Below are 71752 nucleotides of genomic sequence, written 5' to 3' on the forward strand. Positions count from 1 at the left end.
GGGTTTTTGGGGGGTTTGTATCATTTGATTTCCACAACATGCCTATCACTTTGAAGAAGCAAAATGTTTCTTGTGAAAAAGAAAACAAGAAATAAGACAAGAAAACAGAACTTGAGCGTGCATAACTATTCACCCCTCAAAGTCAATACTTTGTAGAGCTACCTTTTACAGCAATTACAGCTGCAAGTCTCTTGGGGTATGTCTCTAAGCTTGGCACATCTAGACACTGGGATTTTTGCCCATTCTGCAAGGCAAAACTGCTCCAGCTCCTTCAAGTTGGATGGGTTCCCCTGGTGTACAGCAATCTTTAAGTTATAGCACAGATTCTCAATTGGATTGAGGTCTGGGCATTGACTAGGCCATTCCAAGACATTTAAATGTTTCCCCTTAAACCACTCGAGTGTTTGCATACTGCTTTAGCAGTATGCTTAAGTTCATTGCCATCCTGGAAGGTGAATCTCCTTCCCAGTCTCAAATGTCTGGAAAACGGAAAACGGTTTCCCTGAAGAATATCCCCGTATTTAGCACCATCCATCATTCCTTAAATTCTGACCTGTTTCCCAGTCCCTGCCGATGAAAAACATCCCCACAGCATGATGCTGCCACCACCATGCTTCACTGTGGGGATGGTGTTCTCGGGGGTGATAAGAGGTATTGGGTTTGCGCCAGACATATAGTTTTCCTTGATGGCTTAAAAGCTCAATTGTAGTCTCCAATGACCAGAGTACCTTCTTCCATATGTTTGGGGAGTCTCCCGCATGTCTTTTGGCAAACATCAAACGTATTTGCTTATTTTTTCTTTAAGCAATGGCTTTTTTTCTAGCCACTCCTCTGTAAAGCCCAGCTTTGTGGAGTGTACGACTTGGTCCTATGGACAGATACTCCAATCCCTGCTGTGGAGTTTTGCAGCTCCTTCAGTGTTATCTTTGGTCTCTTTGTTGCCTCTGATTAATGCCCTCCTTGCCTGGTCTGTGAGTTTTGGTGGGTGGTTCTCTCTTGGCAGGTTTGTTGTGGTGCCATATTCTTTCCATTTTTTAATAATGGATTTAATGGTGCTCTGTGGGATGTTTTGTATATATTTTGTAACCCAACCCTGATCTGTACATCTCCACAACGTTGTCCCTGACCTGTTTTGAGAGCTCCTTGGTCTTTGCGCTGCTACTTGCTTGGTGGTCCTGCTTGCTTAGTGGTGTTGCAGACTCTGGGGCCTTTCAGAACAGGTGTATATACAGTATATCACAAAAGTGAGTACACCCCTCACATTTTTGTAAACATTTGAGTATATCTTTTCATGTGACAACACTGAAGAAATGAAACTTTGCTACAATGTAAAGCAGTGAGTGTACAGCTTGTATAACAGTGTAAATTTGCTGTCCCCCAAAATAACTCAATACACAGCCATTAATGTCTAAACCGCTGGCAACAAAAGTGAGTACACCCCTAAGTGAAAATGTCCAAATTGGGCCCAAAGTGTCAATATTTTGTGTGGCCACCATCATTTTCCAGCACTGCCTTAACCCTCTTGGGCATGGAGTTCACCAGAGCTTCACAGGTTGCCACTGGAGTCCTCTTCCACTCCTCCATGATGACATCACAGAGCTGGTGGATGTTAGAGACCTTGTACTCCTCCACCTTCCATTTGAGGATGCCCCACAGATGCTCAATAGGGTTTAGGTCTGGAGACATGCTTGGCCAGTCCCTCACCTTTACCCTCAGCAAGGCAGTGGTCGTCTTGGAGGTGTGTTTGGCGTCGTTATCATGTTGGAATACTGTCCTGCGGCCCAGTCTCCGAATGGAGGGGATCATGCTCTGCTTCAGTATGTCACAGTACATGTTGGCATTCATGGTTCCCTCAATGAACTGTAGCTCCCCAGTGCCGGCAGCACTCATGCAGCCCCAGACCATGACACTCCCACCACCATGCATGACTGTAGGCAAGGCACACTTGTCTTTGTACTCCTCACCTGGTTGACGCCACACACGCTTGACACCATCTGAATCAAATACGTTTATCTTGGTCTCATCAGACCACAGGACATGGTTCCCGTAATCCATGTCCTTAGTCTGCTAGTCTTCATCAAACTGTTTGCGGGCTTTCTTGTGCATCATCTTTAGAAGAGGCTTCCTTCTGGGACGACAGCCATGCAGACCAATTTGATGCAGTGTACGGCGTATGGTCTGAGCACTGACAGGCTGACCCCCCCACCCCTTCAACCTCTGAAGCAATGCTGGCAGCACACATACGTCTATTTCCCAAAGACAACCTCTCGATATGACACTGAGCACGTGCACTCAACTTCTTTGGTCGACCATGGCGAGGCCTGTTCTGAGTGGAACCTGTCCAGTTAAACCGCTGTATGGCCTTGGCCACTGTGCTGCAGCTCAGTTTCAGGGTCTTGGCAATCTTCTTATAGCCCAGGCCATCTTTATGTAGAGCAACAATTCTTTTTTTCAGATCCTCAGAGAGTTCTTTGCCATGAGGTGCCATGTTGAACTTCCAGTGACCAATCAGTATGGAGGAGTGTGAGAGCGATGACACCAAATTTAACACACCTGCTCCCCATTCACAGCTGAGACCTTGTAACACTAACGAGTCACATGACACCGGGGAGGGAAAATGGCTAATTGGGCCCAATTTGGACATTTTCACTTAGGGGCATACTCACTTTTGTTGCCAGAGGTTTAGACAAAGGGGTGTACTCACTTTTATGATATACTGTATATACTGAAATCATGTGACAGATCATCTGACACATATATTGCACACAGGTGGACTTTAACTAATTATGTGACTTCTGAAGGTAGTTGGTTGCACCAGATCTTATTTAGGGGCTTCATAGCAAAGGGGGTGAACACATATGCAAAGAGGGTGAATACATATGCAAAGAGGGTGAACACATATGCAAAGAGGGTGAACACATATGCAAAGAGGGTGAATACATATGCAAAGAGGGTGAACACATGCAAAGGGGGTGAATACATATGCAAAGGGGGTGAATACATATGCAAAGGGGGTGAACACATATGCAAAGAGGGTGAACACATATGCAAAGAGGGTGAATACATATGCAAAGAGGGTGAACACATATGCAAAGAGGGTGAACACATATGCAAAGGGGGTGAATACATATGCAAAGGGGGTGAATACATATGCAAAGGGGGTGAATACATATGCAAAGAGGGTGAACACATGCAAAGAGGGTGAACACATATGCAAAGAGGGTGAACACATATGCAAAGAGGGTGAACACATATGCAAAGGGGGTGAATACATACGCAAAGGGGGTGAATACATATGCAAAGGGGGTGAATACATATGCAAAGAGGGTGAACACATATGCAAAGGGGGTGAATACATATGCAAAGGGGGTGAATACATATGCACCCACCACTTTTCAGTTGTTTATTTTTTTACATTTTTTGAAACAAGTTATTTTTTTCATTTCACTTCACCAATTTAGACTATTGTGTGTTTGTCCACTACATGAAATCCAAATAAAAATCCATTTAAATTACAGGTTGTAATGCAACAAAATAGGAAAAATGCCAAGGGGGTGAATATTTTTGCAAGGAACTGTGTCTGGTCATGGTCAAAGCCTTCAACCCACTCAGCTGGGCTGGCCTCCACACACACCTCCTGGTCCAAGATCCCTTAATGAACGGTCGACCGTCCGAACGCAGTGTCGTTCACCATCACAACAGGGTCGAACATGTCTGTGGTGGTCTTAGCGAACATATTCGTGATGTACCCGGAACCCCAGCTACACCGCAGAAGAGGAGGTGACCGTTGGTTTGTTGTTTGTCCGTACTGGGTCTGCTGAGGTTGTGGTCAGAGCTGAGAACCTGGTGTCCTCTGAGAACAAGACTGTGAACGTATGTGTCACTGTTAGGATATAGACAAACGCACTAGCCAGAATATACTTCTACACTCCCTGACCATCCCACTCAACAGCAACCTTGTCCAGGTGCTGAGCCTGGTTGATAAGCACATCAGGTGCTGCCAATTAAGGTGATGGTCAGTCAGAGTTCCAGCTTGGAGAGCTGCTGGTTTGTTTGTTTTTGAGTCTAGTTTGGACATATCTTTTTGTATTTTTCCTTTTTGTACATATTTGTTTCGTCACCATCTGAACCAACAATAATCTGCTTGGACTGGCCGACCAAGAGGTCAAGAGAGAAAGAGCTGGCAATGGACCAAGGAAAGGTTGCTGTCTCCCTGGGCACGTGTACATGTTCAACACCTTGGCACATGCGCTGATTTCTCACATAGATGCATCTTAAATCAGGTTACAGACCAGTTAACTAGTCCTATGACCCCTAGACTTAGTGACTTCAACAATATTAGCAGGCTAGTTATTGGTTTCGCAACACCAGCTGGTCAGAGACACCAGTGGTCACCCACGGTCACTATGGATATAACTCCGGTCACTGGGCCGAGCCTAGCTCTCAGTACCAAGGTCAATGGTAAGGAATATGTCATTCTCATGTGCTTTAGCCTAGTCTGATTCAACCGAATATGTCTAGGTGTTTGTGAATGTTGAAAGCTTTTAAATTGTAGCATGTGCCTGAACAGAAGGATGATGCCAACTGCCAAGATGGGCAGAGTAACAATACAAAGTTGATTATGTGGCTTTCACCCTCCACTGATCCCTGTGTTCTTGATTGCAGTCCAACAAAACCTGTATTTCAACATAGTCATTTTATTAGGTTGTAGAGAGACCTCTCTCAAGCACAGTCTAATAACATGTACCTCGCTCCTCCTCACTCCTGAACAAAGCAAATGTTCAACCCCCCTCTCTCTCTCTGTCTCTCTCCCCCTCTCTCTCTGTCTCTCTCCCCCTCTCTCTCTCCTCTCTCTACCCCTCTCTCTCTCCCCTCCTCTCCCTGTCTCCCCCTTCTCTCTCTCCCCCTCTTTCACTCTGCCTCTGTCCCTCTCCCCCCTCTCTCTCTCTCCCACCTCTCTGTTCTTTCTCTCTCCCCCTCTGTCTCTCTCCCCCTCTCTCTCTCCCACCTCTCTGTTCTTTCTCTCTCCCCCTCTCTCTCTCTCCCCCCCTCTCTCTCTCCCCCTCTGTCTCTCTCACCCTCTAGTTCTGTCTCTCTCCTCCTCTTTCTCTCTCTCTCACACACACACACTCTCTCTCCCCCTCCTATCTAGGAGGGTGTCAGTGTATTGTTACCAGGTCAAGGGAACTCAGTGAACTGCCCCCAGAACCATCAGGTACACCTGGACTCTCGACCTGGTCAACTCCTCCAGTAAGGTGGATGCAGACGGTAAGACATGGATCGCTCACCAAGCTGACTACAGCTCAGGATAGGTCCATAGACCAATCCTCGTGTTTGTAGATCCAGCTATGTGTATAATAAGAAATCAATTCCAAATGAATGGGAGAGATACAAGATCTTCGGCTCCTAGTGTTATACAGTAGTATGTTAGGATGCTCTTGATGGTGCAGCTGTAGAACTTTTTGAGGATCTGAGGACCCATGACAAATCTTTTCTGTCTTTTGAGGGGGGAAATGTGTTGTCGTGCCCTCTTCACAACTGTCTTGGTGTGTTTGGACCATGATAGTTTGTTGGTGATGTGGACACCAAGGAACTTGAAACTCTCGACCTGCTCCACTTCAGCCCGGTTGATGTGAATGGGGGCATGTTTGGCCCTCCTTTTCCTGTAGTCCACAATCATCTCCTTTGTCTTTCTCACATTAAGGGAGAGGTTGTTTTCCTGGCACCACACTGCCAGGTCTCTGACCTCCTCCCTACAGGCTGTCTCATCGTTGTTGGTGATCAGGCCTACCACTGTTGCGTCGTCAGAAAACTTAACGATGGTGTTGGAGTCGTTCTTGGCCACACAGTCGTGGGTGAACAGGGAGTACAGGGGGGGACTAAGCATGCACCTCTGAGGGGCCCCCGTGTTGAGGATCAGAGTGGCAGATGTGTTGCTGCCTACCCTTACCACCTGGGGGCGGCCCATCAGGAAGTCCAGGATCTATTTGCAGTGGGAGGTGTTTATTCCAAGGGTCCTTGGCTTAGTAATGCGCTTTGTGGGCACTATGATGTTGAACACTGAGCTGTAGTCAATAAACAGCATTCTCACGTAGGTGTTCCTTTTGTCCAGGTGGGAAAGGGCAGTTTTGAGTGCAATTGAGACAGCTTCATCTGTGGATCTATTGAGGCGGTATGTGAATTGGAGTGGGTCTGGGGATCCTGGGATAATGGTGTTGATTTGAGCCATGACCAGCCATTCAAAGCACTTCATGGCTACTGACGTGAGTGCTACGGTGCGGTAATCATTTAGGCAGGTTACCTTCGCTTTCTTGGGCACAATATAATAAGAAACCTTAGGTGCTATTTGAAGGCCGGTATTTGAACCACTACATAATGTCTGGTCAGAACAAGGATGAGGCGGAAAGGAAAGGAGAGAATGAAAACGTAGGCTATGGCGCTGCTATAATATGAATGACATGGCTGTATAAGATTGCACAGGTAAGTATATAACAGCAAGGCCTATACACTACAGCAGGCATAAGGCCAAGTCACATGGCAATAGACTAAACAGCCTTTTGGACTTCAACTCATGAAACACAGGCAAATGTGCTCAAATAAACATTACAGTAATGTTGAAATGTATACAGAATCTAATTACAATGAGCATGAGTGATATACAGTGGGGCAAAACAAGTATTTAGTCAGCCACCAATTGTGCAAGTTCTCCACCTTAAAAAGATGAGAGGCCTGTAATTTTCAGCATAGGTACACTTCAACTATGACATACGAAATGAAAAAAATAATCCAGAAAATCACATTGTAGGATTTTTAATGAATTTTTTTGCAAATGATGGTGGAAAATAAGTATTTGGTCAATAACAAAAGTTTCTCAATACTTTGTTATATACCCTTTGTTGGCAATGACAGAGGTCAAACATTTTCTGTAAGTCTTCACAAGGTTTTCACACACTGTTGCTGGTATTTTGTCCCATTCCTCCATGCAGATCTCCCCTAGAGCAGTGATGTTTTGGGGCTGTTGCTGGGCAACACGGACTTTCAACTCCCTCCAAAGATTTTCTATGGGGTTGAGATCTGGAGACTGGCTAGGCCACTCCAGGACCTTGAAATGCTCCTTACGAAGCCACTCCTTCGTTGCCCGGGCAGTGTGTTTGGGATCATTGTCATGCTGAAAGACCCAGCCACGTTTCATCTTCAATGCCCTTGCTGATGGAAGGAGGTGTTCACTCAAAATCTCACGATACATGGCCCCATTCATTCTTTCCTTTACACGGATCAGTCGTCCTGGTCCCTTTACAGAAAAACAGCCCCAAAGCATGATGTTTCCACCCCCATGCTTCACAGTAGGTATGGTGTTCTTTGGATGCAACTCAGCATTCTTTGTCCTCCAAACACAACAAGTTGAGTTTTTACCAAAACTTAGGAAAAATGCCAAGGGGGTGGAAATGTTGGTTTCATCTGACCATATGACATTCTCCCAATCTTCTTCTGGATCATCCAAATGCTCTCTAGCAAACTTCAGACGGGCCTGGACATGTACTGGCTTAAGCAGGGGGACACGTCTGGCACTGCAGGATTTCAGTCCCTGGCGGCGTAGTGTGTTACTGATGGTAGGCTTTGTTACTTTGGTCCCAGCTCTCTGCAGGTCATTCACTAGGTCCCCGCTGTGTGGTTCTGGGATTTTTGCTCACTGTTCTTGTGATCATTTTGACCCCACGGGGTGAGATCTTGCGTGGAGCCCCAGATCGAGGGAGATTATCAGTGGTCTTGTATGTCTTCCATTTCCTAATAATTGCTCCCACAGTTGATTTCTTCAAACCAAGCTGCTTACCTATTGCAGATTCAGTCTTCCCAGCCTGGTGCAGGTCTACAATTTTATTTCTGGTGTCCTTTGACAGCTCTTTGGTCTTGGCCATAGTGGAGTTTGGAGTGTGACTGTTTGAGGTTGTGGACTGGTCTCTTTTATACTGATAACAAGTTCAAACAGGTGCCATTAATACAGGTAACGAGTGGAGGACAGAGGAGCCTCTTAAAGAAGAAATTACAGGTCTGTGAGAGCCAGAAATCTTGCTTGTTTGTTAGGTGACCAAATGCTTATTTTCCACCATAATTTGCAAATAAATTCATTAAAAATCCTACAATGTGATTTTCTGGATTTTTTTTTTCTCTCATTTTGTCTGTCATAGTTGAAGTGTACCTATGATGAAAATTACAGGCCTCTCTCATATTTTTAAGTGGGAGAACTTTCACAATTGGTGGCTGACTAAATACTTTTTTGCCCCACTGTATCAATGATGTCGCTCTTGCTGCTGGTGATTCTCTGATCCACCTCTACGCAGATGATACCATTCTGTATACATCTGGCCCTTCTTTGGACACTGTGCTAACAAACCTCCAAACGAGCTTCAATGCCATACAACACTCATTCCGTGGCCTCCAACTGCTTTTAAATGCAAGTAAAACTAAGTGCATGCTCCTCAACCGATTGCTGCCCGCACCCTCCCGTCCGAATAGCATCACTACTCTGGACATTTCTGACTTAGAATATGTGGACAACTATAAATACCTAGGTGTCTGGTTAGACTGTAAACTCTCCTTCCAGACTCACATTAAGCATCTCCAATCCAAAATTAAATATTGAATCAGCTTCCTATTTCGCAACAAAGCCCCCTTCACTAATGCTGCCAAACATACCCTCGTAAAGCTGACTATCCTCCTGATCCTTGACTTCGGCGATATCACCAACAAAAAGGTAAATAATAGGCCTATAGCAAATGCAGCATATTGCATTCATTTTTCACATGTAAATAGCACTGTTCAGTAGTGCTCAAAGAAGGCCATTCCATGAGCACAGCATTTATTTTCACCTTGAATCAATGAGCCCAATCAGTCCTCCATGACAACAAAATAATAAACAAGGAGGGATGGCTAATTAGTCCTTAGTTTTGGGGTTATGCTCAGGTAAAACAATTTGGCTAATCTATACTGCCATATTTCCAAGTCCTATTCTTGAAGATCAAGAGGTATAACATATATAACATACATTGGAATGACTGGAATTCTGATAGTGTCACGCCCTGGCCATAGAGAGGCTTTTATTCTCTATTTTGGTTAGTCCAGGGTGTGAATAGGGTGGGCATTCTATGTTAATTTTCTATGTTCTGTATTTCTTTGTTGTTTGGTGGTGTGGTTCTCAATCAGAGGCAGCTGTCTATTGTTGTCTCTGATTGAGAACTATACTTAGGTAGCTTTTTCCCACTGGGTTTTTGTGGGTAGTTGCTTTCTGTTTTTGTGTCTGCACCAGACAGAACTGTTTTGGTTGTTCTCGCTGTTGTTTTGCTATTCAGTGTTTTGCTATTCAGTGTTTTGCTATTCAGTGTTTTGCTATTCAGTGTTTTGCTATTCAGTGTTTTGCTATTCAGTGTTTTGCTATTCAGTGTTTTGCTATTCAGTGTTTTGCTATTCAGTGTTCAACTAATAAAGGATAAACATGTACCACGCTGCACCTTGGTCCTCACCTTTCACCAACAGCCTTTACAGATAGACGTAAGGATATAATTGAATCCTATTATTATATGTAGTAGAAAGCGATGGGTTAGCATAAGCCTACATAACCAACCCATAACGTAAAATGTAACATCCATATATGGCCAGCTATGTAAACTTTAACATTGATTTATCCTGCAGTAGATGTCGTTCAATTTGTAACATGCATTTTTCTCTTCTTCTAATGCCGCTTAAGGGGAAAGTAATCTAAAAGTAACAATGTAATCAGATTTTATTTGGGTAATCCAAAACATTACATTACTGATTACAATTTTGGACAGGTAACTGTAACGGATTACATTCATAAAGTAACCTACCCAAGCCTACTATTCAAGAGGGACATTTTTTTAAGTTGTATGTTCAAATACTCCGCGTGGAGTGAATCAGGCTTAATTATGAGTATTCTGTAGGTTACTGTATATTTACACAAAAATGTCAACAAATGTTCCCTGGTTATAAAAGATGTTCAAACGGCTCAAATAAATGGTGTGCTGTGCAGGTTAAGGTGAGGGGGGAACCCTGGAAGAATGAAAACAGGGCTCGCTAATGTTTACACGACAGTTACATTGTTGAAATCTAGAGACAGACGTCCTTGACATCAAAAGTACGCGTTAAACTTTTGCTTGTTCTATGTTTACTGTTGAAAATACAGTAGACCATTCAGTCCAATGACATTACAACAACTGGTCGACTATCCAATGGCACACTCGAACGTCCTGGATCCAGGAATTAAGTGGCGGTACGCAATTGGAGGAAAGCCGATGATGACAGCCAATTAGAATGTGGCAAGTCAGTGTATTAGCCTGATTTCCGAAGTCTTTAGCTAGAATCCACAAGCCAAAGATCAGTTTGTAACCCCACTTCAGGATTCGAAACATATCTACAGAGATTTCTATTAATACACGATTTGGTGACTTTCATCAGCTAACGTTACTAGTTAAAAAGGAGAAGTCTCACTCGTTGCACGGGTAGCATTCCATTGGAAAAGCGGACAATGAGAAAGATAGCGCTGCTACTGATTGTGGGACTTGGCGTTGTCCACTTTGCCACTGTCATCCGATGTGAAGCTGATGGTAAGTAGCTAGCTGGCTACTTTGGGATGAATTAAGTTAGCCAGGAATGTTTACTAAGCTAGTTAGGTAGTTGGCGTCTCCTCTAATTATAACAGCTCTTATTAACTAGCTAGCTAGTTGGCTGGCTAGCTAGCTGCTAACTTGACTGCTGGTTAGTTAATTTTTTGTATGTTGTGCGAACATTGCGTGTATTATGTTATGTTGTGGCGTGGCTTTGTTATGTTACAATGCAATCCCAACTTTGTTGTCCAGTCAGACTGTCGTTGCTACACGTTATGTTTATTTCACTGTTTTGTTATCCATGGTGTTGCAGATGTAGCGGAAGAAGTCGTCGAGGAGGAGGAGGAGGGTGGTGATGATAATGATGAAGAGGATAAAGATGACGTAACAGAGGTGAAGGATGAGAACGGAGTGTTGGTCTTGAACGACGACAACTTCGACATGTTCATGGAAGGGAAGGACACCGTGCTGGTTGAGTTCTATGCACCATGGTAAGTTTGCATAAAGGGATAGTTAAGAAAGTCAATATTTGGCAGTCATTGGAGACGTGTCCATCCGCTTCGTCTATTGTGCAATTCCTGGTAGCCGACATGTAGTAGGAAAAACAGACTTTAATCTCAAAACACGGGATATTTGCACCATTTTTTGTTGTTAATATTCCATCAATTGACACATCCTAATCAGTTTTCTTCCCCTCCCAGGTGTGGCCACTGTAAGCAGTTTGCTTCAGAGTATGAGAAGATTGCCCTGACTCTGAAGGAGAATGACCCCCCTATCCCTGTGGCCAAGGTGGACGCCACCAAGTCCAGCTCCTTAGGGAGCAGGTTCGAGGTGTCTGGATATCCCACCTTCAAGATCATGAAGAAGGGGGAGCCTGTGGAGTATGATGGCGCCAGGAATGAGCAGGGTGAGATGTCTACTAAAGAAGACTGATCCAGTCAGTACCTGAGTCTATTTTTCAGCCTTTGACAACTCTACATTGTCAGCTTGTTTAGCTAAAGCAGGAACAGACTATTAAACATGCTACTATAATGTTGTAACTGTGGTTTGTCTTGTGGCTCGAGTGGCTTGTAACCCACTTTCAGTTTCACCACAGTAACATTAGTAACTGTGGTTGTGTTTAAGACATTGTGGCTCGAGTGATGGAAGTGGCCCAGCCGGACTGGAAGCCTCCTCCAGAGGCCACCCTGGTGCTGACCAAGGACAACTTTGACGAGGTGGTCAACAGCGCTGACATCATCCTGGTGGAGTTCTATGCCCCATGGTAGGTCAGTCCCCCACAATGTTTAGGATGCATCACAATAGTCTAGAGTCACATCCTCATCTCCTCTGCGTCACCTGCACTGAGTTATGAAATTCAATCTATAATGGCCTTTGTGTTTTCTATCTGGTGAAGGAGTGGAGGAGATGAAGTTGAAACAATTCTACTGTGAAGCTTCATGAATGTTATTCTTGCCTTCTGAAGCTTCATAGTGCTGTTATAACTTTCCCTCCCATATTTCACTATTCTAATAATGACATTTTTGCAGATATTTGGATAGTTGATACCCCCCCCCCCCCCCCCCCCCCTCCCCCCAAAAAAGTTGCTCTTGGGTCAAATGTCGGTACCACAACAGCTGACAGTGTGCGGTTGTTTTTTTGACTGCTATTCTCTGATAGATGTCGGCAACAGTGAAAGAAAAGTCTGATGTTCCCTATGATGGAACTGGTTTTGTTTCAAGAACTTTTCTGGTGAGTGTTTTGCATTGACCTGTGTCATGTCTTGTGGAATCTCCCGAAGGTGCTCGCCTGTTCTCACTAGGCTATTGAAAGGGGGGGACATGAAATACAGAAAGTAACCATTGTCAGGGCTGGCTGCTCTATGAAAATAAAATGCCCTTTCATGTAAAACGCAACACGAGTTATTCATGTACTTGAAAATAAAAGAATGACTTTGTACATCCTCAGAACTGTAGGCTAGTACTAGAGATGTACACGGTTCACCGTTAATCGGTTAGCTGCTGCATTTGGCTGGTCATGCTTATCGGTCTGTAGGTTCATTTGCATAATTTTGTGGAATTAAATTGGCACGTGTATTTTCGCTAGTCGGCATGAATTTTTTTATTACATGCGCACAGCCTACAAAGCCTAGTTAGAGACGAATAGCCTACCACCTGTCAGACAGCATACAGAGCCTAGTTAGAGGAGAGGAATAGCCTACAACCTGTCAGATAGTGAGTAGCTCCTTAAAAAGTCTGTAGTCTACTGGAGTGAAACCTGCTTTTGTAAGCCCAGTCATTACGCAACAAATAACAATTTGTATTTAGAATCGTGTTCACTTTGGTGGCCACTATTTAAAAAGAAGCTGATTTTATTTCTCTACTCGTAAGGCGCCTCCCATTCGGCTGCAGACTATAGCCTGCCTACCGTTGACTATCAACGCTTCACCCATCACTGCAATGTCAGCTTCAGGCAGGATAATTGTTTTAAACCTGAACGTTTGACTTTACTTTAAATAATGAGATGTCCTACCGTGCTTCAAATAAGACTTGCGAAAATCCATCCGTAGAAATGTGAAGACAATTTTATAAAGACCTCCTGATGCCATGAACCAGCATTTCTCTCCAGTTTTATTGGTTTTCATATCCACTTTCTTTCGTGGTCCAGAAGCCAAAGGCACAATTCTAATCATATTAGCAAACCATCATAGTTTTTGCTAACGGAGATTTTCATCTCTGTTACATATGGACCAGCTTGCCTTAGGTTCTCTGTTTTAGAACGGTGTGTTCTGCTAATTGTATTTGGGCAAATGTTTGAAAATGACTTATTAGCTGTTTCTTTACAGGAGTTGCACGTTCTATAATAGGCTTTATCCTTGTCACTGAGACGATAGGCTTGCTATTGTTGCATGTTTCCGTTAACCTCTTAATGAAAAATGTCTGGTCCTTGTATGTATGGAAAAGGCAAAGTGTGAGGTTTTCACTCTTGACAAAATCAGTCCAATGCTTTTCTATGGGCTTATTTTGGTCTTGAGCTTGTCACCTGCCTTCCCGCCTTGGGACGACTCCCATTGTTGGGGCAGAAACATAAGCATCTCATTATACAAATCTCTGGTAGTATTTTCTGTTGGTCACATCATTCCACCGTTTTGAAAAAAATGTAACCAGTTAATAAGGGTCAGTTAGTCGGCAGAAAGATCAACATAAATTTACATCCCTGGCTAGTACATTTACAGTGCACAACAAGTCTTTAAAAGTGAATACTAACGTCCGTTTGGGTATAATTTTTTTGATATTTAACCTTTTAACTAGGCAAGTCACTTAAGAACAAATTCTTATTTACAATGATGGCCTACCCGAGCCAAACCTGGACGACACTGGGCCAATTGTGCGCCGCCCTATGGGACGCCCAATAACGGCCGGATGTGGCACAGCCTATTTGAATAACCACGCCCGATCCCTACTCCAGGTGTGGCCACTGTAAGCAGCTGGCTCCAGAGTATGAGAAGGCAGCCAAGGCCCTGAGCCAGCGCTCTCCTCCCATCTCCCTGGCCAAGGTAGACGCCACCCAGGAGAATGACATCGCCAACCGCTTCGGAGTGTCTGGGTACCCCACCCTCAAGATCTTCAGGAAGGGGAAGGCCTTCGACTACAACGGACCCAGAGAGAAGATTGGTACGTTCACACTTCAGACTGTTTCAGTCACTACCCCATGACTAAATATATCTGCTAACGATTTTAGGACACGTCCCTTGTTAATGATATAGCCGACGGTACAAACTATTGTGTGTGCTCTCTGTAGGTATCGTTGACTATATGAGTGAGCAGGCGGGGCCACCCTCCAAGCAGGTGCAGACGGTGAAACAGGTGCAGGAGTTAATCAAAGATGGTGATGATGCTGTCATAGTGGGCGTGTTCTCCTCAGAGCAGGATATGACCTATGACCTCTACCTAGAGGCCTGTGAGTGCACAATCAATCAATTACATTGACTTTGAGAATGTATTTGTCAGTGTTCATGATACATAGAATATTTCATATGATGTGTAGTATACAGAGGATATATGTAATCCATACTCCTGTCCTCCCAGTGCGGCCTTCTAATTCTAATGGGGATAGTTGTTGTTTTCCCCTCTTTTCTCTCCTCCCAGGTAACATTCTTAGAGAGGACTTCAAGTTCCTCCACACCTTCAGTTCAGACGTGGCCAAGCTCCTCAAGGCCTCCCCAAGCCAGGTCGTCATGGTGCATCCTGAGAAGTTCAGGTCCAAATACGAGACAGACTCCTATACACTCACCATCAAAGTAAGTCTGCCAACTGGTGTGTGTTTACGTGCGTTACACTAGTCAGCTTTTTACACTCTCTGTGAAGGTAAGTCTTGTGATTGGGGGGGGGTCTATACAGTTACATATCACAATACTATTTTGGGAAATCTTAAATTGATACTTTGACTTCCAACTTCCAAATATCGATTTGTAAAAAAATGACATTATAAATGTTTTGCTAGGTAGAGTTAGCTAGCGCTAGACAGCTTTATCTGCGCCAAAACTCTTGCATTTTTCATCCTAAAGCTTGGGATCCATCATTTTTAATAGTGAGCCACCATGTTTAGCACATATTTCCATGACTGATCAAAACTCGTTTTCTCATGCTCTGTTGTCTCTCTGCAGCCGACATGGTGAGCAATATATATTCCCAGCCTGATTCACTGGATGGATGCCATTTATCCATATCACTGCAATATGCAAGGATATCTGAATCTAGCAGAATTCAATGAAGCATGCTTTCCTAACCCAAATAGAATTCTGCAATTATTCATGTATAATGTCCTGCCCCCCCCCCCCAGGACTCCACAGAGGTGTCGGAGGTGCAGGACTTCTTTAAGAAACACATCCTGCCACTGGTGGGTCACAGGAAACAAAGCAATGACGCTAAACGTTACACCAAGAGACCACTGGTTGTCGTTTACTACGGAGTGGACTTCAGCTTTGACTACAGGAAAGGTGTCCTCAACCCCTTATTTACGATATTATGTGAATATTGTGGGTCTTCACAAAATATTAAGCTGCGTAGCTTCCATAATACCTTGTTAGGCAGAAGGGCTAGAACAAAATACTGCACTTCCAGTAGATCTCCCCGATTTGGACAACCTTGGCTTAGTTCATTGGAGCCTTTAGCTCAGGTCTGATTACCCCCCTCTCTCTGTTCCAGCGACCCAGTTCTGGAGGAGCAAGGTTTTGGAGGTGGCCAAGGATTTCCCAGAATACACCTTTGCCATCGCTGACGAGGAGGACTACTCAGATGAGTTGAAGAGCTTGGGGCTCAGTGACAGCGGGGAGGAAGTCAACGTGGGTATCCTGGGAGATGGCGGCAAGAAGTTTGCCATGGAGCCTGATGAGTTTGACTCTGAGGTGCTGAGGGACTTCATCATGGCCTTCAAGAAGGGTGAGCTTGACAGCAATTGTCAACTGAAAGTATGTCAGAGGACTTTACACCACATGTTGTATTGAGTTACAGATTAACCCGAGTTGAGTGCCTTGTCTGCTGCCAGCCAAACATCAATATGTGACAGGTCTTCATGGTCCTATTGAGTTAACAGGGTTGACCCAGAATTGTCAAGATTGTGTAATAGACTATATATTAGTGTTCAGCATGTCTGATCTTGTCTGTCCCTTTCTACAGGCAAACTGAAGCCCATCGTCAAATCTCAGCCAGTGCCCAAGAACAACCAAGGCCCCGTGACGGTAGTGGTTGGGAAAACCTTTGACGACATCGTGATGGATACCAAGAAAGACGTTTTGATAGAGTTCTACGCCCCGTGGTGTGGCCACTGTAAGAAGCTGGAACCTGACTACACAGCCCTGGGGAAGAAATACAAGAGTGAGAAGAACCTGGTCATTGCCAAAATGGACGCCACTGCCAACGATGTGCCTCACGACAGCTACAAAACGGAGGGCTTCCCCACTATCTACTTTGCGCCTAGCAACAGCAAGCAGAGCCCAATCAAATTTGAGGGCGGAGACAGAACCATAGAAGGATTTAGTAAGTTCTTGGAACAGCACGCCACAAAGTTATCACAGAGCAAAGATGAACTTTGAGAATCGCTCTTGAGTACCTAAACTCGCAACTGTGCAGAGTCTGCAGTCCCAGATGCCCTGGGGGAGCTGAGGGCAGAGGCTGTCAAACTCAAATGAACCCCTCCTACACCCTAGCCACTTATGCATAGACCTTAGAGGGTTGGATCAGAGAGCAAGATGGAGCTACCACCGTATTGCTTAGATGTATTCAACCCTCTGATCTCTAGGGCCTAGTGTTTAGGACCTAGGGGAAGTGCCTGGTGGTTAGGGCCTAGGAGTTAGTGTCCCCAAAGAGGGCTATTAGTGAGTTGCTGTGATCCACAGATTCAGCTTTTGTTTTTTTCCATGTCCAAAAGCATGTAAGCACTGTGTTCCAGATTTCTAAGTCTTTCTAAATAAAATGTTGTGAAAACTGATGTGGTGTTAGTTGTGTGTATACAGTTATGTTCTGATTGGTAGCTGCATAATTCCTCTTCCCAGCTCCTCTGAGCTGTCCCCCTTACGAAAAAAGATTGCAGTCATAGTGCATTGTACTACAGTTAAAATCGTCTTAACTGCAGTATGCTGCATCCAAAATAACACGTTTTTACTACAGTAATATTGCAGTCTAACTCAGTGGCGGTTCCTCGGGAGGACTATTGTCCTCAGTGAATTTCATACATTATAATTTTTAGCTAACTATACCAAATTATTGTAGGGTAGCACCCTGGTGTCGCCGGAGGACGGCTAAGTGCCGTCCTGAGTTCATGGACTTCAAGACAACCTAGGAGGTGCATGCTTCTCACCCTCTTCCATAGACTTACACAGTAATTATGACAACTTCAGGTTGGAGGACGTCCTCCGATCAGAGCTCTTGCAGCGTGAACTGACATGTTGTCTACCCAATCAAAGGATCAGAGAATGACTCTAGTACTGAAAACATACACTACAGATAGCTAGCACTGCAGTGCATCAAATGTGGTGAATAGTTGACTCCAAGAGAAAGAAAATAGTGTAACAGTTCTGTGGAAAATTTCTTAAATGAGAAATGGTGTCTTTTTTTTCCAGTGTCACTCACTTAGCAAATGCAGCTAGCTAGTTTAGCTTACTGAAACACCCTGCTCAGAGGGATGCTATGTTAGCTAGCTGGCTATGACTATCCAACACAACACGAACTCTTCCAAGTCAAGGTAAGCTTTTGGTTTTATGAATTTATTGACAATGGGGCCTGCCGGTGTAACTGCTTAATGACGACACTAACATTACTGCATGATTGTAGCGGGTTTACTAACGGGTTAGTTCTATTAGCTATGCTGACTATGATGTTACTTTAGCTAATATGGTGACAACGATGTAGGCTGTTTAGTGGTTTGGCTTATGTTTTTTTTCGCAAGGTCACATAGAGCTGATGTGTTGTGCATTTGAGTCCACAAAGTGAAAGGAGCGCATAAAGTAGATGCAAGAAGGAATACAACGTGGCTGCTATGAAACTGGCCTGTTTACGCGTGATCAGAGGTGTATTCATTCCGCTGATTCGGTTAAACATTTGCTTAAACAGAAGCAAACTGAACAAAACGGGGATAAACCTACATGAATTTGTCCAATAAACTCTTGCTTGCAACTGTTGGACTAATGATTACACCCACTATCAGCTAGATGCAGGCAATAGTGTGCAAGGCGGTATTGAATGTCACTGTCCATGTCACATCGAATTAGTCTTTCGACCTGTGTGCACATACGTTGTGAACTCATTCATAGGCTAGGTTGTAGCAACATCATGATGGGTATAGGGAAAATTAGAGTATCATGTAGTAGCCTAAACCTATTGCTGTTACATTTAACTGGGTGAATGGAATATGAATGACAGTCATCCAATATGCTGAAATATAAATAAGGCCATGTTTAAAAATATAAAAAACGTCATCTGAAACAGCGCTGACTGCCACTGACTATTTGATTCATGTTGTAGACTGTGTCCCTCTGCAATTACTGCCTCCAAAATAACAGTCAACTACAGTTATGGCACTTTCAAAACGGCAATATATATTTTTGAAAGGGTCATTAAAACTCTGCCCTTCGTGAAATAGTTACAATCTTTCTGATTGTGTTGTAATTGTGAAGTCATTTTGTGAATTTTCTCTGAGTGGAACTGTTCCCAGTTCAATAACTCCATGTGCGTCTCTTTATGTGGATGGCTGTCTGATGTATTACACCTTCAGCCTGGATTTAGCTTGGTAGCATAACTGACTGTGTCAGCTGGTCGAGATGGCTTGTTCTCAGAGGAGGGTAGTTTTAGCTTGTTTGTATAGCTAAATAAACGAATATAAAAGCTAGGTTTTAGCCAAAGTATAAACAACTGTTTCACATTTCTAATAGTCACTTTGACATTATTTAAATGTTATTTTATTTATTTTATTTTACCTTTATTTAACCAGGTAGGCAAGTTGAGAACAAGTTCTCATTTACAATTGCGACCTGGCCAAGATAAAGCAAAGCAGTTCGACAGATACAACGACACAGAGTTACACATAGAGTAAAACAAACAGTCAATAATACAGTATAAACAAGTCTATATACAATGTGAGCAAATGAGGTGAGAAGGGAGGTAAAGGCAAAAAAGGCCATGGTGGCAAAGTAAATACAATATAGCAAGTAAAACACTGGAATGGTAGTTTTGCAATGGAAGAATGTGCAAAGTAGAAATAAAAATAATGGGGTGCAAAGGAGCAAAATAAATAAATAAATAAAATACAGTTGGGAAAGAGGTAGTTGTTTGGGCTAAATTATAGGTGGGCTATGTACAGGTGCAGTAATCTGTGAGCTGCTCTGACAGTTGGTGCTTAAAGCTAGTGACAGAGGTCCCTCAACTAACAGCAAAAAATTTATGATTTATTTTTATTGCAGTACCATGGGTTAGTTATAAAAACAACTCTTTGGTAGAAGTGTTGATAGTTGATTTGGCTTTACCACAAATTAGCATTGCATTTCTTAGCAATTCTGTTATTTACTTTCTATTCAAGGATTGCTCCAGCAGAGGTTACTACGGTACTGTTGGCTTTGGGTAATGTGAGAGACGGAGGTTAAAGTTATGAACTATCGTAGCTAGTTGTGGAAACAAGTTATTTGTGGTGTTAGCGTATCACGTGATGTACGGAATGATAACCTGCGCTAGCTATCTGCCATTCCGTACATCACGTGATACGCTAACAACACAACTAACTTGTTTCCACAACTAGCTACGATAGTTCATAACTTTAACCTCCGTCTCTCACATTACCGTAGTAACCTCTGCTGGAGCAATCCTTGAATAGAAAGTAAATAACAGAACTGCTAAGAAATGCAATGCTAATTTGTGGTAAAGCCAAATCAACTATCAACACTTCTACCAAAGAGTTGTTTTTATAACTAACCCATGGTACTGCAATAAAAACAAAATAATCAATTTTTTGCTGTTAGTTGAGGGACCTCTACTGTCGTAATGTGGCACTGAAGACTACTGGAGTGCGAGTGTCATCTATAATACAGTATATTGTAGTGACCTGGCCAGATCGTAAAGGAACAATTGTCCAGACAGTTGACTCAGTTTACGACTATTCCACTCCAGCCATTACCACGAGCCCGTCCTCCCCAATTAAGGTGCCGCCAACCTCCTGTGATGCTCACCAACATAAAGCAATATATTCTGCAAATTTCCAACCACTTAGGGCACACGTGTTAAACTCATTCCACAGAGGGCCGAGTGTCTGCAGGTTTTTGCTTCACCCTTGTACTTGATTGATGAATTAAGGTCAGTAATCAGTAAGGAACTCCCCTCAACTGGTTGTCTAGGTCTTAATTGAAAGGGGGGAAAAACAAAAAACAGACCCTCGGCCATAGCCACGGGAAAAATCTGAAAATCGAAATAAAAAAAATATTAATATTATATTAATAAAATAATATTTTTTTCCCCCTAAAAAATAGTGCACTGGGCGTTTACTAGTATTAGCGGCCTGATATAGATGTCTGTAGCTCAGGGGGAAAAAAAATCAGCATCCCTGCCTTGGCATAAAAGGTAGTTGTATAAAGTTGAGCTGTTTCGCTATGCTTTTAGTCATCAATCTAGCATGAGTGCAATATTTTATTCATGTTGTAGAGTGTGTGTCTTACACCCCCCCCCCCCCCCCCCCCCCCCAGAAAGCTATAACATTTGGCTTTCACCTGGAATTGTTAATTTATGTCTGAGAAAAAAAACACTTTTCAACCCATATGATCTAGTACACAAGTATAATAAAACATAGAAATAAGATTTTTATTTTTTATTGTGAATGAATAAGCCTTTTCATACTTTTTGTATTTATTTCACCTTTATTTAACCAGGTAGGCAAGTTGAGAACAAGTTCTCATTTACAATTGCAACCTGGCCAAGATAAAGCAAAGCAGTTCGACACATACAACAACACAGAGTTACACATGGAGTAAAACAAACATACAGTCAATAATACAGTAGAAAAATAAGTCTATATACAATGTGCGCAAGTGAGGTGAGAAGGGAGGTAAAGGCAAAAAAAAGGCCATGGTGGTGAAGTAAATACAATATAGCAAGTAAAACACTGGAATGGTTGATTTGCAGTGGAAGAATGTGCGAAGTAGAGATAGGAATAATGGGGTGCAAAGGAGCAAAATAAATAAGTAGGGAAAGAGGTAGTTGTTTGGGCTAAATTATAGATGGAGCTATGTACAGGTGCAGTAATCTGTGAGCTGCTCTGACAGCTGGTGCTTAAAGCTAGTGAGGGAGACAAGTGTTTCCAGTTTCAGAGATTTTTGTAGTTTGTTCCAGTCATTGGCAGCAGAGAACTGGAAGGAGAGGCGGCCAAAGGAAGAATTGGTTTTGGGGGTGACCAGAGAGATATACCTGCTGGAGCGCGTGCTACAGGTGGGTGCTGCTATGGTGACCAGTGGGCTGAGATAAGGGGGGACTTTACCTAGCAGGGTCTTGTAGATAACCTGGAGCCAGTGGGTTTGGCGATGAGTATGAAGCGAGGGCCAGCCAACGAGAGCGTACAGGTCGCAGTGGTGGGTAGTATATGGGGCTTTGGTGAAAAAATGGATGGCACTGTGATTTATATGTCCATAAATAATTTTGAATCTGTTTTAGGAACATCTACCCAAAATATTTCACCTTCTTTATTACTTTACCAAACATATCATGACATCAGTGATAGTCAAGATCTGTTAAATTTGTCAATGTCTCAATCAACATTTGGGCCATTTAGACATTGTGTCCCTTCTATAGACAAGGGGAGAAGGGCTATGCAAAGGGCTCGTGTTTGTCGTCCTGAGCATATGCAATGTCTGCCTCGGACGTAATGACATCTTTACTTATTTTAGGTTTAATGAAGTGTGTAGGTAGCATTCTTTATTGTAGAGCTATGAAAGTTGTGTATTTAGAACCACCTGCTCGTGCCAAATTCAGCGTTTGCTTTGCCATGTCGGTGCCTTGAAGCAGTCAAGCTGGATACATGTTTTTCTAAGGACTTTTATGCAATGTTGCAGTGAAGTGATATAACTGGATGTAATGATGCAGCCGACCACCAGAGGGAGGCAAATACATGTTTATTCGACAGAGGACGTTGACATGGTCCTAGGAAAGTCTGGATGTCTGTCTTATAAAATGGTGAGAAATCAATAAAATAAGTAATGTCGACATACATATATTTTAAAGTAATTATAGTGCCTGATTTCAGAGACTGTCACCTTAATAAGAGGTTTTAATAATTAAAAACAGTATCTTGCAGGATTCAATTGTTGGAATTGTAAGCGTTGTTGCTCTGTCCCTTTCTCTGTAATTTGTTATTCTAATGGGATCCAGAAATAACAACCTTGTCCTCAAACAGTTACATCAAAAGGTGCAAAGTTATGGTCAAAGACACCAAACATCCACATCATATTAAATATTTGTCTTAATCAAATAACATGGAAAACAACCACTTTTTGAGCTGTATTAATTTACTATCCTTACAAACGACTTAATGTAAATGGACATTACTGTATTGTACATAGGCTTGTCATCTAGTTTAGTACCTGTAGACTTTCCAATACAGTAATTGAGACATCAAATGGTTTGTGATAATGTGATGTTGCTCAGTTGGTAAAGCTTGGCGCTTGCAATGCTAGGGTTGTGGGTTCGATTTCCATGGGGGAATTGTAAGTTCGATTCCCACGGGGACCCACCCACCCCTGGGTGGGTCCCAAAACAAATAGGTCTTACGGCTATTTACTTACTGTTGTAGCTATTCCTCTCTTTTTGTAAGTAGATAACTGTCCGACAAATTTAGCTGGAATTTAGACCGAAAGGATTTGACAATGTGATTGGTTTACGATATTACGCTGGCTTTTTTTGTTGTAAATTAGTGGTATGAATTTGTTGATAATGTGAGGGACATGATTGTTTGGTTGTAGGATGCGGGACAAAATGCGGCTGTCCCGCACAATCCGGGACATGCGGTCACCTATAAGGACAGGGAAGCTAATGAATGTGTGTATAACTTGATCATCATGGCAAAATATTTCATTCACAAATGTTTGTTTTTTTACAAACTACCCCCGCTGTTTATTGTCTTAAATGAGGAAAAGTGATTATATACATCTTTGAAATGGGTTAAATCCAAACAAGCCCTTGATCTCATATCAAGAGCTAGGAACTCAAGCATCCCGCTACACCTGCAATAACATCTACTAAATACGTGTGACACCCTGTAGACCACCCTGTGATTTGTTTTATTACATTTTTTTATTGTATTTTTTTTACACGTGTTCTGTCTATTGAAGTACATGTTATTTATATATGTGAATTATGCCTGTTTGATTTTTGAAAATGTCTGAATAAAAAAAAACATCCGCTTGTTCCGGACTCGGCAGAGGCTACTCCTTTAGTATATACCTTAGTGGGCTTCTTTCCTTGTAAACTTCCCAGTCTAGCGGGAAATTATGGACCGGAGGATGCCAGTCTAGCTCGCAGATAGAGGAACGGGGATGAGGAGAGGAAGTGAATTCAGACTGTTGCGACTACACTCTACCATTGCAAGGTTTACAGGCCGTGGGGATGAGGAGAGGAAGTGAATTCAGACTGTTGCGACTACACTCTACCATTGCAAGGTTTACAGGCCGTGGGGATGAGGAGAGGAAGTGAATTCAGACTGTTGCGACTACACTCTACCATTGCAAGGTTTACAGGCCGTGGGGATGAGGAGAGGAAGTGAATTCAGACTGTTGCGACTACACTCTACCATTGCAAGGTTTACAGGCCGTGGGGATGAGGAGAGGAAGTGAATTCAGACTGTTGCGACTACACTCTACCATTGCAAGGTTTACAGGCCGTGGGGATGAGGAGAGGAAGTGAATTCAGACTGTTGCGACTACACTCTACCATTGCAAGGTTTACAGGCCGTGGGGATGAGGAGAGGAAGTGAATTCAGACTGTTGCGACTACACTCTACCATTGCAAGGTTTACAGGCCGTGGCCAAAATAGAAATGCAGCGTATATTTACTATGTAAACGGTCGTCTACAATATAAAACACATCCACCGTTGAGTAAATTGCGTTGATTTGTGTATAACGGTTTAGCTACCAATATTTAGGCTACTCATGTTATACATGGCTAATTGTCTCAATGATGATTAAATATGGTATTATTACCTTAATCTAATGGAGAGTCATAACTGTAAATAGTTGCACGTTAACGTGGTACCAGGGGCGACTGTAAACACCTCGCATATACACATCGCATATACACATTTGTATCATTGAAAACATAATGCTATAAAAGAAAACCGAGAGAACAAAAGCAACTTGTATACATGTCCCCCAATCCGGGCCCCCCAACGTAGCGCTGTCTATTATTGACCAGCGCCCCGATTCAATCAGACCTATCGTGATGCATCGCAGTGAGAAGCCTGAATACCCGCTGCGGTGATTGGCCCATATGTTTGGCGCGCGTTGACGCTACTGTGGTTGGAGTGGGCGGCGAATGTTGAGCGATAGACGGAGAGTTGTTTGAATAGTTAGCCAGTTCGTTAAGCGGAAAAACATTGCAATTGAGAAAAACTGTTCAATAAAATAGTATATTTACAATAAATCCGTGTTATTTCCACTGGGAAGTGCAGACCAAAGAGAAGCGCCCGGTTTTGTGTAGCGAGCCGGTGTTGTTCTTTCGCTAGCTAGAGCTGGACGTCGACTCCGCGGATGCGCGATTTCAATGTATCACCACCAGCCCCTTCTCTCTGCTAACGAGCTAGCCAACAAAACAGTAGTAATTCCGATCAACGAAAGATTATTTCTCCTTGTGTGTCCAGTTGATCCCGAGTCACTACATTGAATGAGGACCGACCCCTCTGCAGGTAGGATACGCTGTCAACATATACAATTGTTTCCTCATTGAAAAACAAATAATACGAATAGCAAGTCACAACGTTAGTTTCCTCCGTCTTGGTCGCTAGTTCGCTTGCTGGCCAACCAGCTAGGTAGGGAAGGATACTACTGTTCGTTGACACCTCTCTGGACTTGCCTGATCTGGCAGTTATCAGAGATAAAGCAAAACAGTTAGCCAGTCAATGTGGAAATATGATAGATGTGCCAATTAACTCGGGTGTTTTTTGTCTGCTGTGGACGAATTTTCCTTCAATGTTTCCGCATTGACTCATTCCTGGCAACGTTTAACTTTATTGAACTTTGTAGCCATTCAAGCCTTAAGGTTACTCAGTTTCCGTCAGGTCAAGGCACACATTCACAAGAATCAGAATTATTTGGTAGGATGGGTTGAAATACACTTAGCTAGCTTCATATGAATTGGCAAGTTTGCTTGATACTAGCTACGTTGAAAATTACTGTTAGCTACAATTCTGTCAAATTGTCACATTTGACATGACAGCGATGGCAATGACATCAAAGCGGTTTGATGAACAAAACAAACAACTAGAGACAGTTGAGAGGGGTTTGACTCGGTGTTAACTACGACCGGAAGTTACGTTTTCGTAGCAGGTTAGGATAATTTACGCAGCGCGTTACTAGTAGGAGATTTAGTGGTCTTGCACTAGTGTAGTACAGTATTACCTTACACGATTAATTGTACCCTTCGTCTTAATATTGAGACCCTCATCGAACATCTGAACGTGTTTGTATCGAACTGTTAAACAGAAAGATTCGAGTAGCGCCGCAGCCCAGCGGCTTAAAACGTTTGACCTATAGCCTAAAGGTCTCCTGTTTGAATCCGGACCTGGTGTTTGGGAAATTGATCTGGCAACTGTAGGGCTGCTGGGTAGACTTCCTCCTCACAACAATCCCCGTTGCTCTCCATCCAGGGGTGCTGCACTGCAGCTCAACCCTGTGTTCCTCTCAACCTCATGTCTGTATGAGGTGTGCTGTCTGTGTTGAGAAATAACAGCAGAATACGTTGTTTGTGTTTCCTGTAACTATGGTCAAAGTAAAGTTATATTGTGTAAATGTACTGCGAGTCATTCTCTGCTTAGAGAAACCCTAGACATCAGTATCCAGTGTGGTGCCTGGTGGTGTGTGATGACAGGTTTCCATGGCAGCCTGTAGAGTGTATGTGTCCTCTAGGAAGACCTGGTTGGATTAGACCAGGCCCACCCAGGCTGGTCAGATATGACAATGTCAGGGCAGATAAACAAAAGGAGAGACTAGTTCCTCTACCCAGAGCAAACGGCAGTATTCTTTCTAGTAGTGCGTCATCAGTACTTGGTTTTGACCAATCAGACAACGGTCTTGATGCAGACACATGATTTCTGCAGCTTGTGAATTTGGGCCATTAAAAAAATAAATACAAATCTCAGCCCTTAATGCGGAAGCATCGGTCTTTGCCTTTTCTCCTGTACTGTGCATGATTGTAAAGGCCTGTGTTCCAGGCTGACCATGGTGCTGACAGGGAAGCGGTCTGTGAAGGGACCAGTGGGTTGGGGGAGGAGGGTGAAGTGTGAGTACATGAGGCTACGCTTCAGACGGGCCGACGAGGTCAAGGTACACACACAGAGACACACACACACACAGAGACAGACAGAGAGAGGTTTCTGACAGGACGTTTTCTCCTCAGAGTATGTTTAACTCTAACCGTCAGAGGATCTTGGAGCGTACAGACATCCTGAATGCTGAGTGGAAGTCCAGGAGGATCCAGCCCCTTCACATCATAACATCTGTTAGCTCCTTACGAGGGACCAGAGAGGTCAGTGTGCACTTCACACACGCACCTAGCCAAAGATATCGTAAATCCATGTTTTACATGCTAACAGATGTCCATTTTTTAAAAACATCCGTTTATTGTTTTTCACCATGTTTTACCTTTTATAGTTCTTCACCAATGGTTTCTCTGAGTTCTCTAATGTGTATATTGTCTCCTACAGTGGACAGGGGTTTCTCTGAGTTCTCTAATGTGTATATTGTCTCCTACAGTGGACAGTGGTTTCTCTGAGTTCTCTAATGTGTATATTGTCTCCTACAGTGCACGGTGCACAGTGGTTTCTCTGAGTTCTCCAAACAGGTGATCCCTCTGAAGACGCTCAACGCTGTGACCTCTGTACCTGTCATGTACTCCTGGTCCCCGCTACAGCAGAACTTCATGGTAAACACAAAAACACACACACTGTTCCATACTAAGCTTGTACTTACACGTGCACTGAAACTGTAGTTATCCAATCTGATGTAGTAGTCTAGTCCCGACTTGATGATAGTGATTTCTTAAACTTTAATGGAGTTGTTCAGACACACCTGGCCTACTGACACACCTGGCCTACTGACTCGCTACTTCTACCTACAAGGTAGGCCAGGTGTATGTCAGAAGAATGGCAGTAGGCCAGGTGTATGTCAGTAGGCCAGGTGTCAGAAGAATGTCAGTAGGCCAGGTGTATTTGTGTGTGTCAGTAGGCCAGGTGTTTGTGTGTGTCAGTAGGCCAGGTGTTTGTGTGTGTCAGTAGGCCAGGTGTTTGTGTGTGTCAGTAAGCCAGGTGTTTGTGTGTGTCAGTAGGCCAGGTGTTTGTGTGTGTCAGTAGGCCAGGTGTTTGTGTGTGTCAGTAGGCCAGGTGTTTGTGTGTGTCAGTAGGCCAGGTGTTTGTGTGTGTCAGTAGGCCAGGTGTTTGTGTGTGTCAGTAGGCCAGGTGTTTGTGTGTGTCAGTAGGCCAGGTGTGTGTGTGTGTCAGTAGGCCAGGTGTTTGTGTGTGTCAGTAGGCCAGGTGTGTGTCAGTAGGCCAGGTGTTTGTGTGTGTCAGTAGGCCAGGTGTTTGTGTGTGTCAGTAGGCCAGGTGTTTGCGTGTGTCAGTAGGCCAGGTGTTTGCGTGTGTCAGTAGGCCAGGTGTTTGTGTGTGTCAGTAGGCCAGGTGTTTGTGTGTGTCAGTAGGCCAGGTGTGTGTGTCAGTAGGCCAGGTGTGTCACCTGCCTTGTAGGTAGAAGATGAGACGGTTCTCCACAACATCCCCTACATGGGAGACGAGATTCTGGACCAAGACGGAACCTTCATAGAGGAGCTCATCAAGAACTACGACAGCAAAGTTCACGGAGACAGGGGTAAGACACTGTTTTATACTATCACCTTTCGATTTGATGTGGTGTCATGTTTAATGACTGCCGTGTCTGATTCCAGAGTGCGGCTTCATTAACGATGAGATCTTTGTGGAGCTGGTGGGGGCCCTGACCCAGTACAGTGACAACGAGGAGGATTTTGATGAAGACGAGCAGGAGTTGAAGATGGAGCTGTGTGAGGGGAAGGACCACATGGTTGAGGAATCCCTGATCAACACTGAAAGTAAGTCTGACTGCCTCTGCTATTATCCAACCAAGAATAGAAATTAGGCTTATCCCAAAACTATTCCCTCTCCCCTTTATCTCACCTAGTTCCGTTCCCTAGGTCCTCTCAGGTCTTGATCTCTGCTTACCCTCCTGTGTCCTGTGTGGGCTGACGCAGTGACTGTTTTTTAGGAAGTTGTGTGTGTGTGTGTGTTAACCCCTATGTGTTCTCTGCTTGCAGGCCAAGGCAGCAGTGACAGTTCCAAGAAGATTCCGTCTGATAAGATCTTTGAGGCCATTTCCTCCATGTTCCCTGATAAGGGCTCCGCAGAGGAAGTACTCCTGTGTGTGTCAGTAGTGCATATTTCTGTTTTGTCTGTACTATAATGAGGTGTGTGTTATCAGGTACAAGGAGCTGACAGAGCCCCAGTTGCCGGGTGCATCGCCTCCAGAGTGTACTCCTAACATGGACGGTCCTAACGCTCGCTCCGTTCAGAGAGAACACAGTCTACCCTCCTTCCACACACTGTTCTGCCGACGCTGCTTCAAATACGACTGCTTCCTGCACCGTGAGTGTACGGACACTCTTTCTCTCTCCTCATTTAGACTGCTCTGCTCTACTCCTCTCTGACTTCACTGTGACCACTCATCTCTGTCTCTCTCCAGCCTTCCATGCAACTCCTAACACCTATATGCGTAAAAACATGGAGAATCTGGTGGACAGTAAACCCTGTGGTGACGAGTGCTATATGTACCTGTTGCAGGCAAGTGTACACACACACACACCTCCACTTCTGATTGTTGTTCTGTGGTGGTTGTCTAGGATGGTTTGATGAGGGAGTACCCTGATGGCATGGCAAACGAGAGGTCCAAGACAAGTTGAAGCTGACGTGTGATCCTCAGGTTGTTGATTGGAGCGCTGCCGAGGCTTCTCTCTTTAGGGTTCTCATCGGAACCTACTATGATAACTACTGCCCTATAGCACGACTCCTAGGAACCAAGACCTGCAGACAGGTGTGTATCTATCACCACAGCACCTATGCTGAAAGTCATTTTCTCTGTCTTTCACATTTCTTTAAAAAAAAATCCCCCTTTGAACTCATAACATTGTGGTCTAACTTGGCAGGTTGTATATTGTCTAGTAATGTGTGTCTCTAGGTGTGTGAGTTCCATGTAAAGGAGTCTAGTATCATCGCTCGCACCCCGGCTGAGAACGAAGACACGTCCCCGCGCAAGAAGAAGGTGGAAACACCACAGGTGAGCCTCGCCCAAAATATAAACTGACTGCTTGAGGGTGCACTAATGGGGTGACTGAGAAGGGTACAGTCGGAGGATCTGGTTGTCAACTTTCATGGAAAATACATACTAACTTACTGGTGGTGGTGTTTTCAGGTTATGGGCCACTTACTGCAGGAAGATCCAGCTGAAGAAAGGTTACTATTGTCTCCATCTCTCCTAGCATTGGAACCTTCACAATACTCTGTTAGCTTGCGGCTCCACACAAACTTTGAATGTGTTGTGGTCAATGTGACGAGTTTATGACTAATTTATTTTTTGTTGCAAGTTCTGCCAGTGCAGCTCAGTGTGAGGACATTTTAAATACTTTAATTCCATACAATATTACATTGCAGATGACCGGTTTCTGTGACACACTCACTCTATAACTCCGTCTGTCTGTGTGTAGGTCAGAAACGTTTCCCAGGATGCAGGTGTAAGGCCCAGTGCAACACCAAGCAGTGTCCGTGTTACCTGTCGGTCAGGGAGTGTGACCCTGACCTGTGTCTAACCTGCGGAGCCGCTGAACACTGGGACAGCAAGAACGTCTCCTGTAAAAACTGCTCCATACAGAGGGGGGCCAAGAAGGTAAAATACACTCACAGTATGGATCGTCCAGCTGTACAGGATTTTTCCTTTGTTGGTTTGGTATCTGTTGCTCACTATTTTCCCCCACCTCTCAGCTCCTACTCTTAGCGCCGTCTGACGTCGCAGGCTGGGGCATCTTCATCAAATAGTCAGTTCAGAAGAATGAGTTCATCTCTGAGTACTGTGGACAGGTGAGGCTCAACTCTGTCTGGGTGATGGGTTTTGCCTGCATGTATGTGATGTACAAACCTGTGGAAAATAATTGTGTTCTGTTTGTTGATCCTGTGTGTGTGTGTGTTTCTCTCTCTCGCTCCCCTCCTTGTAGATAATCTCCCAAGATGAGGCTGATCGCAGAGGGAAGGTCTATGACAAATACATGTGTAGCTTCTTGTTCAACCTCAACAATGGTAACACACACACACACACACACACACACACACACACACACACACACACACACACACACACACACAAGTATTGAAATAATGTTTTTGTTAAGTGGGAGTGCAAGCTAACCCCCCTCCCCCTTCCCCAGACTTTGTAGTGGATGCTACTAGGAAGGGAAACAAGGTTCGTTTCGCCAACCATTCCGTCCATCCCAACTGCTATGCAAAAGGTCAGACAGCCCCTAAAACACTTTGATTAGATGATTTTGTGTGAATGTTTCCCCAGGGGTCAAGATGAGAAAGTATCCTACAGCCGTGTTTAAACCACCAGATGCATATCAGCTGATCCAGCCAGTCTGGTGTATATAACTTAATACACCGGCAGATGGGACCAACAGACGTAACACTCTGATGCAACCTCTGTGTTCGGCTGACAGTCTCCTCTCTCTGCAGTGATGATGGTGAATGGGGACCACAGGATAGGGATCTTCGCTAAGAGAAGCATCCAGACTGGAGAGGAGCTCTTCTTTGATTACAGGTCAGTATATCAGGGTTACTGACCAGCCAGTCTGCAGCCTAGCGGCCGGGTCAACAGGGTTACTGACCAGCCAGTCTGCAGCCTAGCGGCCGGGTCAACAGGGTTACTGACCAGCCAGTCTGCGGCCGGGTCAACAGGGTTACTGACCAGCCAGTCTGCAGCCTAGCGGCCGGGTCAACAGGGTTACTGACCAGCCAGTCTGCGGCCGGGTCAACAGGGTTACTGACCAGCCAGTCTGCAGCATGGCGGCCGGGTCAACTAGGATCGTATTAATCAGCACGTGTCCATGTGAATACTCTGAGGAGGGTGTCGATTTCCCTCCCCATTTGGTCTCGATGACAAACTCTTAATTAAGGTACAGGGCCTCATTCAGACCCCTAGACTTTTTCCACATTTTGTTACGTTACAGCCTTATTTTAAAAACGATTAAATGTTTTTTTCACCCCATCAATCTACACACAATACTAAATAATGACAAATCAACAACAGGGTTTTTGAAATGTTTGCAAATGTATTAAAAGCAAAAAAGTATCTAATTTACATATGTTTTCTTTTACTCAGTACTTTGTTGAAACACCTTTGGCAGCGATTACAGCCTGAAGTCTTCTTGGTTATGATGCTACAAGCTTGGCACACCTGTATTTGGGGAGTTTCTCCCATTCTTCTCTGCAGATCCTCTCAAACTCTCAGGTTGGATGGGGAGCGTCACGGCACAGCTATTTTCAGGTCTCTCCAGAGATGTTTGATCAGGTTCAAGTCCAGGCACTGGCTGGGCCACTCAAGGACATTCAGAGACTTGTCATTTTCTTTGCTCCGTTCATCTTTCCCTTGATCCTGACTAGTCTCCTAGTCCCTTCCTCTGAAAAACATCCCCACTGCATGATGCTGCCACCACCATGTTTCACCGTAGAGATGGTGCCAGGTTTCCTCCAAATGTGTTTCTTGGCATTCAGGCCAAAGAGTTCAATCTTGGTTTCATCAGAGAATCTTGTTTCACATGGGCTGAGTCTAGGTGCTTTTTGGCAAACTCCAAGTGAGCTGTCATGTGACTTACTGAGGAGTGGCTTCCGTCTGGCCACTCTACCATAAATGCCTGTTTGGTGAAGTGCTGCAGAGATGGTTTCCTTTCTGGAAGGTTCTCCCATCTCTACAGATGAGCTCTGTCAAAGTGACCATCGGGTTCTTGGTAACCTCCCTGACCAAGGCCCTTCTCAAATTGGCTCAGTTTGGCAGGAAGGCCAGCTCTAGGAAGAGTCTTGGTGGTTCTAAACTTCTTCCATTTAAGAATGATGGAGGCCACTGTGTTTTTGGGGACCTTCAATGCTGCAGACATTTTTTGGTAAACTTCCCTTGATCTGTGCTTTGACACAATCCTTTTTAATTATTAATTTTATTTTTTTACATTTGCAGGAATTTCTAGACCTGTTTTTGCTGTGGCATTATGTGTGTGTGTGTGTGTGTGTGTGTGTGTGTTTGATTGATGAGGGGGAAAAAAGTAATTTGAATCAATTTAAGAATTAAGCTGTAATGTGGAACAAGTCGAGGGGTCTGAATACTTTCAACTGGAAACCGACAGTGCATTCGGGTCTCTGTCGCAGCGACATCATGAACATTCTGTCGTCCGACATCATACGTGTCGTCGTTATGAAGAAGTGGAAACAAAATGACAGACTCTGCATGACTTCAGCAGCCTGGTGTTCCAAATAGCATACTTGCTCTATTTCAGGGGTATTCATCTCTTACCCTACAAGGTCCGGAACCTTCTGGGTTTCTGTTCTACCTGATAATTAATTGCACACACCTGGTCTCCTAGGTGGAAATCAGTCCCTTTATTAGTGGTCCAGAGTTGAGTTTGAAGTCCTTTTGAACTCTAATAAACCCATCAGTTTAAAATTAAATTACGTAAATGTCAATTTAGCAAGCCTGGCAACTAAAAGCAACTTTTGAAACAACGTTTTGGTTCGTTGTTAGCTCATTAATGACCCGAGGTATAGCTGACAGTTGGGCAGGCATTCCTGTACGACAGCTTTGTCAAGCGACAAAAGCCCATAGCAATGTTAATTTCAACACCTTGTGCTCAAAATACCCTTTCAATGCCAGGATTTTAGTTTTTTTGATAAAAAGTACAAGTTGCTGTATCGCCCAGTAAGTATTCTAACATGTGAGAGAGTTGATCAGTGATAGTGCGTGAATATGAGACTAGTTTTAATCTAAATGTATATCTATTTTTTTTTATTCATTGAGGAACATAAACCCACAACATTATTTACAAGGTAATGGCGAACTGACAGAAAACAGCTTACGGTTGTGAGTGACTAAAGTAAACACAGTTAATGCTACTGGGCTATTTTAGACCTCCAGCACAGTCTCTGCACAGATGGATTTGGTCTTGTTGCTGTAGCAGCCCAGTAACCACGACAATGAATGTTGTGACAGTCGCGGAGACATTCACTTTTTTGATGCCTGTGAGACAAGAAAACTGACTGTCTTCAGACTGTCTTCAGTGTTTTTAACCCATCAACACTTGTCGCATTCTAATTGTCTACTGACATGACGTTAGAGTAGAGTAACTGTAAACCAACTTTTATACGTACGCGTACACTCACACACTTTGTGGTTGGTTTGACATCTCTATCTAACTGGTCATGTTTCTCTCTCAGGTACAGTCAGGCTGATGCTCTGAAGTACGTCGGCATCGAGCGGGAGTCAGAGATACCATGATCCTCTCTTCTACCTCTGGATCAACACAAAGGCTACACACACACACACACACACACACACACACACACACACACACACTCTTAAGGAAACGCAAACGACTCTTTGTCAGAATCCTGGGATGCTTCAAGAATTCTGGAAAGTCTCTTTTTCTCGCTTTGAATAATTTTTCCACCAACAAATCTTCCAGTTCTCTGGGATTTGTGAGCCTCTTGGTAACTATGGTCACTGGAACGTCCTTCCTGTTTACAGCTAACAAACATTAACAGGTGTTAATAAATCCACTGACTGGTTCTCTTTAGCTCTGTGATACTTTTTTTATACTTGAGGTCAATCCAAATTAATGCACACATTATTGACTTTGAAATCACAACTGGTTGTAAATCTTTTACTGGGACCAAAAATCATTTTTTCCCGGGCCTGGCATTAGCCCCTGCCCACCAGCTAGACTAAATGTGGATTCAATAGGTCTCCGTGACCACACTCCCTTAGCCAGTGTTCAAACCTTGGTCTCAGATGCCACAGACACACACTGGAGTGCCAGAACACTGTTTTGAGTCTATAGCCTGATATTGGAGGTCAAATGACGTTTTAATGGTCACATACACATGGTTAGTAGATGTTAATGGTCACACACACGGTTAACAGATGTTAATGGTCACATACAGATGTTAATGATCACATACACATGGTTAGCAGATGTTAATGGTCACATACACATGGTTAACAGATGTTAATGAGAGTGTAGCGAAATGCTTGTGCTTCTAGTTCCCGACAGTGCAGTAATATCTAACAATTCCCAACAACTACCTTATATACACATCTAAAGGGATGGAATAAGAATATGTACATAAATATTTGTATGAGAAATCAAAATACTGCATAGTTTCCTAAGGACTCGAGACGACCATTTCTGTCGGCGCCATCTGAGCTTGGTGACAGTGAAGGGATGAGTGATGACGAGCAGAACTACCTGTGTAGTTCTGTGACTACATCTGGTTTATTCCAAAAATCTGTCTGTTTCACTTGTTTCAATGTTTTGATAATGGTGATGATAATGACCACCTGAGGGATGCTATGATGTGGTCTCTGTTCTAGATGATGATGATGATGACCCCCTGAGGGATGCTATGATGTTGTCTCTGTTCTAGATGATGATGACCCCCTGAGGGAAGCTATGATGTGGTCTCTGTTCTAGATGATGATGACCTACTGAGGGATGCTTTGATGCGGTCTCTGTTCTAGATGATGATGATGACCCCCTGAGGGATGCTATGATGTTGTCTCTGTTCTAGATGATGATGACCCCCTGAGGGAAGCTATGATGTGGTCTCTGTTCTAGATGATGATGACCCCCTGAGGGATGCTTTGATGTGGTCTCTGTTCTAGATGATGATGATGACCCCCTGAGGGATGCTTTGATGTGGTCTCTGTTCTAGATGATTGATGACCCCCTGAGGGATGCTTTGATGCTGTCTCTGTTCTAGATGATGATGATTAATGACCACCTGAGGGATGCTTTGATGCGGTCTCTGTTCTAGATGATGATAATTAATGACCACCTGAGGGATGCTTTGATGCGGTCTCTGTTCTAGATGATGATAATTAATGACCACCTGAGGGATGCTTTGATGCTGTCTCTGTTCTAGATGATGATAATGACCCCCTGAGGGATGCTTTGATGCTGTCTCTGTTCTAGATGATAATTTTATTTTACCTTTATTTAACTAGGCAAGTCAGTTAAGAACAAATTCTTATTTTCAATGACGGCCTAGGAACAGTGGGTTAACTGCCTGTTCAGGGGCAGAACGAATCTAGTGATGCCTGGCGCTAGTGAATACTGCAGATTTGAAGCAATACGACCAGCCTTGAATCATGTTTAGTGAGACGGACTGCTCCTGTCTCTTGTTTTTACAACTAACTTATTGTGTCAACTTTACCTGCAGCTGGGAGGGCTCTGTGAAGGCCTGCGAACAGATAACGATGACTGACGGTGTTGTTTAGTGGATGGGTGAAGTCAGGAGACTCCTTTGTTTTAAGTTGTTTATGTTGCTCGTGTTAGGACAGGGCTGGGGAACTCTGGGAGATGCATTGATCCAATGATACACACATTGCTCAGACGCAAACCTGGTTTCTCAGGTCTAAATCAGTCTCACTGGAAAACCAGCAGACACAGCAGCTCCCGAAGATTCGTGTCAGAGACGGAAGAGGAAGAGAGACATCCCACTCCCTCGTTGTTTCTGGTTCATATACAGTCAATGAACTAAGTAGACCAGACCCAGTCGCTATCCCTTTGGTGTCTATGGGGGAGACACCCCTTAAATAGACCAACTGTGACCATTTTCTTCAATGTTTAACAGCCTGAGTAAGACATTTATCCACCATCTTGGCTAGTATCCCACCGATCTATTAGATGTATACTCCCTCAAGTATACATGGCTGGCGTCCAGTGGGATTCAACATTCCAGAATGTTCAGATATAAATACAGGCCTACTCTATAGAAGAGCCATGCTTCTCTGTCATATAGACTAGTGAAACTGCTCTACACAAGACATTTCTAATGTTCCCTCCTGAACGTAGCCCTGGTTTGCTCCAGTTGTCTCTCCGGGACCACTCTTCTGACTACCAAGGTGCTGATTTTTGACTGTTTACAGGGAGTATTGTTCAAAGTTATGCTTAATAAAATAAGAGCAAATCGAAGGTGTCAATTGTTCTTTGAGCCGCCAATGTTTTGTTCTCATAGGCTGCGTTTTATACAGGCAACCCTATTCAGATTTGATGTGATTGTTCAAAAGAACAAACAGTGAGAAAAAATGTAAAACTATGCAGCAGTGGCATCAGTTCAGTTGGTCCAGGGGCTTCTCCATTCCTCTCCTCCCAGTGTCTTCTCTCTGACTGGGGTTTCTCCATTCCTCTCCTTCCAGTGTCTCCTCTGACTGGGGCTTCTCCATTCCTCTCCTCCCAGTGTCGACTCTCTGACTGGGGCTTCTCCATTCCTCTCCTCCCAGTGTCTACTCTCTGACTGGGGCTTCTCCATTCCTCTCCTCCCAGTGTCGACTCTCTGACTGGGGCTTCTCCATTCCTCTCCTCCCAGTGTCGACTCTCTGACTGGGGCTTCTCCATTCCTCTCCTCCCAGTGTCTTCTCTCTGACTGGGGTTTCTCCATTCCTCTCCTCCCAGTGTCTTCTCTATGACTGGGGTTTCTCCATTCCTCTACTCCCAGTGTCGACTCTCTGACTGGGGCCTCTCCTCCCAGTGTCTTCTCTCTGACTGGGGCTTCTCCATTCCTCTCCTCCCAGTGTTGACTCTCTGACTGGGGCTTCTCCATTCCTCTCCTCCCAGTGTCGACTCTCTGACTGGGGCCTCTCCTCCCAGTGTCTTCTCTCTGACTGGGGCTTCTCCATTCCTCTCCTCCCAGTGTCGACTCTCTGACTGGGGCTTCTCCATTCCTCTCCTCCCTGTGTCTCCTCTCTGACTGGGGCTTCTCCATTCCTCTCCTCCCAGTGTCGACTCTCTGACTGGGGCCTCTCCTCCCAGTGTCTCCTCTCTGACTGGGGTTTCTTGCCAGACAGCTGGGCATTATCACTTTTAAGTGGATAACCAACATATTCAAATAATGATTGACATTTTGATTAATTTATTCATAATATTTCATCCTTCCACAAGATATAGTCCCGACACAAATCTAGGGTTGCTACCCAAGCCTGCTGGTCTTTCGTTTTATTGGTTCGAATGCCAGTCATTGTCATTTTATTCTGTATCCATGGACGCGACCCAGTCGTTTGTTCTAAATGTTCCATTGCCATACTGGCTGGCAACGTTCTTCTCCCTTGCTTGCTAGCTAGCCAACTACGTACGACTAACTTACAGTCATGTTAAACGTCAAAAATATATACGACTGGGTCGCTTCCGTAAATACAGAACAAAAAGACTGATGGACTGGTGTCGCGTCTCTGGCAACCGAACCAATAGAACGAACGATCAGCCGGCTTGGGTAGCAACCCTAGATTTGTGTCGGGACCATCATAAAACAACACAGAAGAAAGAATTCTGGTTGAATTTGGATTTGAACAAGATCTGCAAAACCTAATTTCAACCTCAGGGACTGTTCATAGTCAGTACCATACAACTATCATATCAGGGGTGATTTAATAAATAAAAATACTGGTCATATATTTACACCACAGAATCATCAGTAGAACTCAGTTTATTATTTTTAAAATACTTTTTACCCAGTTGGTACTTACAGTCTTGTCCTATCGCTGCAACTCCTGTATGGATTCGAGAGAGGCGAAGGTCTAGAGCCATGCGTCCTCCAAAACACGACCCTGCCATGCCGCACTGCTTCTTGACACACTGCTCGCTTAACACGGAAGCCAGACGCACCAACGTGTTGGAGGAAACACCGTACAGCTGGCGACCAATGTCAGCGTGCATGCACCTGTCCCGCTACAAGGAGTCGCTAGAGGGCGATGGGATGAGGCCATCCCGGACGGCCAAGTTCTTCTAACCTGGACGACGTTGGGCCAATTGTGCGCCGCCTCATGGGTCTACCGGGCCCGACACAGCTTGGGATCAAACACGGGTCTGTAGTGACAACCACTAGCACTGAGCACTTATACACTGAGTGTATAAAACATTAAGAACACCTGCTCTTTCCATGACATAGACTGACCAGGTGAAAGCTATGATCCCTCATTGATGTCACTTGTTAAATCCGCTTTAAATCAGTTTAGAAGAAGGGTAGGAGACCGGTTAAAGACATGGATATTGTATGTGCCATTCAGAGGGTGAATGGGAAAGACAAAATATTGAAGTGCCTTTGAACAGGGTATGATGGTAGGCGCCAGGCGCACCGGTTTGAGTGTGACAAACGTTGCAACGCTGCTGGGTTTTTCACACAACAGTTTCCTGTGTGTATCAAGCATTGGAGTCAACATGGGTCAGTATGCCTGCAGAGTGCTTTCGACGCCTTGTAGAGTCCATGCCCTGACCAATTGAGGCTGTTGTGAGGGCAGAAGGGTGTGCACACCTGCACAGAATAAAAATATTCCAAAACACACATCCTGTTTGCAACAACACTGCCAAAAATTTGGCAAAGAAATGAACTTTTTGTCCTGAATACAAAGCGTTAGGTTTGGGGCAAATCAAACACAACACATAAGTTTATACTTTCAAGTATGGTGGTGGCTGCATCATGTTATGGGTATGCTTATAATCTTTAAGGAATGGGAAGTTTTTCAGGATGCAAAATAAATGGAATGGAGCTAACCACAGGTAACATCCTAGAGGAAAACCTGGTTCAGTCTGCTTTCCACCAGACACTGGGAGATAGATTCACCTTTCAGCAGGACAATAACTTAAAACACAAGGCCAAATATACACTGGAGTAACTTGCCAAGAATACAGTGAATGTTTCTGAGTAGCCTAGTTACAGTTTTGACTTATCAGCTTGAAAATCTATGGCTGTCTACCAATGAACAGATGCTGTGGCTACATAAAAGCATGACAGGATCCCTGATGATGTCATAGCAAACAGGACAGCAGAGATCTTTTCTCCTTTGGGAGACACGATTTGGAAGCCATTTTCTCTCACGGTCACACTCCCTCCTCCAGAATGGCTTCTGAAGGTCATGGTTTAGGTGGAATATTATTTTGTTCTGTTTTAACTCTGAATCTGGCTGTTTATACTGAGATGAAGTCCTGTTTAAATACTTTTTTAGATGGAAATAATCACCTGTACCTGAGAGTGCTGAGTTTTCCAGTGTTGTGCAGTATATTACCGGATGACAATGTGAATGAGGGGTTGAACTTTCAGTCAACTAGAACCCTGCACATTGTGGTACTGTTCTCCTCAGTGTTCTAAACCAGGGCTGCTCAATTCTGGTCCTGTAGGGCCCAAATGCTTCTGTTTTGGGTTTCTACCAGGTAGAATAGTGCTCACCTGGTGTTCCAGGTTTAAGTTAGTCCCTTTAATAGAAGGAAAGGATGAAAAACGGAAGTGTTCTGGCCCTCCAGGACCGACATCGAACAGCCCTGTTCTGAACCTAGCCAGGTCTCAGATCTGTGTGTTCTTGTCAAGTCATTGGTATGACAGCACACAAACAGCCTGGCACTCAGGCTGTTCTTACACCTCACAAGGAGAAAATTCACATTTTTGTCCAATTTTATTATAGAGAATTACTGGTAATAACAAGACATACAACAGGCCTTACAAGTCATTTACAATACACAGGGCGGATAGAATACCTCACAGTTAGTTTGACAGATTCTTCTCTCTCAGACAGAGTCTGCCTGCTCTGCTGAGGTTCAAAGCCTACAGGGCTGGTCAGGCTGTCTCCTAACAGGTCAAACCACCTGGAGCTGTGCAACTGCCAGGACACTTCATAAATACGTAGTCCTCACTGACCAGGCAGCTCACCTGTCTACAGTATGAACACTGTGACCAATGGGCAGGTAGCAGCACCAAGTAACTGGGTTGTTTGTTCTAAAGAAATCAACACCTCTCTCCGAGACAACCCCACCACTAGATTGCATTATGTTTCATGGTTCTTTGAGCCAGATGGGAATCATTATCCGTAGTGTTATTACACTCTGTCTGGCATCCTCCAGAACAGAAGCCTCTAATGGCTAAGCTTCCCAAATAATGTTAGAATGAATATACAGTTAAGTGTGACTGACTGTCAAGTAGATTTGTAAGATGAGCAGAAACATCACATGAAGGGGAATGGTAGTGCACTGTGACAAGGGTGATCAAGAAAAAGGGCTCCACTACCTTTAACATTCTATACATTTCACTGACAACCATTTTATGTTCATTGTAAAATAAAATGGAGTTGATTTGTAAGATTATTTTTGACCTATAAACATGTATTGACACACGTATCATAATCAATAGATGCTGTTGCGCTAGACAGAGATTCTAACTATGCTGTACTTTTACAGAGGTCTTCGCTGGTACGATTCTCAGAGGGGAGAGCTTGCAGTAACTACCCAAGTATGGAAAGACTCTCTCAGTGAAAGTGTGTGTAATAGTGTGTAAACATTTGTTCTCATCAGGGTCAGAGAATGACAGTGCTCCTCTGTCCCAGTCCAGCTGAACTCTGATCCTCTTGGGTTTCTTTGCCACAGGGAGTACACTGGTTGATTCTGGTGGGGAAAATGCTCCGTATTTACCTTTGAAGTGCCAGAATCGCCAGTGTCCATTATTAACTGCTCCCTTCCTCTGGACAGACTTTTCCATCACACCCAGTGACCAGAATGTATTGTTCCCAACCTCAACGTCCCAGCTGTGTGTCCCTGAGTTAAATCCCTCAGAACCCAAGACCCATGCATAGTAATCAAACCTCTCTGGGTTATCAGGGAGCTGCTGTTTCTCATTTGTGCATTCCACAATGGTCAGATTCTCAGATAGGCGGAGACCTAGGTGGGCAGTGTTAGGATCCAGAGTGACAGGACCTGAGTGCAAAGAGCAGATTTACTAGATTAGAACAGTGGGTGATTTCTGGTTGATGCCATTTAAAAATATATATATTTTTGGATGCCTGGAAGAACAAGTCAAATTTATAATAGTTGTGTACCACTGTCAATGATACTGGTTACTTGTACTGCACAGTTGACGGTCAGGCAGATAAATGCATTTTAGTATCATCATAAATTGATATTTATTTACTGTATTTCACAATCCCTTGCATTTTCTCCCAGACTCTGAACTGCAGGTTTCCCAGGTGTTTGGCCACGTCTATCAGCGACCCTGAGACCAGCTGTGGATCCGGCAGTGTGCACTGGGTTCTGGAAGAACATTCAGGAGTCAGTTTTGCTGTAGGGTTGGATTCAGAACCACAGAACAGAGAGAGACAGCAGACAGATGACTTACCTTCTCACTATGGCCTTGTAGTTCTACAGAACAAAATAATAGATTGAGTCAGTCAATCAATATTAACCAGTCAACTGATAAACATACCCTGAAATTTAGAGAGAGCAGTGCTGACCTTCAGGAATGAGATGTCTTCAGCTCTCAGCTCCTCCTCTAAGGCTCTGATTGTGTCTGAAAGTGATGATATCTCTCTGCTCATCTCCTCAATCTTCTCCTTCATCACCTGACTCTTCTGCTCCTCTTCCTCCCTCAGAACAGCTATCCTCACCTCCTCTTCCTCTCGTAGAAACTGGTGGAGCTTCTGAAAATCTTTTTTAATCACCATCTCTGTGTGCTGGGCCTTGTTCTGGACACAAGAGATAACAAAGGCATTACATTATTAGTTTATCCACAAAATACTTTTGAGTAAAATCCATACAATTCTGTTCTCTTACAACTCAGCATCCTCACCTTAATGTGTTTTACTGTTTGGTCACAGGTTTGTTTAACTTTATTAAAGACCTCCAGCTTCTCCTGTAAGGGCTTCAGGAAAGTCTGGAGTTCCTCCTGGAAAGAGACATTATTTTATTGAAGAGAATTTGTACTTTTTTGTGTCATTACAGAGTTGATCGACATGGAGGGGAAGGTGAATGGACTGTTCCCCTGTGTACAAGCCAGGGTATGTGAGTATAGTAGTTAGGTGTCACACCATATGTGTGTGGTTAGATATTTGTACTCTTCAATCCAGATAGATCTGTTTTTTACAGGAATTAGGAAATTATTTCAAATCAAATGTATTTATTTATATAGCCCTTCGTACATCAGCTGATATCTCAAAGTGCTGTACAGAAACCCAGCCTAAAACCCCAAACAGCAAGCAATGCAGGTGTAGAAGCACGGTGGCTAGGAAAAACTCCCTAGAAAGGCCAAAACCTAGGAAGAAACCTAGAGAGGAACCAGGCTATGTGGGGTGGCCAGTCCTCTTCTGGCTGTGCCGGGTGGAGATTATAACAGAACATGGCCAAGATGTTCAAATGTTCATAAATGACCAGCATGGTCGAATAATAATAAGGCAGAACAGTTGAAACTGGAGCAGCAGCACAGCCAGGTGGACTGGGAACAGCAAGGAGTCATCATGTCAGGTAGTCCTGAGGCATGGTCCTAGGGCTCAGGTCCTCCGAGAGAGAGAAAGAGAGAATTAAAGAGAGCACACTTAAATTCACACAGGACACCGAATAGGACAGGAGAAGTACTCCAGATATAACAAACTGACCCTAGCCCCCCGACACAAACTACTGCAGCATAAATACTGGAGGCTGAGAGAGGAGGGGTCAGGAGACACTGTGGCCCCATCCGAGGACACCCCCGGACAGGGCCAAACAGGAAGGATATAACCCCACCCACTTTGCCAAAGCACAGCCCCCACACCACTAGAGGGATATCTTCAACCACCAACTTACCATCCTGAGACAAGCCTGAGTATAGCCCACAAAGATCTCCACCACAGCACAACCCAAGGGGGGGGCGCCAACCAGACAGGATGACCACATCAGTGAATCAACCCACTCAGGTGACGCACCCCCTCCAGGGACGGTATGAGAGTGCCGCAGTAAGCCAGTGACTCAGCCACTGTAATAGGGTTAGAGGCAGAGAATCCCAGTGGAAAGAGGGGAACCGGCCAGGCAGAGACAGCAAGGACAGTTCGTTGCTCCAGAGCCTTTCCGTTCACCTTCCCACTCTTGGGCCAGACTACACTCAATCATATGACCCACTGAAGAGATGAGTCTTCAGTAAAGACTTAAAGGTTGAGACCGAGTTTGCATCTCTGACATGGGTAGGCAGACCGTTCCATAAAAATGGAGCTCTATAGGAGAAAGCCCTGCCTCCAGCTGTTTGCTTAGAAATTCTAGGGACAATTAGGAGGCCTGCGTCTTGTGACCGTAGCGTAAGTGTAGGTATGTACGGCAGGACCAAATCAGAGAGATAGGTAGGAGCAAGCCCATGTAATGCTTTGTAGGTTAGCAGTAAAATGTTGGAATCAGCCCTTGTTTTGACAGGAAGCCAGTGTAGGGAGGCTAGCACTGGAGTAATATGATCACATTTTTGGTTCTAGTCAGGATTCTAGCAGCCGTATTTAGCACCAACTGAAGTTTATTTAGTGCTTTATCCGGGTAGCCGGAAAGTAGAGCATTGCAGTAGTCTAACCTAGAAGTGACAAAAGCATGGATTCATTTTTCTGCATCATTTTTGGACAGAAAGTTTCTGATTTTTGCAATGTTACGTAGATGGAAAAAAGCTGTCCTTGAAATGGTCTTGATATGTTCTTCAAAAGAGAGATCAGGGTCCAGAGTAACGCCGAGGTCCTTCACAGGTTTATTTGAGACGACCGTACAACCATTAAGATTAATTGTCAGATTTTACAGAAGATCTCTTTGTTTCTTGGGACCTAGAACAAGCATCTCTGTTTTGTCCGAGTTTAAAAGTAGAAAGTTTGCAGCCATCCACTTCCTTATGGTGTGAAACGCATGCTTCTAGCGAGGGCAATTTCGGGGCTTCACCATGTTTCATTGAAATGTACAGCTGCGTGTCATCCGCATAGCAGTGAAAGTTAACATTATGTTTTCAAATGATATCCCCAAGAGGTAGAATATATAGTGAAAACAATAGTGGTCCTAAAACGGAACCTTGAGGAACACCGAAATGTACAGTTGATTTGTCAGAGGACAAACCATTCACAGAGACAAACTGATATCTTTCTGACAGATAAGATCTAAACCAGGCCAGAACTTGTCCGTGTAGACCAATTTGGGTTTCCAATCTCTCCAAAAGAATGTGGTGATCGATGGTATCAAAAGCAGCACTAAGGTCTAGGAGCACGAGGACAGATGCAGAGCCTCGGTCTGATGCCATTAAAAGGTAATACCACCTTCACAAGTGCAGTCTCAGTGCTATGATGGGGTCTAAAATCAGACTGGAGCATTTCGTATACATTGTCTTCAGGAAGCCTTTTCTAAAAATTGAGAGGAATGGAAGATTTGATATAGGCCGATAGTTTTTTTATATTTTCTGGGTCAAGGTTTGGCTTTTTCAAGAGAGGCTTTATTACTGCCACTTTTAGTGAGTTTGGTACACATCCGGTGGATAGAGAGCCGTTTATTATGTTCAACATAGGAGGGCCAAGCACAGGAAGCAGCTCTTTCAGTAGTTTAGTTGGAATAGGGTCCAGTATGCAGCTTGAAGGTTTAGAGGCCATGATTATTTTCATCATTGTGTCAAGAGATATAGTACTAAAACACTTGAGCGTCTCTCTTGATTGTAGGTCCTGGCAGAGTTGTGCAGACTCAGGACAACTGAGCTTTGAAGGAATACGCAGATTTAAAGAGGAGTCCATAATTTGCTTTCTAATAATCATGATCTTTTCCTCAAAGAAGTTCATGAATTTATCACTGCTAAAGTGAAAGCCATCCTCTCTTGGGGAATGCTGCTTTTTAGTTAGCTTTGCGATTATATCAAAAAGGAATTTCGGATTGTTCTTATTTTCCTCAATGAAGTTAGAAAAATTGGATGATCGAGCAGCAGTAAGGGCTCTTCGGTACTGCACGGTACTGTCTTTCCAAGCTAGTCGGAAGACTTCCAGTTTGGTGTGGCGCCATTTCCGTTCCAATTTTCTGGAAGCTTGCTTCAGAGCTCGGGTATTTTCTGTATACCAGGGAGCTAGTTTCTTATGAGAAATGTTTTTAGGGGTGCAACTGCATCTAGGGTATTGCGCAAGGTTAAATTGAGTTCCTCAGTTAGGTGGTTAACTGATTTTTGTCCTCTGGCGTCCTTGGGTAGACAGAGGGAATCTGGAAGGACATCAAGGAATCTGTGTGGTGTCTGTGAATTTATAGCACGACTTTTGATGTTCCTTGGTTGGGGTCTGAGCAGTTTATTTGTTGCAATTGCAAACGTAATAAAATGGTGGTCCGATAGTCCAGGATTATGAGGAAAAACATTAAGATCCACAACATTTATTCCATGGGACAAAACTAGGTCCAGAGTATGACTGTGACAGTGAGTGGGTCCAGAGACATGTTGGACAAAACCCACTGAGTCGATGATGGCTCCGAAAGCCTTTTGGAGTGGGTCTGTGGACTTTTCCATGTGAATATTAAAGTCACCAAAGATTAGAATATTATCTGCTATGACTACAAGTTCCGATAGGAATTCAGGGAACTCAATGAGGAATGCTGTATATGGCCCAGGAGGCCTGTAAACAGTAGCTATAAAAAGTGATTGAGTAGGATGCATACAGTGGGGCAAAAAAGTATTTGGTCAGCCACCAATTGTGCAAGTTCTCCCTCTTAAAAAGATGAGAGAGGCCTGTTATTTTCATCATAGGTACACTTCAACTATGACAGACAAAATGAGAATTTTTTTTCTCCAGAAAATCACATTGTAGGATTTTTTATTCATTTATTTGGTCACCTACAAACAAGCAAGATTTCTGGCTCTCACAGACCTGTAACTTCTTCTTTAAGAGGCTCCTCTGTCCTCTACTCGTTACCTGTATTAATGGCACCTGTTTGAACTTGTTATCAGTATAAAAGACACCTGTCCACAACCTCAAACAGTCACACTCCAAACTCCACTATGGCCAAGGCCAAAGAGCTGTCAAAGGACACCAGAAACAAAATTGTAGACCTGCACCAGGCTGGGAAGACTGAATCTGCAATAGGTAAGCAGCTTGGTTTGAAGAAATCAACTGTGGGAGCAATTATTAGGAAATGGAAGACATACAAGACCACTGATAATCTCCCTCGATCTGGGTCTCCACGCAAGATCTCGCCCCGTGGGGTCAAAATGATCACAAGAATGGAGAGCAAAAATCCCAGAACCACACGGGGGGACCTAGTGAATGACCTGCAGAGAGCTGGGACCAAAGTAACAAAGCCTACCATCAGTAACACACTACGCCGCCAGGGACTCAAATCCTGCAGTGCCAGACGTGTCCCCCTGCTTAAGCCAGTACATGTCCAGGCCCGTCTGAAGTTTGCTAGAGAGCATTTGGATGATCCAGAAGAAGATTGGGAGAATGTCATATGGTCAGATGAAACAAAAATATAATTTTTTGGTAAAAACTCAACTCGTCGTGTTTGGTGGACAAAGAATTCTGAGTTGCATCCAAAGAACACCATATCTACTGTGAAGCATCGGGGTGGAAACATCATGCTTTGGGGCTGTTTTTCTGCAAGGGGACCAGGAAAGAATGAAAGGGGCCATGTATCGTGAGATTTTGAGTGAAAACCTCCTTCCATCAGCAAGGGCATTGAAGATGAAACGTGGCTGGGTCTTTCAGCATGACAATGATCCCAAACACACCGCCCGGGCAACAAAGGAGTGGCTTCGTAAGAAGCATTTCAAGGTCCTGGAGTGGCCTAGCCAGTCTCCAGATCTCAACCCCATAGAAAATCTTTGGAGGGAGTTGAAAGTCCGTGTTGCCCAGCAACAGCCCCAAAACATCACTGCTCTAGAGGAGATCTGCATGGAGGAATGGGCCAAAATACCAGCAACAGTGTGTGAAAACCTTGTGAAGACTTACAGAAAACGTTTCACCTCTGTCATTGCCAACAAAGGGTATATAACAAAGTATTGAATTAAACTTTTGTTATTGACCAAATACTTATTTTCCACCATAATTTGCAAATAAATTCATAAAAAATCCTACAATGTGATTTTCTGGATTTTTTTCTCTCTCATTTTGTCTGTCATAGTTGAAGTGTACCTATGATGAAAATTACAGGCCTCTCTCATCTTTTTAAGTGGGAGAACTTGCACAATTGGTGGCTGACAAAATACTTTTCCCCCCCACTGTAGATTTCATGACTAGAAGCTCAAAAGACGAAAACGTCATTTTTGGGGGGGTAAATTGAAATTTGCTATCGTAAATGTTAGGAACACCTCCGCCTTTGCGGGATGCACGGGGGATATGGTCACTAGTGTAGCCAGGAGGTGAGGCCTCATTTAACACAGTAAATTCATCAGGCTTAAGCCATGTTTCAGTCAGGCCAATCACATCAAGATTATGATCAGTGATTAGTTCATTGACTATAATTGCCTTTGAAGTAAGGGATCTAACATTAAGTAGCCCTATTTTGAGATGTGAGGTATCATGATCTCTTTCAATAATGACAGGAATGGAGGAGGGCTTTATCCTAGTGAGATTGCTAAGGCGAACACCGCCATGTTTAGTTTTGCCCAACCTAGGTCGAGGCACAGACACGGTCTCAATGGTGATAGCTGAGCTGACTACACTGACTGTACTAGTGGCAGACTCCACTATGCTGGCTAACAGCCTGCTGCCTGGCCTGCACCCTATTTCATTGTGGAGCTAGAGGAGTTAGAGCCCTGTCTATGTTGGTAGATAAGATGAGAGCACCCCTCCAGCTAGGATGGAGTCCATCACTCCTCAGCAGGTCAGGCTTGGTCCTGTTTGTGGGTGAGTCCCAGAAAGAGGGACAATTATCTACAAATTCTATCTTTTGGGAGGGGCAGAAAACAGTTTTCAACCTGCGATTGAGTTGTGAGACTGCTGTAGAGCTCATCACTCCCCCTAACTGGGAGGGGGCCAGAGACAATTACTCGATGCCGACACATCTTTCTAGCTGATTTACACGCTGAAGCTATGTGACCTCGGACTGTTTCATCCTAACATCCTTGGTGCCGACGTGGATAACAATATCTCTATACTCTATACACTCGCCAGTTTTAGCTTTAGCCAGCACCATCTTCAGATTAGCCTTAACTTCGGTAGCCCTGCCCCATGGTAAACAGTGTATGATCGCTGGATGATTCGTTTTAAGTCTAATACTGCGGGTAATGGAGTCACCAATGACTAGAGTTTTCAATTTGTCAGAGCTAATGGTGGGAGCCTTCGGCGTCTCAGACCCCGTAACGGGAGGAGTAGAGACAAGAGAAGGCTCGGACTCCGACTCGCTGCTTAATGGGGAAAACCGGTTGAAAGTTTCTGTCGGCTGAATGAGCGACACCGGTTGAGCGTTCCTACAGCATTTCCTTCCAGAAACCGTGAGAAAGTTGTCCGGCTGCGGGGACTGTGCCAGGGGATTTATACTAACGTTACTATCTGTACTTACTGGTGGCACAGACGCTGTTTCATCCTTTCCTACACTGAAATTACCCTTGCCTAACGATTGCGTCTGAAGCTGGGCTTGTAGCACAGCTATCCTCGCCGTAAGGCGATCGTTCTCCTGTATATTATGAGTACAGCGACTGCAATTAGAAGGCATCATGTTAATGTTACTACTTAGCTTCGGCTGTTGGCGGTCCTGACGAACCGTGTCCAGATAAAGCGTCCGGAGTGAAAAAGTTGAGGGAAAAAACTAAAATATAAACGGTAATTAAAAAGTAAAAACCGTAAAGTTGTCAGTTAGCAAAATAGGTTGGCAACAAAACGCACAACAACACGTAAACAAGTCTGCAAGTTGTGACCGGAAAGGAATATTGAGAAAAATACTTGGAAAATATAGATTTGACACTGGTTTCACACACGGAAGTACCGCCATAAATACAACACATTGATACGAACTGTATATTATATTTGATAAATGATCGATATGCACTGTATTTTAAATTCACCTGTTTATGCTACTGTACCTTTTGATACTGTGCAGTTTCATCTATGGGGCAGCAGTTGTGGTTTTTATGTTTTCTGGAGGCCTGACACACAACACAGATGGGCTGTTTATCATCCAGACAGAAGAGCTTGAGTTTCTCGTTGTGCAGATTGCAGTGCTCCTCAGACTCCCCTGAATTTCTCTGCCTCCTCTCCTGTAAGAAGGCCTCACACAGGTTCTTTAAGACCAGGTTACAGGGAGGATTGCCTTTTGATTTGCTTCTCTTCCTGCACACTGGACATTCCCGAGATCGCCTCTGTTTCCAGTATTCCTGCAGACAGGCTTTACAGACGCTGTGGCTACACGACAAGACCACAGGATCTTTGAAGATCTCACGGCAAAAAGGGCAGGAGAGATCCTCCTCAGGAGAAGCTGATCTGGAAGCCATTCTGTTTTTGAGACACTCCCTCATCTGGAATGATTTAGAGAAATCTCAATTTCATACTCCTTGCATCTTCTCTCCTTGCCTCCTTCTCAAAACCCATTGGAGGAGAAAGTTAGAGGGGCGGGACCTCTGGCTTTCTCATCCAATGGGTTTTGAGAAGGAGGCAAGGAGGGAGGATACAAGGAGTATGAAATTGAGATTCACCCTCTACCAAGTACCAAAGTTAACTTTCAAGGCTTTAGAAACGAAACTGTGATTCAGCCAGCAGCCGCTTGAGGTCAGTGTTTGGCTAGTAATCCTTGCTGTGTAAAGGCAGTCTCTAGTCACTGGGAGTTCCTCCCAGTGAGCAGCAGGCAGAGGAGATGTAACATGACTGGGCTTTTCCACTGTTACAGAGGCCTTGAATGGTAACATCCTCAGAGGGTGGAGTTTACAGCAATTGTCTGAAAAAACTATCAGTGAAAGTGTGTGTGAATGTCTGTATGTGCTGTTATGAGGGTCAGAGAAGGACAGCTTTCCTTTGATCCTCAGAAGTTTATATACTACTGTCAAGTCAACTGTCAGGTCTACTGTCAGGTCAACTGTCAGGTCAACTGTCAAGTCAACTGTCAGGTCTACTGTCAGGTCTACTGTCAGGTATACTGTGTCTAAATCAAATCAAATCAAATCAAATTTATTTGTCACATACACATGGTTAGCAGATGTTAATGCGAGTGTAGCGAAATGCTTGTGCTTCTAGTTCCGACAATGCAGTAATAACGAACAAGTAATCTAACTAACAATTCCCCCAAAAACTACTGTCTTATACACAGTGTAAGGGGATAAAGAATATGTACATAAGGATATATGAATGAGTGATGGTACAGAGCAGCATAGGCAAGATACAGTAGATGATATCGAGTACAGTATATACATATGAGATGAGTATGTAAACCAAGTGGCATAGTTAAAGTGGCTAGTGATACATGTATTACATAAGGATGCAGTCGATGATATAGAGTACAGTATCTACGTATGCATATGAGATGAATAATGTAGGGTAAGTAACATTATATAAGGTAGCATTGTTTAAAGTGGCTAGTGATATATTTACATCATTTCCCATCAATTCCCATGATTAAAGTGGCTGGAGTAGAGTCAGTGGCATTGACAGTGTGTTGGCAGTAGCCACTCAATGTTAGTGGTGGCTGTTTAACAGTCTGATGGCCTTGAGATAGAAGCTGTTTTTCAGTCTCTCGGTCCCAGCTTTGATGCACCTGTACTGACCTCGCCTTCTGGATGACAGCGGGGTGAACAGGCAGTGGCTCGGGTGGTTGATGTCCTTGATGATCTTTATGGCCTTCCTGTAGCATCGGGTGGTGTAGGTGTCCTGGAGGGCAGGTAGTTTGCCCCCGGTGATGCGTTGTGCAGATCTCACTACCCTCTGGAGTGCCTTACGGTTGAGGGCGGTGCAGTTGCCATACCAGGCGGTGATACAGCCCGCCAGGATGCTCTCGATTGTGCATCTGTAGAAGTTTGTGAGTGCTTTTGGTGACAAGCCAAATTTCTTCAGCCTCCTGAGGTTGAAGAGGCGCTGCTGCGCCTTCCTCACGATGCTGTCTGTGTGAGTGGACCAATTCAGTTTGTCTGTGATGTGTATGCCGAGGAACTTAAAACTTGCTACCCTCTCCACTACTGTTCCATCGATGTGGATGGGGGGGTGTTCCCTCTGCTGTTTCCTGAAGTCCACAATCATCTCCTTAGTTTTGTTGACGTTGAGTGTGAGGTTATTTTCCTGACACCACACTCCGAGGGCCCTCACCTCCTCCCTGTAGGCCGTCTCGTCGTTATTGGTAATCAAGCCTACCACTGTTGTGTCGTCCGCAAACTTGATGATTGAGTTGGAGGCGTGCATGGCCACGCAGTCGTGGGTGAACAGGGAGTACAGGAGAGGGCTCAGAACGCACCCTTGTGGGGCCCCAGTGTTGAGGATCAGCGGGGAGGAGATGTTGTTGCCTACCCTCACCACCTGGGGGCGGCCCGTCAGGAAGTCCAGTACCCAGTTGCACAGGGCGGGGTTGAGACCCAGGGTCTCGAGCTTGATGACGAGCTTGGAGGGTACTATGGTGTTGAATGCCGAGCTGTAGTCGATGAACAGCATTCTCACATAGGTATTCCTCTTGTCCAGATGGGTTAGGGCAGTGTGCAGTGTGGTTGAGATTGCATCGTCTGTGGACCTATTTGGGCGGTAAGCAAATTGGAGTGGGTCAAGGGTGTCAGGTAGGGTGGAGGTGATATGGTCCTTGACTAGTCTCTCAAAGCACTTCATGATGACGGATGTGAGTGCTACGGGGCGGTAGTCGTTTAGCTCAGTTACCTTAGCTTTCTTGGGAACAGGAACAATGGTGGCCCTCTTGAAGCATGTGGGAACAGCAGACTGGTATAGGGATTGGTTGAATATGTCCGTAAACACACCGGCCAGCTGGTCTGCGCATGCTCTGAGGGCGCGGCTGGGGATGCCGTCTGGGCCTGCAGCCTTGCGAGGGTTAACACGTTTAAATGTCTTACTCACTTCGGCTGCAGTGAAGGAGAGACCGCATGTTTTCGTTGCAGGCCGTGTCAGTGGCACTGTATTGTCCTCAAAGTGGGCAAAAAAGTTGTTTAGTCTGCCTGGGAGCAAGACATCCTGGTCCGTGACTGGGCTGGGTTTCTTCCTGTAGTCCGTGATTGACTGTAGACCCTGCCACATGCCTCTTGTGTCTGAGCCGTTGAATTGAGATTCTACTTTGTCTCTGTACTGGCGCTTAGCTTGTTTGATAGCCTTGCGGAGGGAATAGCTGCACTGTTTGTATTCAGTCATGTTACCAGACACCTTGCCCTGATTAAAAGCAGTGGTTCGCGCCTTCAGTTCCACACGAATGCTGCCATCAATCCACGGTTTCTGGTTGGGGAATGTTTTAATCGTTGCTATGGGAACGACATCTTCAACGCACGTTCTAATGAACTCGCACACCGAATCAGCGTATTCGTCAATGTTGTTGGCTGACGCAATACGAAACATCTCCCAGTCCACGTGATGGAAGCAGTCTTGGAGTGTGGAGTCAGCTTGGTCGGACCAGCGTTGGACAGACCTCAGCGTGGGAGCTTCTTGTTTTAGTTTCTGTCTGTAGGCAGGGATCAACAAAATGGAGTCGTGGTCAGCTTTTCCGAAAGGGGGGCGGGGCAGGGCCTTATATGCGTCGCGGAAGTTAGAGTAACAATGATCCAGGGTCTTTCCACCCCTGGTTGCGCAATCGATATGCTGATAAAATTTAGGGAGTCTTGTTTTCAGATTAGCCTTGTTAAAATCCCCAGCTACAATGAATGCAGCCTCCGGATAAATCGTTTCCAGTTTGCAGAGAGTTAAATAAAGTTCGTTCAGAGCCATCGATGTGTCTGCTTGGGGGGGGATATTTACGGCTGTGATTATAATCGAAGAGAATTCTCTTGGTAGATAATGCGGTCTACATTTGATTGTGAGGAATTCTAAATCAGGTGAACAGAAGGATTTGAGTTCCTGTATGTTTCTTTCATCACACCATGTCACGTTGGCCATAAGGCATACGCCCCCGCCCCTCTTCTTACCAGAAAGATGTTCGTTTCTGTCCGCGCGATGCGTGGAGAAACCCGCTGGCTGCACCGCTTCGGATTGCGTCTCACCAGTGAGCCACGTTTCCGTGAAACAGAGAACGTTACAGTCTCTGATGTCCCTCTGGAATGCTACCCTTGCTCGGATTTCATCAACCTTGTTGTCAAGAGACTGGACATTGGCAAGAAGAATGCTAGGGAGTGGTGCACGATGTGCCCGTCTCCGGAGTCTGACCAGAAGACCGCTTCGTTTCCCTCTTTTTCTGAGTCGTTTTTTTGGGTCGCTGCATGGGAACCATCCCGTGGCGCTGGTTGTAAGGCAGAACACAGGATCCGCATCGCGAAAAACATATTCTTGGTCGTACTGGTGGTGAGTTGACGCTGATCTTATATTCAGTAGTTCTTCTCGGCTGTATGTGATGAAACCTAAGATGACCTGGGGTACTAGTGTAAGAAATAACACGTAAAAAAACAAAAAACTGCATAGTTTCCTAGGAACGCGAGGCGGCCATCTCTGTCGGCGCCGGAAGTACTGTCAGGTCTACTGTCAAGTCTACTGTCAAGTCAACTGTCAGGTCTACTGTCTGGTCCACTGTAAGGTTTACTGTCAGGTCTACTATCAGGTCCACTGTCAGGTCTACTGTCAGGTCCACTGTCAGGTCTACTGTCAGGTCCACTGTCAGGTCTACTGTCAGGTCTACTGTCAGGTACCGTGTCTACTGTCAGGTCTACTGTCAGGTCTACTGTCAGGTACCGTGTCTACTGTCAGGTCTACTGTCAGGTACCGTGTCTACTGTCAGGTCTACTGTCAGGTACCGTGTCTACTGTCAGGTCTACTGTCAGGTACCGTGTCTACTGTCAGGTCTACTGTCAGGTACCGTGTCTACTGTCAGGTCTACTGTCAGGTCTACTGTCAGGTACCGTGTCTACTGTCAGGTATACTGTCAGGTACTGTGTCTACTGTCAGGTCTACTGTCAGGTACCGTGTCTACTGTCAGGTCTACTGTCAGGTACCGTGTCTACTGTCAGGTCTACTGTCAGGTCTACTGTTAGGTCAATGGTCAGGTCTACTGTCAGGTCTACTGTTAGGTCAATGGTCAGGTCTACTGTCAGGTCTACTGTCAGGTCAATGGTCAGGTCTACTGTCAGGTCAATGGTCAGGTCTACTGTTAGGTCAATGGTCAGGTCTAGGGCTCTGGTGGAGACCGTGCTGTGTATTTATCATCAAACTGCTTCAGTCACCAGTATCTACTCCTAACCAATGGTGTGTATTCATGGATGCCAGCCTTCCCAAAATAATTGACCAATATAAAAATGATAAAACATCAAATAAATTATCTTTCGTCTCTCTGTGTTTCATCATTTTCCTTCAATTCACAATAGTCTGAATGTATCTCACATGAGAATGCCTCTGAGTGAAACATCTGATGATATCTGTTCCAAACCACTATGACATTGTTGCTGCCCGTAGCGTTGAAGGCAAGGAAAGCCAGCGAGCATCTGGCCTCCCTTGACAAAAAAGTATACAATATTTGTCAGTCAGCTTTGAGCTAAACTGAGTGAGCTCTACTGTGAATGGTCCTGGCACACCAAAACAAAAGTGTCAAGGGAAACCAGCTTGGATTTGGCCTCACTCCTATCAAATCCCATTGAGAGCATATGACATTGACAGAAAAACTTGAATTGTTGCATCTTGTTGTGTTGTTGTTCTCTGCTGGCTAGCTAGCTAAAATTGGCCCTTTCCTAAGTTAGCCATGGATGGAGGTAGGGATTTGGACTTGTGGTTTTACTTAATTCTCCGTACTGGCCAATGATTAGGGAATTCTGATCCAACCATTAATTCATACATTGTTGTGCCCCTGGCCTGAGAGGATGGAAGTTCCATATGTAGCTAGATGTAGACGGATAATGTTAACTAGCTACTGTTGCCCATGAAGGGAAGTTAGGCTAGTGAGCAAGCATTATAGCCAGGTAGCCTAGGACAACAACAAATAAAAGAGTGTACTACTGTATGACAGAGTGATAGACCGTTTCATCAACATGAAAGAGAGGAGGACGGCATTGGCGTTTCTCTACAAGTAGGGTGAGTCAACATGGTGTACTCTTTGCACGAATGCACACAGATATCAGAAGCATGGACAGCCACATCATATTTAGCTTACGTTGATTGGACTAAATTGTTTTTGGTATATTTGAGTTGTCACTGTATTAGACTAAGCAGAGGTGATTTGATGATGTTGAAATGATGCTGGAATAGTGGAGGCAGCTCCTGTAACTCTCTGTGGTTCTAAATCAATAGTTGTTCAGTGGCCCGAAAATGTGGGAAACATTAACTTGCTAGACCATGCTGTAGGTCATGTAACTGTCTGTTACATTCAACATGCTTTGTGGACTTCATCAGACAGAGGTCACTGTCCGGTTTTGTGATGAAACAAAGGTGTGGTTGAATTTATTCTGACACTTCTTAGTGTCTCGGCCTTTAGACCTACATATCACGGTGTCAAGACATATGAACTAACAGTTTATAGAGCAAACAACACAATTATCACAACATATAGGTTGTAATATGGCGTTTCGGGGGAGGGGCTTCCCCAGCGATTTTACCCAGGGACCCCTACTGCTCCTAACTGCTTCCTTCCTCTGGACCGACTCTTGTATAACACCCAGTGACCATTCATAACTGTCCCCTACCTCAACATTCAATCAGTGAGTCCCTGAGTTAAAGCCCTCAGTCCAGGAGCCATACATATCTATTAAACCTCTCTGTGTTGACAGGAAGCTGCTCTTGCTCTTCACCTCGTCTCACATTCATCAGACCCCACAATGAGATGCGGGTGGGTGGTGTTCGGGTCCAGAATCACAGGAGATGAACAGAGAAAACAGAGATTAGACAGAATACAAATATCTGTGATTTTAGACTGTACTGGTTCCCTCTATACTGTATTGCAATATTTATATTTAATCAAAGTAAAATGTGATTGATTGATTGAATTAATACTCATTGTATTTCACAACCCCCTGCATCTTCTCCCAGACTGTGTACTGCAGGCTGCCCAGGTGTTTGCAGTGGTGGAAAAAGCACCCAATTGTCATACTTAAGTAAAAGTAAAATACTACTTGAGTAAAAGTAAATACTACTTGAGTAAAAGTAAATACTACTTGAGTAAAAGTAAATACTTCTTGAGTAAAAGTAAATACTACTTGAGTAAAAGTAAATACTACTTGAGTAAAAGTAAATACTACTTGAGTAAAAGTAAATACTACTTGAGTAAAAGTAAATACTTCTTGAGTAAAAGTAAATACTACTTGAGTAAAAGTAAATACTTCTTGAGTAAAAGTAAATACTTCTTGAGTAAAAGTAAATACTTCTTGAGTAAAAGTAAATACTACTTGAGTAAAAGTAAAATACTACTTAATTAAGTTAAAGTAAAATTTGAGTAAAAGTCTGAAAGTATTTGCTGAAGCATACCAGACGGCACCATTTTCTTGTTTTATTTTATTTACAGATAGCCAGGACACACTCGACATCATTTACAAACGAAGCATTTGTGTTTAGTGAGTCCACCAGATCAGAGTCAGTAGGTATGACCAGGGATGTTCTCTGTGTGAATTTGACTTTTTTCCTGTTCTGCTAAGCCTTTGAAATGTAACGAGTACTTTTTGGGTGCCAGGGCAAATGTATGGAGTAAAAAGTACATTATTTTAGTTAGGAATGTAGTCAGACCACCTGCAGGGTCGCAAAGCAATCGGATGCATCCGGTTTTCAGGGGAAATGGAAAGAGAGCCTGTGACACCACTTCCTCTTTTGGATGTTAACAACACTCCATCCTAACTCCTCCACATTTACTGGATTGGTTCTACAGTGCAGAAGAGAACCTCCAGTTTTTTTGTGTATCTTCTACGCCTGCTACATTTGGTTAGGTTCAGAGTGAAAGAGAAGAGAGAGAGGAGGAGGGTCACTTAACTTTCCCTCAAGGCCTTAAAGTAATTACCAGGCTGATTACAGCTGCAGTGAACCGTTCATGTAAGCTCGGGGGATCAGGCGGCTCAGAGGCTATTAAAGTTCTGAAGAGGAACAAAAGGCCATATTAAATGTATTTAACAATCAAACAATCAATAACAATCTGTCAATCAATAAAAACAAACAAATCATGTGAATTTAGGTTAACACTTCCTTTCAAGGGTCCTTATTACTGTGTAATCACATGTGAATTTAGGTTAACACTTCCTTTCAAGGGTCCTTATTACTGTGTAATCACATGTGAATTTAGGTTAACACTTCCTTTCAAGGGTCCTTATTACTGTGTAATCACATGTGAATTTAGGTTAACACTTCCTTTCAAGGGTCCTTATTACTGTGTAATCACATGTGAATTTAGGTTAACACTTCCTTTCAAGGGTCCTTATTACTGTGTAATCACATGTGAATTTAGGTTAACACTTTCTTTCAAGGGTCCTTATTACTGTGTAATCACATGTGAATTTAGGTTAACACTTCCTTTCAAGGGTCCTTATTACTGTGTAATCACATGTGAATTTAGGTTAAGACTTTCTTTCAAGGGTCCTTATTACTGCATAATCACATTTGTAAATACACTGTATCAAGTATTGTAGTTACAGTAACTGTAACAATTCATATTTTACAATGTACTAACAACACGTACCTGGTAGTAATTTTGGTCTGTAACTACAGAAGTGTAGCAACAAATGCTTGTTACCATGCTTGCTACAAATGGGCAGGTTTCCACTAAATTCCCCAACTTAGTGTTTTGCTTCTTCTCAGCTGCATCCAATTAATTAACAACTGTGACAAAGTTTGGGATCTCTTGTGGATGCACTGGGTTTCCGAGAGATTATACTCTATGTTCAATAGGCTCTAATTACCTAACCGTGAATGTGAACCTTTCAAAATATATCTCCAGTCAACATTGTTAACCCACCTGGGTTAACTTGGTTGAGTTTACGAAAACAGATGTAATACGGGTGTCATCCCAGAGGAGGAATAAGACACTATTTTAAAGCACATGTATTCATCTCTGTATGTGGAGTAAAGGTGGTCTAGGTTTTTTTTCCCCCCTCTGGTTGCACATTTAACATGCTGGTAGAAATGAGGTAAAACCGATTTAAATTGCCTTAAAGTCCCCGGCAACAAAGAGCGCCGCCTCTGGATGAGCGTTTTCTTGTTTGCTTATGGCCTTCCACAGCTCATTGAGTGCAGTCTTAGTGCATCAGTTTGTGGTGGTAAATAGACGGCTACGAAGAATATAGATGAAAACTCTCTTGGTAGATTCTTGGCGGTCTACAGCTTATCATGAGATACTCTACCTCAGGCGAGCAAAACCTCAAGACTTCCTTAGATATCGTGCACCAGCTGTTGTTTACAAATATACAGTACATATATTTGCCACCCCGTGTATTACCAGAGGCTGCTGTTCTATCCTGCCGATACAGTGTTTAACCCGGCAGCTGTTACTGATGCCGTCGTTCAGCCACGACTCGCAGAAACATTATTACACTTTTTAAATGTCCCTTTGGTAGGATATATGTGCTTGTAGTTCGTCCACTTTATTATCCAGCGATTGTACGTTGGCCACTAGTACCGATGGCAAAGGAAGATTAGCCACTCATCGCCAGATCCTTACAAGGCACCCCGATCTCCTTCCTCGATATCTTTTTCTCCTGCGAATGACAGGGATGAGGGCCTGTTCGGGTGTCTGGAGTAAATCCCTCTCATTAAAGAAAAATTATTCATCCAGTTCAAGGTGAGAAAATGCTGTTCTGATATCCAGAAGCTCTTTTTGGTCATAAGAGATGGTAGCAGCAACATTATGTACAAAACAAGTGACAAACAATGCGAATAAACTATGACATACATACAGTGAATGGTACTACTAAATGGTAGTAGGCCACAACTAGGTCTATAGGTGGTAACAACACTGGATCTCTGATCTCCCTCCTCAGATTCTGTGATTCTGGACCCCAACACTGCCTACATCAGTCTCATCCTGTCTGAGAACCTGACCAGTGCCATATACAATAAAGAGAGACAGCAGCTTCCTGACAACCCAGAGAGGTTTAATTACTATAAAATAGTCTTGGGCTTTAACTCAGGGACACAGCTGGGACGTTGAGTTAGGGGACAGTAACAACTAGACCCTGGGTGTGATAGTCTGTCCAGAAGAAGGAAAGAAGAGATGGTATGGATGGCACCTCCATGGTACATGCAAGGCATTTTCCCCACCAAGACCTCTCACTCTCCTCACAGTAGCACAGAGGATCAGAACGCAGCTGCTTTCTATACATGGCTACACACTTCTCTCCTTGTGTATCTTAACAGGGAAGACCTCTGTAACAGTAGAACAAAGCCGTTAGAGACATTCTAGTGAGGTACTTTAGTGAGGTGAATATAGTTGAAGCAAAGCTTATCTTTGAAAACAAGTTGAGAAACAATCATACCACTGGTTGGTATTTGATGTTTCACAATTTTTTTTCAATATTTGCTTGTGTTTCTTGAATGTTAATAAAACATATTTGTTGATTAATGGGACATTACACTATTACACTACTATTACTTACTATCCTAGTTAGTTGCTGTGACGATATCTCTCTGCTCATCTCCTCAATATTCTCCTTCATCACTTTCTTGGGTCAATTCTCTTGGGTCACTATAACTATATCTATTTTGCCAATTGGATTGGTCCCATCTACCACACGGAACCCCACTAATCTACCGACCGAAACGCACGAGGTGGCTAAAAACAGACCTCCATCCTCTGCTAGCTTGCTACCGATGGCACGGCTAGCTGTCTGAATCGCCGTGACCCCCAACCAACCTCTCTACTCACTGGACCCTTTTGATCACTCAACTAAGAATGCCTCTCCTTAATGTCAATATGCCTTGTCCATTGCTGTTCTGGGGGTGATTGACCGTCATCTTGAACTTCTTCCATTTTCTAATAATTGCGCCAACAGTTGTTGCCTTCTCACCAAGCTGCTTGCCTATTGTCCTGTAGCACATCCCAGCCTTGTGCAGGTCTACAATTTTATCCCTGATGTCCACAATGGTCTTGGCCATTGTGGAGAGGTTGGAGTCTGTTTGAGTGTGTGGACAGGTGTCTTTTATACAGGTAACGAGTTCAAACAGGTGCAGTTAATACAGGTAATTTATTTATTTTATTTTACCTTTATTTAACTAGGCAAGTCAGTTAAGAACAAATTCTTAGTTTTTTTGATGACGGCCTAGGAACAGTGTGTTAACTGCCTGTTCAGGGGCAGAACGACAGATCTGTACCTTGTCAGCTCGGGGGTTTGAACTTGCAACGCTAGTCCAACGCTCTAACCACTAGGCTACCCTGCCACCTCGTAATGAGTGGAGAACAGGAGGGCTTCTTAAAGAAAAACTAACAGGTCTGTGAGAGCTGGAATTCTTACTGGTTGGTAGGTGATCAAATACTTATGTCATGCAATAAAATGCAAATGAATTACTTAAAAATCATACAATGTCATTTTCAGGAGTTTTGTTTTAGATTCCATCTCTCACAGTTGAAGTGTACCTATGATAAAAATTACAGACCTCTACATGCTTTGTAAGTAGGAAAACCTGCAAAATCGGCAGTGTATCAAATACTTGTTCACCCCACTGTAAATGTATTTTTCTACTGTATTATTGATTGTATGTTTGTTTTACTCCATGTGTAACTCTGTGTCGTTGTATGTGTCAAACTGCTTTGCTTTATCTTGGCCAGGTCGCAATTGTAAATGATAACTTGTTCTCAACTTGCCTACCTGGTTAAACAAAGGTGAAATAAAATGTAAAAAAAGAAAATCATCTGACTCTTTTGATCCTCCTCCCCCCTCAGAGCAGCTATCATCACCTCCTCTTCTTCCCTCAGAGCAGCTATCATCACCTCCTCTTCTTCCCTCAGAGCAGCTATCATCACCTCCCCTTCTTCCCTCAGAGCAGCTATCATCACCTCCTCTTCTTCCCTCAGAGCAGCTATCATCACCTCCTCTTCTTCCCTCAGAGCAGCTATCATCACCTCCTCTTCTTCCCTCAGAGCAGCTATCATCACCTCCTCTTCTTCCCTCAGAGCAGCTATTATCACCTCCTCTTCTTCCCTCAGAGCAGCTATTATCACCTCCTCTTCTTCCCCCAGAGCAGCTATCATCACCTCCTCTTCTTCCCTCAGAGCAGCTATCATCACCTCCTCTTCTTCCCTCAAAGCAGCTATCATCACCTCCTCTTCTTCCCTCAGAGCAGCTATCATCACCTCCTCTTCTTCCCTCAGAGCAGCTATCATCACCTCCTCTTCTTCCCTCAGAGCAGCTATCATCACCTCCTCTTCTTCCCTCAGAGCAGCTATCATCACCTCCTCTTCTTCCCTCAGAGCAGCTATCATCACCTCCTCTTCTTCCCTCAGAGCAGCTATCATCACCTCCTCTTCTTCCCTCAGAGCAGCTATCATCACCTCCTCTTCTTCCCTCAGAGCAGCTATCATCACCTCCTCTTCTTCCCTCAGAGCAGCTATCATCACCTCCTCTTCTTCCCTCAGAGCAGCTATCATCACCTCCTCTTCTTCCCTCAGAGCTGCTATCATCACCTCCTCTTCTTCCCTCAGAGCAGCTATCATCACCTCCTCTTCTTCCCTCAGAGCAGCTATCATCACCTCCTCTTCTTCCCCCAGAGCAGCTATCATCACCTCCTCTTCTTCCCTCAGAGCAGCTATCATCACCTCCTCTTCTTCCCTCAGAGCAGCTATCATCACCTCCTCTTCTTCCCTCAGAGCAGCTATCATCACCTCCTCTTCTTCCCTCAGAGCAGCTATCATCACCTCCTCTTCTTCCCTCAGAGCAGCTATCATCACCTCCTCTTCTTCCCTCAGAGCAGCTATCATCACCTCCTCTTCTTCCCCCAGAGCAGCTATCATCACCTCCTCTTCTTCCCTCAGAGCAGCTATCATCACCTCCTCTTCTTCCCTCAGAGCAGCTATCATCACCTCCTCTTCTTCCCTCAGAGCAGCTATCATCACCTCCTCTTCTTCCCTCAGAGCAGCTATCATCACCTCCTCTTCTTCCCTCAGAGCAGCTATCATCGTCTCCTCTTCTTCCCTCAGAGCAGCTATCCTGGCCTCCTCTTCCTCCCTCAGAGTAGCTATCCTGGCCTCCTCTTCCCCCCTCAGTGTAGCTATCTTGGCCTCCTCTTCCCCCCTCAGAACAGATATCCTGGTCTCCTCCACCTCTCTCTGTGCAGCTATCCTGGCCTCTTCCTTCCTCAGTGCAGCTATCCTGGCCTCCTCTTCCTCCCTCAGAGCAGCTATCCTGGCCTCCTCTTCCTCTCTCAGAACAGCTATCTTGGCCTTCTCTTCCTCCCTCAGTGCAGCTATCCTGGCCTCCTCTTCTGCTTCTACATATAAACGGTTGAAGTTTATCAAACTCATATTTAATCAGCCTAAATCATATGATCTGCATAGCAAAAAAAAGGTATGTTTAACCAAGCTTCTCCTCCAATGAGAGGATGATTCATTGAAGGAAGTCTATATACTGTATTTATAAACAACTCACAGATGAAGTTGTTATTTCTATGTGTCTTTGAGACTTATCCTCCAGACAGAAAAGGCTGACATTCTCACAGTGCAGACTGCAGAGCACCTCAGACCCTGTTGCTTGACCTCTTGGGGTTCTTTCCTGTAAGAAGGCCTCACACTGGTTCTTTGGAGCCAAGTTAGGGGAAGCATCCTTCCCCTAACTCACCCCCTCTTTCTATCCCTCTATTACTCTATTTTTCTCTACCACCCTCTCTCTCTCTCACCATTCTTTTCTCTCTCACAACCACACATACCCAACATGTTCCATCACTGACAAGCCCCACTCCCCAGGTGAATACACTGTAGCCCTGGGTGCAAACACTGTCTTTATTGAAATGTAGAGCTGAAAGCAGGACTCAGGTGACTGACAGTAGCCTGGTGGCTAGATGTGGCATGACAACAAACCCAGGAACAGACATGTTTATTGGTGACATGTTGATTGCCTTGTCTTGGGGCTTTTCATTTCCATCTTCCTGTGTGTGTGTCCTTAGTGTGGAACCTTCTGAGACGACATACAGACGTTTCACAACAAACCACTGCGGCCAATTTTACAAAACATTAGAGAAAATAAAAAGTATAGAAAACATGAACCATTACGACAAGCAACAAAAAATGGCAGTCATGACATCACATTGTAACCGGGCAATGCCAGTATGAAGTAAACATTTGTAAAGCCTGATATACATGATAAATACATTTGAATATAAACAATATGTACATGTTTAAAAAAAGAAAGAAAGGAAATAAGTTGCAATTTACTGTCTCTATCACCATGGGTCTGGTTCTAACACCATGGGTCTGGCTCTAACACCATGGGTCTGGTTCTAACACCATGGGTCTGGATCTAACACCATGGGTCTGGATCTAACACCATGGGTCTGGCTCTAACACCATGGGTCTGGTTCTAACACCATGGGTCTGTCTCTAACACCATGGGTCAGTCTCTAATACCATGGGTCTGGTTCTAACACCATGGGTCTGTCTCTAACACCATGGGTCAGTCTCTAATACCATGGGTCTGGTTCTAACACCATGGGTCTGGCTCTAACACCATGGGTCTGGTTCTAACACCATGGGTCTGGTTCTAACACCATGGGTCTGGCTCTAACACCATGGGTCTGGTTCTGACACCATGGTGTTGTGTTGCTGTGTTGTGTTACCAAGAGGAAGGCTAAAAGGCAGTCTCCTGAAGGCACAGTTGGTTAAACCATTCAACACGGTAGAACCAAGCCTCAACCCTTCACCCTTGACCCCAAAGACTTGTCCTATGGAACATAGGCTACACCCCCCCCCCCCCCCCCCCGTATGCCACCGACCCCATCTACACACACAAATACAGCACTCTCAACATCCAATGAGACAAACTCAGCTGAGTTTGATACAAGTATCATGATCGATCTCATCGATCAATCAATCAAATTTGTGAAATAAACATGAGAAGCTACACTGAGTGTATTAAACATTAGGACCACCTGCTCTTTCCATGACAGACTGACCCAGTGAATCTAGTTGAAAGCTATGATCCCTTATTGATGTCACTTGTAAAATCCACTTCAATCAGTGTAGATGAAGGGGAGGAGACAGGTTAAAGAAGGATTTTTAAGCCTTGAGACAATTGAGACATGGATTGTGTATGAGCCATTCAGAGGGTGAATGGGCAAGACAAACTATTTAAGTGCCTTTCAACAGGGTATGTTAGTAGGTGCCATGCGCTTTGGTTTGAATGTGCCAAGAACTGCAACGTTGCTGGGTTTTTCACACTCAACAGTTTCCTGTGTATATCAAGAATGGTCCACCACCCAAAGGACATCCAGCCAACTTGACACAACTGTGGGAAGCATTAGAGTCAACATGGGCCAGCATTCCTGTGGAATGCTTTCGACACCTTGTAGAGTCCATGCCCTGACTAAATTAGGCTGTTCTGAGAGCAAAAGGTGGTACAACCCAATATTAGGAAGGTGTTCTTAATGTTTTGCGCCTTCAGTGTAAGACAAGTGTTTGGAAACAGAAAATACACTGAAAGTTCAAGAGCTCACTTGTTCTCAGAGGAAGGACAGAAAGAAAACTGCCATGCAGTGTGTAGCTATGCTTCTGCCATGTTTTCCCATCATGCATTGAGACATTCCTCTCCAACCATCGATGAGAAGGTCTTCTTGTGGATACAATCTAATGTCATAATTAAATTAAAGTAAACTTCTTTCATTTGTGGATATGTGCTATGCTTAGAAATATTATCTGAAATGTCATGTGAATGTCTTTGTACCAATGTCTCTGAATAAACATATATTAACAAATAAATTAAATATATTTATAAATAACACATATTTACAGCAGGACTTTTGGCATCCATGTTTCTCTGGTTACACCTCTTGGAGTGGTTTGAGAAATACTGTTGGAGTGTATATGGATCATGGACATGTAAACATGACCAACAGAAATGGCAAACTTGTACAGATGATTTGGCATAATCTTTCAGATCTCAGTTGAAAAAACAAACAAGTCTTTGCTAGCATATGTTCCATTATTATTATACAGAGGTCAAATACATAGGTCAAATACTTGAGCTGTGCTTGATTTAGTTTGCCTGGTACATCGGAGACAATAGAATAGTCCTAAAGGTGCAAAATCCAAGCTAAATCAAGTGCACTTCTAAAAACCTAAAGTGTTTGAATGTATTTGATCCAGATCTGCTGTTATATAACTATTCTGTATTCAAAGGTCTCGTGGAAACTCCTGAACACAATACAAAGAAAGACTATGTACAGATTTAGTCTCTCAACTCTCAACGCAACCTTCCATTAAACTGTCTCGTCTTTCTTCTGCAGTTCATCGGATTTCTGTACACCCTCTTTCACCCACTCCCAATCCCTCCTCCATTCAGTAGACGTCTCCATCCATCTCTCCTGTGATTGGTCAACAGATGAACATCCCACTCTCCAATCCTCATCTGTTTTTCAATTGGCAGTTAGATGAACCACTCTTTCTTTGATTCCTCTATGGTTTCCGGGTTGGTTTCGGCGCAGATGATGGTGGTGTCTGCTGATTCGCCACTGGCTGGCTCCGCCCCTTTCGATTCATTGGTGTGGTATGAGCCCTTGTGACGAAACATGTAGCGAATCAGGAACACCAGCGTGCACAGGACGGTGAAGATAACCACGGCAATGATACCTGGGGGCAGATATAAATAAGTAGATTTAGAAATAGTTAGAAAATAATGGATATTGATAGAATGTATATTGATAGATATTAATAGAATGTACATTGATAGATATTGGTAGTCATTGACGTGTCAAACCGGGGGAACTGTTGTCCGGACCTCTGGCAGTCTCTATGGGCGTGCCACAGGGCTCAATTCTCGGGCCGACTCTTTTCTCAGTATATATCAATGATGTCGCTCTTGCTGCTGGTGATTCTCTGACCCACTTCTATGCAGATGACACCATTCTGTAAACATCTGGCTCTTCTTTGGACACTGTGCTAACAAACCTCCAAATGAGCTTCAACGCCATACAACACGCCTTCCGTGGCCTCCAACTGCTTTTAAATGCTAGTAAAACTAAGTGCATGCTCTTCAACCGATCGCTGCCCGCACCCTCCCGTCCGACTAGCATCACTACTATGGACAGTTCTGACTTAGAATATGTGGACAACTACAAATACCTAGGTGTCTGGTTAGACTGTAAACTCTCCTTCCAGACTCACATTAAGCATCTCCAATCCAAAATTACATCTAGAATCGGCTATTCCTATTTCGCAACAAAGCCCACTTCACACATGCTGCCAAACATACCCTCGTAAAACTGACTATCCTACCGATCCTCGACTTCGGCAATGTAATTTACAAAATAGCCTCCAACACCCTACTCAGCAAACTGGATGTAGTCTATCACAGTGCCATCTGTTTAATCACAAAAGCCCCATATACTACCCACCACTGCGACCTCTATGCTTTCATTGGCTGGCCCTCACTAAATATCCGTCGCCAGACTCACTGGCTCCAGGTCATCTATAAGTCTTTGCTAGGTAAAGCTCTGCCTTATCTCAGCTCACTGGTCACCATAGCAACACCCACCCGTAGCACGTGCTCCAGCAGGTATATTTCACTGGTCATCCCCAAAGCCAACACTTCCTTTGGCCGCCTTTCCTTCCAGTTCTCTGCTGCCAATGACTGGAACAAATTGTAAAAATCTCTGAATCTGGAGTCTTATATCTAACTCTCTAACTTTAAGCATCAGCTGCCAGAGCAGCTTACCGATCACTGTACCTGTACACAGCCAATCTGTAAATAGCACACCTCATCCCCATATTATTACTTACCCTCTTGCTCTTTTGCACCCAGTATCTCTACTTGCACATCATCATCTGCACATCTATCACTCCAGTTTTAATGCTAAATTGTAATTATTTCACCTCTATGGCGTATTTATTGCCTTACCTCCCTACTCTTCTACAGTTGCACACACTGAACATAGATCTTTCTATTTTTCTTTTATATTGTGTTATTGACTGTACGTTTATTTATGTGTAACTCTGTGTTGTTGATTTGTCGCACTGCTTTGCGATAGATATTATTTGCGATAGATATTGATAGAATGGATATTGACAGAATGGAAACTGATAGATATTGATAGCATGGATATTGATAGAATGGATATTGATAGATATTGACAGAATGGATATTGATAGATATTGATAGAATGTATATTGATAGATATTGATATATATTGATAGAATGTATATTGATAGATATTGATGGAATGTATATTGATAGATATTGATAGAATGTATATTGATAGATATTGATAGAATGTATATTGATAGATATTGATAGAATGTATATTGATAGATATTGATAGAATGTATATTGATAGATATTGATAGAATGTATATTGATAGATATTGATAGAATGTATATTGATAGATATTGATAGAATGTATATTGATAGATATTGATAGAATGTATATTGATAGATATTGATAGAATGTATATTGATAGATATTGATAGAATGTATATTGATAGATATTGCTAGAATGTATGTTGATAGATATTGATAGAATGTATATTGCTCGAATGTATATTGCTAGAATGTATATTGATAGAATGTATATTGATAGAATGTATATTATGGATATTGATAGAATGTATATTGATAGATATTGATAGAATGTATATTGATAGAATGTATATTGATAGATATTGATAGATATTGATAGAATGTATATTGATAGAATGTATATTGATAGATATTGATAGATATTGATAGATATTGATAGAATGTATATTGATAGAATGTATATTGATAGAATGTATATTGATAGATATTGATAGAATGTATATTGATAGAATGTATATTGATAGATATTGATAGATATTGATAGAATGTATATTGATAGATATTGATAGAATGTATATTGATAGAATGTATATTGATAGAATGTATATTGATAGATATTGATAGAATGTATATTGATAGAATGTATATTGATAGAATGTATATTGATAGGATAGATATTGATAGAATGTATATTGATAGATATTGACAGAATGTATATTGATAGAATGTATATTGATAGAATGTATATTGATAGATATTGATAGAATGTATATTGCTAGAATGTATATTGATAGAATGTATATTGATAGGATAGATATTGATAGAATGTATATTGATAGATTTTGACAGAATGTTAAAGTTGGAGCAAAATGTTACTGAAGCAAATACATGATTTGTTGACATCGTGTAGGCCCATGGGAAACACATCTGGAGACAACTGAATATCAGTAGATCAAGATGACATCTGGACCTGGCAGAGGGTCACGTCTCTGTGGAACATGGCAGTTTAGGATAAGAGAAGTCTGAATAGGGGCCCTACTGGACATACCTCCTATAATGGCTGAGTTCCTGTTGACTCCATCTGGGATCACTCGCTCCTCGTTGAATGGGAACTCTGCACCTAGAGACACAGATATTTACTTTCAGCTATACTCATCTAGCCATCTTAAGGTAAATGTACTAACTGTGGATAAAATCGTATGCTAAATGACTGAAATGTAAATGTAATACACCCCCCCCCCCACACACACACACAACAATCAACTGTAAATCAAATCAAATCAAATCAAATTTATTTATATAGCCCTTCGTACATCAGCTGATATCTCAAAGTGCTGTACAGAAACCCAGCCTAAAACCCCAAACAGCAAGCAATACAGGTGTAGAAGCACGGTGGCTAGGAAAAACTCCCTAGAAAGGCCAAAACCTAGGAAGAAACCTAGAGAGGAACCAGGCTATGTGGGGTGGCCAGTCCTCTTCTGGCTGTGCCGGGTGGAGATTAAAACAGAACATGGCCAAGATGTTCAAATGTTCATAAATGATCAGCATGTTCGAATAATAAGAAGGCAGAAGAGTTGAAACTGGAGCAGCAGCACGGCCAGCTGGACTGGGGACAGCAAGGAGTCATCATGTCAGGTAATCCTGGGGCATGGTCCTAGGGCTCAGGTCCTCCGAGAGAGAGAAGGAGAGAATTAGAGAACGCACACTTAGATTCACATAGGACACCGAATAGGACAGGAGAAGTACTCCAGATATAACACACTGACCCTAGCCCCCCGACACATAAACTTCTGCAGCATAAATACTGGAGGCTGAGACAGGAGGGGTCAGGAGACACTGTGGACCCATCCGAGGACACCCCCGGACAGGGCCAAACAGGAAGGATATAACCCCACCCACTTTGCCAAAGCACAGCCCCCACACCACTAGAGGGATATCTTCAACCACCAACTTACCATCCTGAGACAGGGCCAAGTATAGCCCACAAAGATCTCCGCCATGGCACAACCCAAGGGGGGGCGCCAACCCAGACAGGATGACCACATCAGTGAATCAACCCACTCAGGTGACGCACCCCTTCCAGGGACGGCATGAGAGGTTCCCAGTAAGCCAGTGACTCAGCCCCTGTAATAGGGTTAGAGGCAGAGAATCCCAGTGGAAAGAGGGGAACCGGCCAGGCAGAGACAGCAAGGGCGGTTCGTTGCTCCAGAGCCTTTCCGTTCACCTTCCCACTCCTGGGCCAGACTACACTCAATCATATGACCCACTGAAGAGATGAGTCTTCAGTAAAGACTTAAAGGTTGAGACCGAGTTTGCATCTCTGACATGGGTAGGCAGACCGTTCCATAAAAATTGAGCTCTATAGGAGAAAGCCCTGCCTCCAGCTGTTTGCTTAGAAATTCTAGGGACAATTAGGAGGCCTGCGTCTTGTGACCGCAGCGTACGTGTAGGTATGTACAGCAGGACCAAATCAGAGAGATAGGTAGGAGCAAGCCCATGTAATGCTTTGTAGGTTAGCAGTAAAACCTTGAAATCAGCCCTTGCTTTGACAGGAAGCCAGTGTAGAGAGGCTAGCACTGGAGTAATATGATCACATTTTTTGGTTCTAGTCAGGTTTCTAGCAGCCGTATTTAGCACCAACTGAAGTTTATTTAGTGCTTTATCCGGGTAGCCGGAAAGTAGAGCATTGCAGTAGTCTAACCTAGAAGTGACAAAAGCATGGATTCATTTTTCTGCATCATTTTTGGACAGAAAGTTTCTGATTTTTGCAATGTTACGTAGATGGAAAAAAGCTGTCCTTGAAATGGTCTTGATATGTTCTTCAAAAGAGAGATCAGGGTCCAGAGTAATGACGAGGTCCTTCACAGTTTTATTTGAGACGACTGTACAACCATTAAGATTCATTGTCAGATTCAACAGAAGATCTCTTTGTTTCTTGGGACCTAGGACAAGCATCTCTGTTTTGTCCGAGTTTAAAAGTAGAAAGTTTGCAGCCATCCACTTCCTTATGTCTGAAACACATGCTTCTAGCAAGGGAAATTTTGGGGCTTCACCATGTTTCATTGAAATGTACAGCTGTGTGTCATCCGCATAGCAGTGAAAGTTAACATTATGTTTTCGAATAACATCCCCAAGAGGTAAAATATATAGTGAAAACAATAGTGGTCCTAAAACGGAACCTTGAGGAACACCGAAATTTACAGTTGATTTGTCAGAGGACAAACCATTCACAGAGACAAACTGATATCTTTCCGACAGATAAGATCTAAACCAGGCCAGAACTTGTCCGTGTAGACCAATTTGGGTTTCCAATCTCTCCAAAAGAATGTGGTGATCGATGGTATCAAAAGCAGCACTAAGGTCTAGGAGCACGAGGACAGATGCAGAGCCTCGGTCCGATGCCATTAAAATGTAATTTACCACCTTCACAAGTGCCGTCTCAGTGCTATGATGGGGTCTAAAACCAGACTGAAGCATTTCGTATACATTGTTTGTCTTCAGGAAGGCAGTAAGTCGCTGCGCAACAGCCTTTTCTAAAAATTTTGAGAGGAATGGAAGATTCGATATAGGCCGATAGTTTTTTATATTTTCTGGATCAAGGTTTGGCTTTTTCAAGAGAGGCTTTATTACTGCCACTTTTAGTGAGTTTGGTACACATCCGGTGGATAGAGAGCCGTTTATTATGTTCAACATAGGAGGGCCAAGCACAGGAAGCAGCTCTTTCAATAGTTTAGTTGGAATAGGGTCCAGTATGCAGCTTGAAGGTTTAGAGGCCATGATTATTTTCATCATTGTGTCAAGAGATATATTACTAAAACACTTGAGCGTCTCTCTTGATCCTAGGTCCTGGGAGAGTTGTGCAGACTCAGGACAACTGAGCTTTGAAGGAA

The 71752-nt window shown here is 43.7% G+C and overlaps 3 protein-coding genes, 1 long non-coding RNA gene and 1 pseudogene across 5 annotated transcripts in view; 3 read left to right on the forward strand and 2 right to left on the reverse strand.

The window, feature by feature from the left end:
* Positions 1-10311: 10311 nt before the first annotated feature.
* LOC109899212 (protein disulfide-isomerase A4) lies at positions 10312-17087 on the forward strand. The gene is made up of 10 exons (XM_020494264.2): positions 10312-10619; positions 10933-11110; positions 11321-11526; positions 11745-11883; positions 14067-14272; positions 14400-14558; positions 14747-14898; positions 15441-15597; positions 15806-16039; positions 16277-17087. Exons 1-10 carry the CDS (start codon positions 10541-10543, stop codon positions 16690-16692), a joined length of 1926 nt encoding a protein of 641 aa, XP_020349853.1. The 5' UTR covers positions 10312-10540; the 3' UTR covers positions 16693-17087.
* A 7529-nt stretch (positions 17088-24616) lies between these two features.
* LOC109900126 (histone-lysine N-methyltransferase EZH2-like) lies at positions 24617-36623 on the forward strand (annotated as a pseudogene).
* On the forward strand, positions 28982-29431 carry LOC109899211 (uncharacterized). The gene is made up of 3 exons (XR_004211510.1): positions 28982-28992; positions 29084-29152; positions 29241-29431. It is a non-coding gene; the product is annotated as an uncharacterized LOC109899211 (long non-coding RNA).
* A 3044-nt stretch (positions 36624-39667) lies between the features above and the next one.
* Positions 39668-49872, reverse strand: LOC109899210 (zinc-binding protein A33-like). 2 transcript variants are annotated; one of them, XM_020494263.2, is made up of 7 exons: positions 49432-49872; positions 42250-42345; positions 41915-42145; positions 41800-41822; positions 41596-41714; positions 41270-41381; positions 40033-41072 (listed from the first exon to the last, which is right to left on the reverse strand). In XM_020494263.2, exons 1-7 carry the CDS (start codon positions 49861-49863, stop codon positions 40985-40987), a joined length of 1101 nt encoding a protein of 366 aa, XP_020349852.1. In that variant the 5' UTR covers positions 49864-49872; the 3' UTR covers positions 40033-40984. The 2 variants fall into 2 exon arrangements, with proteins under 2 accessions (XP_020349851.1, XP_020349852.1); XM_020494262.2 differs by having other exon boundaries at positions 39668-41381.
* Positions 49873-63333: 13461 nt separating this feature from the next.
* Positions 63334-71752, reverse strand: part of LOC109900125 (contactin-associated protein-like 2) — a 116284-nt gene continuing 107865 nt past the window's right edge. Inside the window, exons 15-16 of the mRNA XM_031835027.1 lie at positions 68911-68982; positions 63334-66194 (exon numbers count right to left, since the gene is read on the reverse strand). Of these exons, the coding sequence (XP_031690887.1) occupies positions 65992-66194; positions 68911-68982 (275 nt within the window). The 3' untranslated portion in view covers positions 63334-65991. The remainder of the gene's footprint in view (positions 66195-68910; positions 68983-71752) is intronic.

Source organism: Oncorhynchus kisutch, linkage group LG11 (assembly GCF_002021735.2).
Source record: "Oncorhynchus kisutch isolate 150728-3 linkage group LG11, Okis_V2, whole genome shotgun sequence".
NCBI classification, from domain to species: Eukaryota; Metazoa; Chordata; class Actinopteri; order Salmoniformes; family Salmonidae; genus Oncorhynchus; species Oncorhynchus kisutch.

Bases quoted from the DNA above. Each gene is read 5' to 3' on its own strand.
- LOC109899210 (XM_020494262.2), bottom strand. From the start codon at position 49,863: ATGAGGGAGTGTCTCAAAAACAGAATGGCTTCCAGATCAGCTTCTCCT. The intron at 42,346-49,431 runs GTACAGTAGCAT...GTCTCTTTCCAG, and splicing joins AAACTGCACAGTATCAAAAG to GAGGAACTCCAGACTTTCCT. The intron at 41,382-41,595 runs GTAAATAAATAT...CTTTGCACTCAG, and splicing joins GCAAGGGATTGTGAAATACA to GTCCTGTCACTCTGGATCCT.
- LOC109899212 (XM_020494264.2), top strand. From the start codon at position 10,541: ATGAGAAAGATAGCGCTGCTACTGATTGTGGGACTTGGCGTTGTCCAC. The intron at 11,527-11,744 runs GTGAGATGTCTA...GTTGTGTTTAAG, and splicing joins TGGCGCCAGGAATGAGCAGG to ACATTGTGGCTCGAGTGATG. The intron at 14,899-15,440 runs GTAAGTCTGCCA...CCCCCCCCCCAG, and splicing joins CCTATACACTCACCATCAAA to GACTCCACAGAGGTGTCGGA.